This window comes from Podarcis muralis, chromosome 5, assembly GCF_964188315.1.
Source record: "Podarcis muralis chromosome 5, rPodMur119.hap1.1, whole genome shotgun sequence".
NCBI lineage: Eukaryota > Metazoa > Chordata > Lepidosauria > Squamata > Lacertidae > Podarcis > Podarcis muralis.
In genome coordinates, this window is record NC_135659.1 from 86,866,449 (window position 1) to 86,938,537 (window position 72,089).

Genomic DNA, 72,089 nt, shown 5'->3' on the forward strand with positions numbered 1-72,089 from the left:
GTGGGGAGGCGCATTCAACCTCTGAATGTTTATAAAAAGATCTGAAAAGGGCCCCTGCAGTTAAAATTACATGCCAGGTCCAGCTCCAGGTTTGAGGGGGCCCTAGACACTGGAGCCTTCCCATGTCTTTGCCCCCTGATGAACTTGCCCAGCAAGGGTGACAACAGCAGTTCTCCTTTGATTGGCACTGGAACACACACACACACCCATTTTAATGTCTCAGGAAGACTCAAACCATACCTGCCAAGTGCCCTGGGAAAAAATGGGACATCTGCAAACTCGTGGCAGCCATTTTGAGTGCTGCGATCTCATACACTCTAGCTCTGCGCTCTCACCCCGAAAAAAAACACCCAGAAACTTGTGTTTTGGGTGGTGCCGTGCAAGATTGAGCCCCGCAAAAGCAGTTCTCATAATTTCTCATGAAGATCATGTGCATGCTGTCACATGTTCCCCACATACCTTTAACGTCTGGTAGGGGCCGCAAGTAATCTGGAATCTTTTGTCTTCTTGCCAGAAAACTTTCCCGTATATACATTCATTTTGAGAAATTTATTGTGTGGACCAGTGGTACTATGGTTCTGGGCATTTCAGGTGTGTGGTTTTTTCCTTTAAGCTAAAATCTGAAATTGAAGCTCAAAAAGTTTGAATTCAGCAGCTGAAGGGCATGAGTAGAACTAGAGACCTGCAGAAGAAAAGGAAAATCATTGAATTACCAACTGGTGCACACACTCTCCAACTCAACACAGACCAAAGCAAGGACACCATCTTCTGCGTCCAAAATCCTGCATGAGTTATGTTATGTACTGAGTTGAATAGGTGTATCTGAAGAAGTGTGCATGCACACGAAAGCTCATACCAAGAACTAACTTAGTTGGTCTTTAAGGTGCTACTGGAAGGAATTTTTTTTGTTTTGACTATGGCAGACCAACACGGCTACCTATCTGTAACTGTGAGTTGAATAGGATCCAAAATGCAGCAGTCTGATTGGTCCTAGAACAATGCAGCAGTATTATTGGTCTGCAGGAGCCACCCAATCCAGCTCCAGATGGAAGTGAATCCACAACCTGATTGGCCTACAGGAGAATTCCGGAAATAGCCAATCACGTGCAGCCCATTGTGTAAATAATGTATATAAAGCAGATACTTTGAGGGGACTTCCATTCCTCCTCACCACTATGAGCTGAATAAAGAGCATGAAATCCACTCTGAGTATATTTCAAGTTACATGACCCACACGAGATCACTGACTTGGAAAAAGCGGCTTTTCCAGGCACAGTGTCCCAAAGGCAAATTTTGGGGCACTGCACAAAATTGCAGACCTGAGAAAAGCAAAACACAAAAGTTGCTCTATCACCCTGGTTTTCACTTTCCCAACCAGTTACCAATTGTGCAAAACAAAAGCAAAAAAGAGTTCAGAGGCTCCCAACCAGATTATTGCTTTTACTGAACTATGGCCACTATAAAGTATAATTGTAAACTTTGAGTATAATTTGAGAACTTATACATCTTTGTGACCACCATTTCCTCCATAAAATTATATGTACCTGTTGATGATGAATGTCTTATCACACCTATTTACATGTGGGTACAGAATTCTTCCTTTTAAAGTCACAAGATTTATTGATATATTTTTTAAGCACGCATTGAGCCGAACCTTATCTTGAGCACTGACTACAAGATTTGGTCCTGCATTTCTAACTTCCTAAGGAATTTGGGAACAAAGCCAATGAGCTTTCACATTTAATTACCAAAGGTCCTTCGGAAAGAGGAGCCAGCGCAGTGGCTGAAGCCTAATCTTGAGAGCCATCTGCTCTCTTCGCACCCCAGTTCAGTTTCCCCTACTGAGCAGGTCAGTGAGCTTTCGCCTTGGCGATAAGAGAAATATATTACTCCACCCTTGACGGATTGACATTTTGCTCTCAGAGTGGATGGAGGGAGAAATTGTTCCATGCAGCTCCTGTAGTCTTGAAAGCAGAAACATCTGTTGTTGGCATCTCAACAAAGTTTTGGGAATGAAACAGAGCAGTAGGAGAAATGAGGTTCGAATGACCCCATTTTCACAGTGGGCATCAGTGGGAGATCTGGCCAACAAGACTCTTTTTGGAGGCCTAAGGATTTCAATGCCAATTGGGGAAGGCACAAATAACAATACAGTGGTACCTCAGGATACATACACTTCAGGTTACAGACGCTTCAGGTTACAGACTCCGCTAACCCAGAAATAGTACCTCGGGTTAAGAACTTTGCTTAGGATGAGAACAGAAATCGTGTGGCGGCAGCAGGAGGCCCCATTAGCTAAAGTGGTGCTTCAGGTTAAGAACCGTTTCAGGTTAAGAACAGACCTCCAGAACGAATTAAGTACTTAACCTGAGGTATCACTGTACAGAGTGGAGGGTTACATGTTTTTTAGTCAATCTGTTTGTTTCCCCCTTTTTTTTATTAAAAGCAATATTGCAGATGCATGAAAGCTAATGTGGCACAAGTACAGTGGTACCTCTAGTTACGAACTTGATTCGTTCTTAACCTGAAACTGTTCTTAACTAGAGGCGTGCTTTCGCTAGTGGGCCTCTTGCTGCCGCTGTGCCGCCGGCACACGATTTCCGTTCTCATCCTGGGGCAAAGTTCTCAACTCGAGGTAACTCTTCCAGGTCAGCAGAGTTTGTAACCTGAAGCATTTGTAACCTGAGGCATTTGTAACTTGAGGTGCCACTGTAATTGCAAATAAGGCTGAAGACATAGGTAATCTAAAAGAAGGGAGCTCCAAAAACACACTGAATTCTGTTTCTAAGGGGGAAACTGCACATTATGTGAATGCATCTCTGTCTCTTCAAAAAAAATTGCAAGTAGCAGCCGGGTTGTGACCATGGTGCAGGAAGAGGCAGGGAGTTAACTATTTGTGCTTTGGTGCCAGATAGGGAGCTAGTGTTGGAGTAAATTGCTTCAACTCCTCTAAAGAACTGGACTCTAAAGAACTGGACATTTAAGAGACATAGCCATGTTCTGAAATGTTTTAGCCAATCCTCGTGGTTGGCACTTTTGGGAACAAGTTTTTCCTTTTTCCTATTCTTTCTGATTCATGTGCCTCATTCCTGTTTTTGTTTTGTTTTTTGTCCTCCTGCTAGAGGTGAGATAGAAAGGAGGAACTTTCTGATATGACTTGGGCTGCAATCCTAACCCCGCTCACCTGGAAGCAGTGATGGGCAAATCTTTCCATTTGGGTTTCTCTCAGTTTCTCGTTTTTTTCAATCTTAAATTCACTTCCCACAGTTAAGAAAATAAGAACATAAGAAAAACATGTTGGATCAGGCCCATCAAGTTCAGTATCTTTTTCTCACAGTGTCCAGCCAGATGCTTGGGGGAACCTACACACAGGACCTTCACTCCAGAGTACTCTACCTTTCTGTCTTTCTTATATGTCCTTAATATGATTCTTATATGTTCTTTTCCTTAATACAGTACTTGGTTTGCATACATCTTGGATTACAAACACGTCAAACCCGGAAGTGCGTGTCCCAGTTTGCAAACTTTTTTTTTTTTTTTTTTTTTTGGATTATACCCCTCTTTTCTTTCCTTTCCTTTTCTTTTCTTTTGGATTACGAACAAATTTTTTTGGGAGGCCCCATTGGCGAAAGTGCGTCTTGGGTTACAACCTGTTTTGGTTTACAAATGGACCTCTGGAACAGATTATGTTTGTAAACCAAGGTACCACTGTATGTGCATTTAATGCACATTCTACTTAGCTTATCCATTTTTGTACATGTTACTTGAAAGGAGGTTTGCGTTGCAAAATTCAGAGAAGTGACAATTTGAAGAATGGCTGTTTTATGTTTCTATTATTATTATTATTATTATTATTATTATTATTATTATTATTATGTATACTGCCCTTCATCCAAAGATCACAGGGAGCTTCGCAACAACAACAAAATTCTAAATGAGAACACAAAATAAAACAAAAACAAACTAATAACCCCCCTCCCAGAAACACATTGAAAAGGCCATAGAATGTTAATTAGCCAAAGGCTGGTTTCCACCTGACACCTAAAAATATGCAATGAAGGGGCCATGCAGTCCTCCCTGGAGAGAGCATTCTATAAACAGGAAACCACTGCAGAAAAGGCCTGTTCTCATGTTGCCACCCTCTGGACCTTTTGTGGAGGAGGAGCACAAAGAAAGGTCTCAGATGATGATCGCAGGGTCCAGGTTCATATTGTTTCAGAAAGTGCAGATCCGGTAGATTTGTATGCTGCTGAAGCTTTTTCGTTTTAAAACTGGCCTTTTGGGCTCCCTAACATGGCTTGTGTGAAATCTCTAATTTGCAACACAGAAAAATTCCACAAATGAATTGTGCAAATATGGCATGGAGTCAGTTGCTTTCCACACAAAGGCACTGAAGAGTTTCCATTCTGGAAAAAACAAAATAAATCCATTCTTGCTGAGTTTTCAGAAATTGTAGATGTTTTTCTTTGTATTTATACTGTGTGACATAGTTCCTTTGGTCAGATGTTGCGCCTGAAGCCATTTAGGTCAACGTTAGCTAATTTTTTTCCCAAGGACTTTGACATCTCAGGCAACTTAATCTAGGTCAGTAAGCACCTGCTGTTGGAAAGAAGGAAGAAGTAATGTTTGGGTGTTATTGAAGATCCTTCAAACTCTGTGTGTTGCAAGAAATTTTGGAACGTAAGCTCCGAGCAAATAATTACTTTTGAGTGCATATTGGCTAGAAGCTATTTTAAAGTAAATATAATGAAATATAATAAAACCAAAGTTGAGTTGGGTATGTTTACCCAGGAGAAGAGAAGACTGAGAGGAGATATGATCACTTTCTTCAAATGTCTGAAGGGCTGTTGCATGGAAGATGAGGCAAGTTTGCTGTTCCAGAGAGTAGGACCCAAACCAATGGGTTCAAATTACATGAAAGGAGATTCCAGCTAAATGTTAGGAATAACTTTTTGATGGTAAGAGCTGCTTGACAGTGGAACAGACTACCTCAAAAGGTAGTGGACTTCATTGAAGGTTTTTAAGCAGGGGCTGGGTGGCTCTCTATCAGATATTCTTCAGCTGTGATTCCTCCACTGCGGGAGGTGGATTACCCTTGGGCTCACTCAACCATACTATGATTCTATTTTCCCCCCTCCAGGCCAGCTCCAGGCCAGCACAGATGAGGGGCACAGTAATTATGTCAGTAGATTCATGCACTTAGAGAAGAAGTACATACTTTTTTCTATCCTCCTGTTGTTGTTGTTTAGTCGTTTAGTCGTGTCCGACTCTTCGTGACCCCATGGACCAGAGCATGCCAATTACTCCTGTCTTCCACTGCCTCCCGCAGTTTGGTCAAACTCATGCTGGTAGCTACGAGAACACTGTCCAACCATCTCGTCCTCTGTCGTCCCCTTCTCCTTGTGCCCTTCATCTTTCCCAACACCAGGGTCTTTTCCAGGGAGTCTTCTCTTCTCATGAAGTGGCCAAAGTATTGGAGCCTAAGCTTCATGAGCTGTCCTTCTAGAGAGCACTCGGGGCTGATTTCCTTCAGAATGGATAGGTTTGATCTTCTTGCAGTCCATGGGACTCTCAAGAGTCTCCTCCAGCACCATAATTTAAAAGCATCAATTCTTCGGCGATCAGCCTTCTTTATGGTCCAGCTCTCACTTCCATACATCACTACTGGGAAAACCATAGCTTTAACTATATGGACCTTTGTTGGCAAGGTGATGTCTCTGCTTTTTAAGATGCTGTCTAAGTTTCTCATTGCTTTTCTCCCAAGAAGGAGGCGTCTTTTAATTTCGTGACTGCTGTCAATCTTCCACAGTTCAGCTTCATTGGATGACCCCGTGGTTCTAGTCATATTGTTTCCTGCTTGGCAGGGGGTTGGACTCAATGGCCCTTGTGGTCTATTCCAACTCTATGATTCTATGATTCTATATGAGAGACGAAGAAAAACACCTCTCTGTCTGCAATGTGCATACTTTCATCAACCTTTCAAGTATTTCAAAGCAGCGAACATTGGTAAAGATAATACATTTCCACCACTCGGTACAATTTCCCCCTGTGATATATTTTTCTTATGCTTCCCCTTCTTTCTTTCTGAGTTGCATTATATCTTTTCCCTTTGCTCCATGGCAATACACACACACATACATATACATATATACATATACATATACATATACATATATATACACACACATATATATTCACCAATCCATTGAATAAGCCATTTTAAAATCCTTTTCTGTTACAGCACTAAAATATGAGGACTGTGGATATCTTTGCTTTCAAATCAAACCTTCTTCAGTGTTGTCTTGCAAAATCTTCATATATAAACAAGTATTGATGCAGAGTTTATTTATTTGCAATGCACAATAACTTTATGGCATCTTGTCCTGCCAATATTCTTATTTGCACTGAACACCTAAATTACTTTTTAAACAACATTCTCTCATAATGATAAAAAAAAATGCTTGAAATAAATACACTTGATCTTCTTTAGATCTTTCGACATTCCATGCTTGGGATATGGTGCTCGAGGCTTTAAATGAAGCCATATCAGTCCCACTCTTCCCTTGGAGACACATCAACAAACACTTGGGCAATAAAGAACAAGAATATACTTGTTATATATGTGCTGTGCTTGTCAACACACACATACGGAGAGAGGTAGTGAGGGGAATGGGGGAGAATCAGTTACTGTAATCCTTTGCTTGACTTTAGAAAAAGCAGAATGTCATAAAACATTATGCCACTTATTCCCATGAAAGGAACATGATGTCTAACCCAGTAGATAAAATGCTATTTTCTGAAACTAAAAATATGGGACAGTTCATATGTTTTTTTAAAAAAATGGCATGCCTCGGAAAGGTTAAATCTTTGCAAGCTGATCTACTAGTGGAAAGATATCTATTCATCTGGCTGATATTTATCTGTGCAGCTCAGTTATTTGTTGTTTCTGTTTCCTTTTAGCAAAGCGCAATGCATGTTTCATGAAACACCCCCTGGCATTAGCAGAAACATATAGCTGAAATGAAGAAGGGAGTGTATAGTCCCCTGGCCATTCATATTTCATTCACAAGGTAAGACTAACCATACCTGCATTGTGGAATTCTACGTTGAGACAAATGTTTGAATTCTGCTTTCATAGCCCCAAAGGCCCTTTACAGAAGAACAGGGACAGAGGAAGCATTTACTACACTGACTGGCCGCCGCTCTCCAGGTTTTCAGACAGCAGCCTTTTCCAGCCCTACTCAGATTGAACCTATAATCTTTTTCATGCAAAGTAGATGCTTTAGAATGGCCCTTCCCATGAGCTTTCCTGAGCATCACTGAGGGCCAGGAACAGTCACCATGAATGCTAAAGCCCTGCAGGTTGGCCCTAATATGTTGGAGACAGCTGTGAGCCAACTATTATTTTCCAGTGCTAATAATGCAGACCATTGTTGGTATCCTCCTGTCTCAGGAGACAATGGAGGAGTGCGCCTTTATGGGTGAGGTCAAACTGTTGGTGGGTTGCAGCTCCTGCTGTGGCTGTAGAGACCAATGGGGGAGAGACATGTTTAGTTGCAGCTGGGGCAGATGCAGGCATCCAGTTGTGCTGCTACAAATGCACCACAGAATTTCTTAAAACAGGGTTTCAGCAGGAGGGTACAGGATAAGCACTGATTGGAAATGAAGCACTGTGACCGCCCCAAAACATTTGTAGACACAAACAGTACTGAAAGCAGCGTGTGACTGACACGATAGCATCACGAGCACAAATGGATAAGCAAAAAACAGCATGTCTGGAGGGCTCCCCAGATTACACGGTCCCAATTCAGGATTCTTAAGGAAATCTTAAGCTACCTATTTTCTGTCTATTGAAAAAACATCCAAGTTATCTGCCCATCAAATATCTAGCTTAAAGTCTGGTCCTTTCTGGAACCTGTTCACCTTGTCTGAAGGGGATCAGGAAGGCAAGAAGGAAAGCCCTGAGTGCAATGATTTCTCAACAATATTATCTCAATTTTCTATATAAAGTGAGTGAAGGGTGGCAACTCCCAAGAGAAGGGATTGTGTGGATGCAATCAAAGTCTCTTCCCAGTTGGTAGATAAACATTTAGAAACTATTTTTCAGCTATGAATACCCCAGAATATGAATCTACTTTCAAAACAAAACACACAAAAAATCCGCCCTCTAATCATGTACAGGAAAAATAAAAATAATGTGATATCTTTGTTTTCCATTCCTTAAGTAAAATAATTTTCCTTTCAAACTACCCTTTTTGAATGTCAGGATGGCAAATTAGGGCAACAACAATCTCAAGATTATGACACTGAAATCCCATGGAATAGAGTGCTGCTGTTGATAAAGAAATCCTATGGACTCTGAGAGCCTGACAGCCCGATAATCTGTTTGCCACCCATAGAAGACAACACTCCTGTGCTTTCAAAAGGAGTTAAAGGATTGCCCAGGGGGGATTTTTAAAAATTAAAATTAGATAACTTCTATAAAAAGCACATAATTTGTAGCCTATAAAAGCGCTTTGGAAACATTATTCTTCAGCCCCAGGACTGTAGCTGTAGCAATTATTCGGAGGGTTTTCATGGTGGAATCAAAACATGTTACTTTGTTAATGAGTTAGTACACAGCAACGAGAAGGAACCATTATGACAAGGTATTAAGAACATATCAACTGAACTCCTTATTTTAATACGGTGATGTGGGGATAGAACGCTGCATGAAAGAGTATCTATCTGACTCATCACCTTAATTCAGCTTAAGAAAATAAATTGCATTCAATGACACAGAGGGTTGGTTTAGGGTTTTCTCCAACTTCTCCTGTAGAGGACCCCACAAAACTACTGCAATTCAAACACAAAATGCTCTGGTTCTTTCAGGACCATGGTAATGATCATTAATTGTGTATTTGTTGTGGAAGCTTTGTTCCTTTATTTATCCCCTTATCTATTTATTTATAAAAGTATTTATATGCCGCTAAATCACAAAACATATCAAAGTGGTTTACAACATTTAAAAAAGATAAAAGCCATACAATAAAAGCATTTTAAAAAAATTAAAACAATGTAAAAGCAAAGAAGTTAAAAACAAGCATCAATAAAACTGATGTACTCTTAATTGCCTGAAGAGGCCTAGGTGGAATAGAAAAGTTTTCAGCAGCAATTTTAAAGTTGGCACAGAAGTTGCCCACTGAATCTCTATTGGCAGAGTGCTCCACAGGACTGGGCCAATGAGATTAAAGGATCTGTTTCTTATGGTTGTCAAATGAGCCTCACCAGCTCAGCAACCCATCCTGCACTGTGCTGACAGGGTAATGATGATGATTAGTGAGAGGTGACATGCTAGAAACATAAAAATTACGCATGGTATGGAGAGAGTGGATAGAGAAAAGTTCTTCTCTCTCATAACACCTGGATTCATGGGCCTCTAGTGAAGCAGACTGTTGGAAGATCAGCACTGACCATAGGCACCAGCCTTGTTTTTGGTTGTTGTTGTTTTTTTGAGGGCTGGACCCTGTCAATGCTCAGAGGACATTCAGCTCCTCCCTCTGGCTCCTCGCGACGTCAGGCCCCCGCAATCATCTTGAGAAGTTGGCGCCTCTGTTACCAACATAAGAAAGCCCCTCTTTGCACAGCACATAGCTAAACCATCAAATTTGATCCCACATGCAGTAGGCCACCAACTTCCATGGCTTTAAAAGCATAGCTGTCAACCTTCCCTTTTTTGCAGGAAGTTCCCTTATTCCAGCGCCGTTTCCCGGTGCTTCCTGCTGCTATCCCAGATTGTTAGATCTCCTGTAGACTGTCCCCGGGACAGGTGAGGCTGCTGATCCCTTATTTTTGAGGCTGCTGATCCCTTATTTTCAAATCTGAAAGTTGACAGCTGTGCAAAGAGAAGTGGACAAAAGCATGGAGGATAATAAAACTATCGATGGCTTCTAGCTGTGGTGGCTATGATGTCCTCCCCATTGTCAGTGGCGGTATTCCTCTGAACAGGGACAGGCCACCCCTGAGGCAAGGTGAGGCAGCCGCCCCGGGTGGCAGGATCCACAGGCGTAGCAAATCTGGCCTCCAAGGAACACATCGCCTGCTGTTGCCACCACTGCTGCAGTGGAAGTGACAGCTGCAGCTCACTCCTTAAGAGGCTGAATCTGCCATTTCCTCAGCAGTGCCCCGCAATGCCTCCTCTACAGTGGCCTCTCAGCAAATAGGAGGCACTGCTGGTCTCCTCTCACTCCTAGGGAGGAAATGGTGAAGACTGGACTCTGCACCCACACAGCGTGACTCAGAGCAGGCCCCTTCCCTCCCCCGTCGTGGCCCTTGATTCCCACTTCAAGCATCAGGTAAGGTTAATTTGATTCCCAATGATCTTGGTCCCAATGTAGATATTCACTCCCCCTTGTTCCCAATGTAGAGCTTCACTCACCCCTTCTTCCCGGGGGGACACACTTCATTTTGTGGTTCACCTCAAGTGCTGAAAGGTCTTGGGCCAGCCCTGCCTCTAAATACCAACTGCTGGGAATTGCAATGGGGAAAGGTGCTGCTGTGCTGTTGTGTCCTGCTGACAGGCTTTTTCCATGGGCATCCAATGGACCACTGTGAGATCATGATGCTGGACCAGATGGCTCCTTGGTCTGATAAAGCAGGGATTTCCATACGTTAACTTAAGAACAAAACAGCATCCTTGCCATAAGAGACTTGCATGTTGCATGGAGACAGTGGCTATCATTTAATTTTGCCAGACTAGGCAGATGTGCTTGGTCCTTGCTCCTGCCTCTGACATTTTTCGTGAGACCTGAAGAACATCACTTCGTTCTCCCTCATGTTAGTTTCTCAATGGAGGCAAAGATCATAGAATCATAGAATCATAGAGTTGGAATAGACCACAAGGGCCATCAAGTCCAACCCCCTGCCAAGCAGGAAACACCATCAGAGCACTCCTGACATATGGTTGTCAAGCCTCTGCTTAAAGACCTCCGAAGAAGGAGACTCCACCACACTCCTTGGCAGCAAATTCCACTGTCGAACAGCTCTTACTGTCAGGAAGTTCTTCCTAATGTTTAGGTGGAATCTTCTTTCTTGTAGTTTGGATCCATTGCTCCGTGTCTGCTTCTCTGGAGCAGCAGAAAACAACCTTTCTCCCTCCTCTATATGACATCCTTTTATATATTTGAACATGGCTATCATATCACCCCTTAACCTCCTCTTCTCCAGGCTAAACATGCCCAGCTCCCTTAGCCGTTCCTCATAAGGCATCATTTCCAGGCCTTTGACCATTTTGGTTGCCCTCCTCTGGACACGTTCGTTTGTCAGGGTCCTTCTTGAACTGTGGTGCCCAGAACTGGACACAGTACTCCAGGTGAGGTCTGACCAGAGCAGAATACAGTGGCACTATTACTTCCCTTGATCTAGATGCTATACTCCTATTGATGCAGCCCAGAATTGCATTGGCTTTTTTAGCTGCCGCGTCACACTGTTGGCTCATGTCAAGTTTGTGGTCAACCAAGACTCCTAGATCCTTTTCACCACCCACTATTCTGACCCACCAGATCGAGAGCTTTTTGTTGTGCTGAAGCAGAGAAAAATATGGCCATCAAAGTTCATATGATATATGATCAATTACTGATAAGGCGCAAATGGATGGAACTGTGAATGGGAGTAGTGTTTCAGAACCAGTGCTATGGGGTTGGGGGTCAGCAACTACAGCCACATCCCCCTGCAACTCATTGGCAGATGCTCTGGAGTTAACTGGCATGATGACATATCCCCTACATAAAGCCTTCCTAGCTTCTCTAGCTTACTTAAATATTTGGATTTCATTTTGGATGCTTCTCCCATTCAAGTTGAAACTGGCTACGTGTTTCTCTCTTCAAAGACATCCTCCACCACCCAACCTTTCGTGGCTCCAGAAGCTTGAGGAGCTGGCACCAGGGCTCTGTTTGTGTCTGCATTGCAAGAATAATAGCCAGGAATTTAAAAACCTATGTGTAGTCAGGGTGGCTTCAAAATAGTAACAATGATCTCCTTGGGGGTTTTTTTGCCTTTCCCTTAGTGAGATCTTTATCTTAGGCAGGGGCACAAGCGGTTCAATGGTAGAGCACATGTTTTATGTGCAAAGGCCACAGGTTCGATTCTCTAAAATCCCAGCATCTAATCCTAATCACAGCATCTTTTTCTAGGTGCTTACAGATTGATTGTTTAATTATCTGTTCTAGGACCTTTCCTGGTATTGACATCAAGTTGACTGGCCGTAGTTAACCAAATCTTCTTCTTTTTTCCCTTTTTGAAGATGGAGACAACATTTGGCCACCTCCAGTCTGCAGGGAGCTCACCTGTTCTCCAAAAATTCTCAAAGGTTATAGACAGAGGCTCTGTGATAACGTCCACAAGCTCCTTCAGTACTCTGGAGGGCAACTCATCAGGCCCTGGAGAGTTGAATTCATTTAAAGTGGCTAGCTGTTTCCTTACTACATCTTTTCCCATCTTGGGTTGCAGCTCCCTCCTTGCATCATTTATTCTATTATTAACAGATTGGGCATTGTATTATTTTTGGGTAAAGACAAAGTAGATGCAGAGCATTTCTGCCTCTCTCTGTCACCCAATAGCATTTCTCTGTCTTTTCCATGCAGTGGATCTACTACTTACTTGTTCTTTCTCTTGCGTTGAACATAGCCAAAAAACCCACCCCTTTTTAATTAATGTATACCTCTCTTGCAAGCCTGAGCTCATTCTGAGCTGTGGCCCATGTGACCTTTCCCCTGCAGCTGTTGGCTACTCATGTATACTCTTCATCATTTCTCTTTTCTTCCAATATATATGGCCTGGTTTGCATGTCACATTAAACCAAGCTATGGTTGGCATTTCACAAACCATGGTTTAGTGAGCATGGTCATTGCACTCTCCCCACCATCCTGGAGATTTCCCCCCTAATGCAAATGGCCACTGCGGGAAGCCCAATCTGGATCAGGATCAAAGTGGGGAGCAAAGGGTTAAAGCAGCCCTTATCCAACACATACTAGGATCCCAATCTGGACTGAGCCCTCTACAACCGCATTTCAATCTTAAAAACCATTTGTGTGTGTTGCCCTCTGCAGTCCATCTGTACTGTGAGTCATCATTTCATCAAGCTATCCATAATTACTGCAGGAATTGATCGATCACTCCCAAAAGTGTGTCACTCCTCTTTACTCTGCATGTGCTGCTCTCCCATCACTGGCTTGGCAAGCACTGTACATATTACACTAGCCATAATCAAGGTCTTTCCTGTATCTGTCCTGTTGTTTCTTAGGAAATACTCAGTTTCGGCGCATTTCCCCTCAAATCAGCTTCAATCTGAATTGAGAAAAGGAGTGACCTCGTTGCTCTTTAAGCCACTAATGTGTAAAGGTAAAGGTAAAGGTACCCCTGCCCGTACGGGCCAGTCTTCACAGACTCTGGGGTTGTGCGCCCATCTCACTCTATAGGCCGGGGGCCAGCGCTGTCCAGAGACACTTCCGGGTCACGTGGCCAGCGTGACAAGCTGCATCTGGTGAGCCAGCGCAGCACACAGAAACGCCGTTTACCTTCCCACCAGTAAGCGGTCCCTATTTATCTATTTGCACCCGGGGGTGCTTTCGAACTGCTAGGTTGGCAGGCGCTGGGACCGAACGATGGGAGCGCACCCCGCCGCGGGGATTCGAACCGCCGACCTTTCGATTGGCAAACCCTAGGCACTGAGGCTTTTACCCACAGCGCCACCCGCGTCCCCAGCCTTAATTATGAGTGAATTATGAGTACCACAGCCTTAATTATGAGTGAATCTCCTATGCATTTTTTGCTGCCTGTTCATCTACTTTGGAGAGGTCCTCGCAACCCACTTGGGTTGTCACCACCCTGAATAATATAGTATCATCCGCAGAATTGGTTCTGTTCCCTGATTACCAAACACGACCGGCTCGTTTGTCCCTGAACCTTTCTGGATCGGAAAAGGTTAATTGCCTTTTAAAACAAACCGAATCTGGATTTATTTAGCAGGTGCCAGTGCAGAAATGGGCCACCATCTACATAAGCCTTCCCCTGCTGGAAATATTCCTGTATTTATCTAACCTTGCATTTAACCAGGAAACCCAGCTGAGATGAATCACCCCCTGCCAGAGAAGAATGTGGGTGACCTTCTGCCGTGACACCTTCGAGTGACACTTTGCACTCTAGCTTATTGGGGGGGAACTAAAACAATAATAAAAATTTGGTTTAATCACACACTGACAGTCACTTATATTGACTGTTCTTTATTTTTAAAATAAGAACAAAGCGGAGGTTTAAGAAAATATCACATGTTGACATTGTGTGCAGGGTTAACACCCAGTGTCTTAACATGTTTTATCCGGGTTTTAAGACGATTGGTGGTGGTGCCTGTTTCCTTAAGCATAATACTTCACATTTCACATCCTCTCATTCTTTTCTTCCAAAGGTGCTGCTGCGCTCTTTGGGATTGTGGGCACTGGTGGGCACACTCCTTCGGTTTCCTCAGATTGTCCCCTCCATCCCCACAGAAAGAGCTGAATGAATGCTGCAGTTCATGCAGGTGATGATGTGATGTCCCTGTTCAGAAGCTAACCAGTGCAGCAAAGAGCTAAAGGGGTCATTGCAGCATTGGCTCTGCCCATTCATTCATTCAATCCTTTGCAAATGAATACATAGTACTGTACAGTGGTACATCGGGTTAAGAACTTAATTTGTTCCAGAGGTCTGTTCTTAACCTGAAACTGTTCTTAACCTGAGGTACCACTTTAGCTAATGGGGCCTCCCGCTGCTGCCGTGCTGCCACTGCATGATTTCTGTTCAAAAAGAAAAAAGAAACACACACACAAGCACAAAGTTATATATTCTATCAACCTTCTAGCTGAATCTTCACAAACAGAGATCCACGTCTTTCCAGCTCCCACATGGGACAACTCCCATCTTTCTCAGCCTCACACCTTGAGAACACACATGGTTTTTCCAAAGAATTAATCTGAGCTTTGAAAAGTATATAGAGCTGAAAGGGAGAAAGAGCATCACTCTTCCGCTGTCATTTCTATATACTTTTCATGGGTCAAACGGTAGCCAACAACACTAACTCATGCTGAAGGGGGCAGTGAGTTTATGGGGGGGGGAGACTAAAAGCCTTTGTGGGCAGCAAGAAAAGACTTCAAGGGCAATGATAGACATCTCCTCAGAATTCAGCCTCACTGAGTATGAAGGTTTTTGTAATTGTTGTAACCTGCTCTGAGATGATGATTGTAAATAAATCAAAAATACAGATAATTAGTTCTGCATTTCTATACACACCCAAAATGACTCCAATAGAGATTTACAGTAAGATTATACACCACAGTATATAATAGTTCAGAACAGTATATAATTAGAAATTTGGTAAAATAAAACAACAGATATTCTAATAGTGTTTATCAAAAGGAAAAGGAAACGACCCAGGGTCATAAAATATCCACTCACACCTAACAAACGCCAATGGCCAGAGCTTTAGTATTTTCTAAATTCCCAGGAACATAAAAATGCCATTTTTTTTCCTGGTATGGAAAAGATTGCAAAATCAGTGTTTGGCAAGCTTCCCTGGGGAGAGTATTCCTTAACCAAGGGGCTACCACAGAAAAGGCCAGTTCTCTGGTTGCCACCCTCCAGGCATCTCTCAGAGGGGAAGACCAAAGAAGAACCTCAGATGTTTATCTCACAATCTGAGAAAGTTCACATGGGAGAAGGAAGTCCATGATGTGTTGGGGTTATGAGCTATGCAAGGTTTTCCAGGTCAATCCCACACTTTGAATTGGGCATTAGTAGAGATACGTGGGATCACTGCAGATGGTGACAGCAGTCACGAAATTAAAAGACGCCTGCTCCTTGGGAGAAAGGCGATGGCAAATCTAGACAGCATCTTAAAAAGTAGAGACATCACCTTGCCAACAAAGGTCCGTATAGTAAAAGCTATGGTTTTCCCAGTAGTGATGTATGGAAGTGAGAGCTGGACCATAAAGAAGGCTGATTGCCGAAGAATGGATGCTTTTGAATTATGGTGCTGGAGAAGACTCTTGAGAGTCCCATGGACTGCAAGAAGATCAAACGTATCCATTCTGAAGGAAATCAGCCCTGAGTGCTCACTGGAAGGACAGATCCTGAAGCTGAGGCTCCAATACTTTGGCCACCTCATGAGAAGAGAAGACTCCCTGGAAAAGACCCTGATGTTGGGAAAGATTGAGGGCGCAAGGAGAAGGGGACAACAGAGGACGAGATGGTTGGACAGTGTTCTCGAAGTACAAACATGAGTCTGACCAAACTGCGGGAGGCAGTGGAAGACAGGAGTGCCTGGCGTGCTCTGGTCCATGGGGTCACAAAGAGTCGGACACAACTAAACAACTAAACAACAACAAGAGAGATACGTGGTGGTACCACATAGAAGGGGGTATTTTTTTGCTGTGGCATCCCAACTTTGCACTGCCCTCTCAAAGGAAGGCTTCGCAAGGGTTGTTGCTTTTCCCTAATGTTGTGAGTGGATTTTACCCTAGTCTGCTCCTTAGTTTTTCAAGTTTTTGTCTTGCTGCGGTTTGCAATGCTTTATTGTCTTTTGTTTGTTTGTATTTCCTTCTTCTTCTTGATTTTAATGTATCTATGTAGGATTTTTGTTTTTCCCTTTTAACACTCTTTGACTTGCCTTGGGCAAGAAAAGTAACTAGTGAATTTAATACATAATAAAAATTAAAAATTATGTATGGTGTTGTGCAAATCAGTTTCAATTACACATTTGTACACCATCCTGAGATCTTACGGTGAAAGGTTGCAGTCTAAGATCACAATACATACTTACTCTGTGTGTATGTGTGTGCCTTGCTGAAATTAGTGGGAATCCTAAAAAAATGCATAAGACTGTGCTGAAAGCATTGTAGTACATTCTCACTGAAGGATAGGCTAGTTTCTTCTCTGCAAGAGAAGACCCTGAAGAAATGTTTGCCTAGACTGGGGTAACAGTAGGTGTGTAATACACTGGTTAAAATAAAATTCACACGTTTAAAAAAAAAAAAAACACCCCAAAGAGCAAAATGTCACACGTTCATAAAAAAGTATTTTATTATAAGTCCTGTACTTTTCCAGCCTTAATTTTGGCAACTGCATACACAGGAAATGCTATCCAACCATTTGTAACATTTTGTACGCAGCTCCAATAATGCTTTGGAAGGATAAGACTGGAAGAAATATATACTGAAGGTAGGTTAGCTGCTTTGATAAAAGTACAGGTGATATACGTTCTGCGAGTTGCACGTCAAATGTGATGAGGCATCTGGCACGATATCAAAGCCAACTGCCTTAGGAAACAAGCTGAGGCTTTCCTCCAACTGCAGAAGAAATGTAATTTTACCCATAACAAATAATGCAGAGGACTGAGGATTGAACGTAAAAAGAGACTCATGGGGTTTCAAAGGCCAAAAAGTTCTTGCAGAACTTAAAAATAGCGGCCTTCATGTGAGGGTCAGCTGTGCCACCACCACTGTGGTCTGTGCAAGCCTGGAGAAGGTCCTTCCTCTTGTGATTGTGCAGACTGTGGTAGCCATTGACGGAGCCCTCCTCTAGAGGCCTAGTTCTCCAAGAATAACTGCAGACCCTCCAAGTATAAAGGGATAGTGCTGGATTTACAGAAGCTGTCCCAGTTTCTGACTTGATCCCAGAATGTTCTGCTTTTCCTTAGGACGTCCCCATTTTCACTGGACAAATGTTGGAGGATATGGAATAGGACGTCCCTATTTTCATCAGAGAAATGTTGAAGGGTATGGAATTGCGCAGAGGTTATTAGTACATCTGAACTGGGCCTTTGGGAAAAAGCCCCGGCTGATTCGACCAATATATCAAATCTGTATGGTGGAGTTAGCTGACATCATATGATTTCCCCCCGCAGCTTGAATTGTTTTTATTTTCCCTTCCACCAAAGAAATTGGAAACTGATTCACTAGTGGCTTCATGTCAAACAGTTGCATTTGATCTCATTTGATTTGCTACATTGCATTTGTAGTGTACATAAAATTCTTGGCAAGGAAGTGGGAGAAGAGGCTTACCTACATGGTGGTCTCAAGCATCTATTCCGTATAACTTATCGGCTGGTATTTATTTGTTCTCTTTTGCAAAGCTGGCTGTTCGACCTCACCCTTTCCTCAGTGGACAGTTGTACAAACCAAAGATGGCACCCTATCAGCAGATCGAACTGCGCACAAAGAATAGGTGTGAGGCTTGTGGAAGCATACTACAACTACAGATTTATTAATCATAAATCAGGACAAAGAAACATGTCGTCTCTCTCATGTCATCTCAGAAAGAACAGCAAAAGCAATATACAACAGAAGTTCCCAGCATACTGTGCTAGAATGTAAACAGACATGTGACACACAACAGTTCCACACGTCTGCTCCTTAAGGTGGAATGGAAATGTCAATACTGACTGCATCTCACTCGTTAGTGCTGCTAAATAATTGTAAAGAAAAAAGGTCCACCCTGAAGTGCACACACCTTGGCAGCATCCAACTCTCATGTCCCATGAGTGCAAGGATTTACACTTGTACAACAAAATGCACGCCCTATTTCCCCCTCTGTGCCCCCTAAATCTGTTCTAGGGGTCCTCCTAACCCTCTGGAGAAGCTTGGGGAGGGAGCAGGGTGCATAGGGAGACGGGCAAAAGTTCCATCGCTCAAACATAAATCTGTGCCCTGATTTATGACTTGGGTACCACCCTTTACTTCCACGAGTAAGTAGCAGTTTGTAATATTTTCTTAAGGTGCTGAATATACACATCTGGAATAGATGGATATAATTGGGACGTGGTAATAGATTGGCACAGTTTGAATAACTTAAACATTTCTTCATATGTCAAAGTCTGGCCTTTGGCACATCCAGACTAAAATGGTGAGGGTGGGGAAACAGGTGGCCTTCCAGATGTTACTAACTCCCGGTGGTCATCAGGCCCAGATGCCATGATCAATAGTCAGGGATGATGGGAGCTGTAGTCTTGCAACATCTGAGGGGAGGCACAGGATCCCCATCCCTGCAATATAACCAACAGAAGCTGGCAGCAGCTCTCCAAGGACTTGAACAGTTTTTCCCAGAAGAACTGAGACAGGAGGTGCCTGGAAAGGGGTCTATGGTTTTTCCACATCAAACATGCTCTGTTCCCCATTTCAGAAACAGCTGGCAGTTTCAGCTGTAAATGCAAACTGAATAGAATTCCACCCAATACCCCTAATTGAAATAAAAATTTCATGCAGATTTTTTTTAAAAATTCTCAGATAAATGTGGAAATAGGACGGAACAGTTATGTAGAAATATGCATGCAAACTTGACACTTACTGAGAATAAATTGACCCACCCATTCTTAATACTTTCAGTGCAGCTTGCTGGGTTGCACCCAAGTGAAAAAACTTTTGTTCTTAGTTTCACTGAGCGCACGCCTTTCATCTGCTTGAAATGTTTCAAATAAATCTCTGCTCCATTAATGAGTTCTTTATAACTGCTAAATGCTTATGCCCGAGATTGACAAGTGTAACTGGTAGCTTCAAAACCTGGCATAAAATGAGAAGATTGGCCCCAGCCCTCCCCTCTGGCATCCCAGCTAAATTATTGTGGCAAAGAACACCGAGAGTTTGTTGCTACTATAAAAATGGTGTGCAATTAAATTAAGAATCTAATCAGCAAAGTACACACAGAGTATCATCAGAGAATGTTCTCCATTTTCCTTTAGGCCTTCTACAAACAGAGCAGTTGCTTAGACTACCAACTTGCAAAGTTTCGAGCACAGTAGATTTTTGAGATTTGCATGGCCACAGTCTGTATTGTAGACAGGGATGGAAGGAGCTGTTAACTTTGGTTCTCTCTGTTACACATTTTCTCAGTCTTAAATCTAGTTCTCCGGATTTCTGTAGCGATTTGCAATTTTTAAAAAATCCACCTAAAAAATTGTCACATTTTAGTGCAAATTTCTCCTAACAAACATATTTTTATATGCATTTTGATTAATGCACACAATTTCCCCAATAGAATGCCTTTTTTGTATGTTTCATATTCTTTCCCCATATATGTTCATTTTCTGAACACTTTCCCCAAACATACATTATTATTATTATTATTATTAATTGAATTTATATACCGCCCTACACCCGGGGCTCTCAGGGCAGCTCATTTTTTAAAACTTTGGTGGAGAACTGCATTGTAAAACTCGTTTGATCAGATGCAGCTGTTTTTTTCATTTTTATATTGTTTCAGAAAGTGTGGATTTCATAGATTTGCCTTTAGATGCAAACCGAATCAAATTTCTCCTTTGATCCCTAATTGATGAGCTGTGAAATGAACAGAAAAAGACAACCAAAATATTCCAAGCAACTCTCCAACAAGGAAACGCTACAACACTGGGAGCTTTTTCTTAAGTTTCGAATAGAGGGAGTGAATGTACTAAAAAAATATTCTTGGTATCTACTTTCTCTACCGAACTTCTATAGTTTGGACTAGAACCTGGGGTTATCCCAAGCAACTGATTGGTGGGAGATTTGGGAGAGGCAAAAGGACTTATTCATGCAGCCAGGGTTAGCACAAGAAGATCTGCTCTCTGAGGTGAAGGAAAATATGACTCACACACCAGTTCCAGTTAACTAAGCTACCCAGGCTGGCAACAGGACAGCAATCACAACCACACCCACAGGCAGTTGGCAAGTTTATGGAGCACAGGGCAAGGTGTCTGACACACACACACAGCTCTGTCCTCCAACAACTCCCCACATCAGTCACCTCATCCTGACTAATTGTCGGAACTGTGCTGCATGTGTTGTTGTTGTTGTTGTTGTTTAGTCGTTTAGTCGTGTCCGACTCTTCGTGACCCCATGGACCAGAGCACGCCAGGCACTCCTGTCTTCCACCGCCTCCCGCAGTTTGGTCAGGCTCATGTTTGTAGCTTCGAGAACACTATCCAACCATCTCATCCTCTGTCGTCCCCTTCTTGTGCCCTCCATCTTTCCCAACATCAGGGTCTTTTCCAGGGAGTCTTCTCTTCTCATGAGGTGGCCAAAGTATTGGAGCCTCAACTTCACGATCTGTCCTTCCAGTGAGCAGTCAGGTCTGATTTCCTTAAGAATGGATGCGTTTGATCTTCTTGCAGTCCATGGGACTCTCAAGAGTCTCCTCCAGCACCATAATTCAAAAGCATCAATTCTTTGGCAATCAGCCTTCTTTATGGTCCAGCTCTCACTTCCATACATCACTACTGGGAAAACCATGGCTTTAACTATACGGACCTTTGTTGGTAAGTGCTGCATGTAGCACATACATAAACTATGGAACTCACTTCCAAAAGAGGGGGTGGTAACTGTTCTGCCCCAGTGAGGCACTTTGCTGCTTGTAATATTGCCCCCGGAAATTTAGATATGCTTTAATAATCATTGTAGTGGGTTGCTTATTCCTAAGTTGAATTTCTTTCCCTGCTTAGACCACTTCACCTCAGAAAAAGTGCAGCAGCAGCAGCTATAAATCAGAACTATGAGGACCTGGTGGTTTGAAGTCACAGGAAATAAAGAAATCCCTAGGAAATCTCTGTGGTGATCTGTGAGCTTTATTATTTGTGATGAGCTTCTTTCAGCCTGAGGTCCACATTCCTTTCTGAGCAACCTTCCAGGGGCCACATGCCAGGAGTGGGCAGGAATAGAGTCAAATATGGGTGACTCAATGGACATTAATTTTTACCTTTCTCCGGTAGGCTAGTTTCTCCAGAGACTCTGTGGAGCAGATTTTGTGGGTGTTCAGGAGGCCGCAGGGGAGAGGGAGAGAATGTTGCATTGTGCAAGCCCTAACAAATCAACAACATCTTATAAGTCCTTAATTGTCGGCTGACGAGGTTGTGTTATCGATAAAGTTCGTGACTGGTTTTTATGGAAGTGTGGGCTGAATGTGAACTTAGCAACTGGGTGTCATATATAGTTTGGCCATGAGCCAGCTCAGGTAAGCCAGACACCAGCCTGCAGGAACTCATTTCAGCCAGGGACATAAGCAGCATCCTGCAACACGCAGCTGTGTCAGTCCCTCTGTGCCTCAACACTTGCACTGCCATGCTATACAGTGGTACCTCAGGTTACATACGCTCCAGGTTACATACGCTTCAGGTTACAGACTCCACTAACCCAGAAATAGTGTTTCAGGTTAAGAACTTTGCTTCAGGATGAGAACAGACATCAGGCTCCGGCGGCAGCAGGAGGCCCCATTAGCTAAAGTGGTGCTTCAGGTTAAGAACAGTTTCAGGTTAAGAACGGACCTCTGGAACGAATTAAGTACTTAACCCGAGGTACCACTATATTTTGCATTTCGGGTAAGTACTGGAACATGTGATCTCACCTGCTTGCTTCTGAGGTGGGAATGAAGTGCAGGTAAGCATTGTGCAACTGACTGACTGTTGGGAGCCCAACCATGAGAGATGAATTGATTTATTATAGTAGCCATAAAGCTCAGGTTCTTTTTCTTCCCAGAAACCCACAAGTTTGGCTTAAATGGCAAGAGATCTTTCCATGCTTCCAAGCAGCCCAAAATCTTGCCTTCCGATATGAATGGCTGCATGGACATGAATAGAAGCGATGGATGCTTCAAAGGAAAGGAGACAAGTGGTGCCAAGTCAGACAAAACCTCTACCCACCCCAGCGCTCTGTCTCCAACGGTGTCCTCCCCGAGGGAAGCAGAGAAAGCAGGCAGCAGGAACCGTTATATAAATACAAGTGGCAAACTGCAGAGGTGTGAAAGTATTTAATATGACATTTCTATCGTTTATCTCGGAGCACTTTGAGCCAGACATGCTCTTCTCCAGGGTATGAAGTTTTATGTTCTCCTAGAAGAAGTTACAAAACAGGAGACTTGTTCACACCTCTGAGAGCATTTCAAGAATGATCTCCAACCGCAGCTTGCCAGATGCCCCTGGGACAGTCACATACGAAATATGGGAGTCCCCTTTGCTCCTCACAGCGTCTATTAAGCAAGGGAAAGCAGTACGAAGAGTAGATGGGGAGATGATGCAAGAGGAGGAGGAGAGTGTCTTTGGTAGTATTTGCTAACTACATCGAACAGCACTTATACAGTGGTACCTTGGGTTAAGTACTTAATTCGTTCTGGAGGTCCGTTCTTAACCTGAAACTGTTCTTAACCTGAAGCACCACTTTAGCTAATGGGGCCTCCTGCTGCCACTGCACCGCCGGAGCACAATTTCTGTTCTCACCCTGAAGCAAAGTTCTTAACCCGAGGTACTATTTCTGGGTTAGCGGAGTCTGTAACCTGAAGCATATGTAACCTGAAGTGTATGTAACCCAAGGGACCACTGACCTCACTTCCCCCAATAAAAAGGAAGATGGATCGACAGCAAATGATTATAAAATATTGGTGGAGATCTTAACTAGACTGTTAACTAGGGCAATCAATGAAATGTCAAATGCCAACAAGATACCAGAAGCAAATGTTGTCATGGCCAAAGAAGGAAAGGACACAAGTGACTTCTTGTAGACCTATTTATCTCCTAAATATTGACCATAAAATTTTCACAAGTATCTTAGCAACGTGTTTAAATAATATCATTCGTATATATTTATATAGGTATATGTAGATTGTTAAGGGTGCTGGGAATTGTAGCTCTTTGAGGAGTAAACAACAGTTCCCAGCATTCTTTGGCGGAGCCTGTGTGCTTTAATTGCACAATGTAGATGTGACCAAAATCAAACATTAAAAACAAAAGAGAGAGAAAAACCGAGAGTTGTAGTCAACTAATTTTTACTCTGAGTAGACCCATTGAAATTAATGGACAGAAGTTAGTCCTGGTCATTGATTTCTGTGGGTCTACTTTGAGTGACAGCTAGTTGAACGCAACCCAAAATGTATCCACGTATAAGGAAAATCAGTTTTTAAAAAATGCCGTTACATGCCTGGGTAAAGGTAAAGGGACCCCTGACCGTTAGGTCCAGTCGTGACCGACTCTGGGGTTGTGGCGTTCATCTCGCTCTATAGGCCAAGGGAGCTGGAGTACATCTTCTGGGTCAAGTGGCCAGCATGACTAAGCCGCTTCTGGCGAACCAGAGCAGCACACGGAAACGCTGTTTACCTTCCCGCTGGAGCGGTACCTATTTATCTACTTGCACTTTGACATGCTTTCGAACTGCTAGGTTGGCAGGAGCTGGGACCAAGCAACGGGAGCTCACCCTGTCATGGGGATTCGAACTGCCAACCTTCTGATCGGCAAGTCCTAGGCTCTGTGGTTTAACCCACAGAGCCACCCGCGTCCCAATTGCCTAAATAAAAAAAGGCTTTAGCTGTCGCTGCAAACAACACAGTGATGGTTCCTGCTTAATAGGAGTGAGCAAGGATTTCCAGAGTTCCTTTTCCTTTCTATGGACAACTACACTCTTGCCCCATAAAAGGCAGAGACTTCTACACAGGTACTCTCACTCCACTATCCAGGCAGGCAAGAGTCATTTTTCAAGGACACATTCATTCCAGGCAAAAGTACTTGAGAAGGGTGAGCAGCCCCACTGGGAAGGGGCCTGAGATTATTGACGCTGTCCAGCCAACACACTAGTTCGTATCTTGACCTCTGTCTAACTATAACTTTCTTGGCCTGCTTACATTCTACCAGTTGGAAATATGCAAAGTACACAGCCTACCCTCTGCCTTCCAGAGCTGGAAAAGTACAATTTAATTAAATGTATTATTATCTGTTCCCCAGATCCTTGTAAGCATTAAATTACCACTTGACTTAAATCCTCAAAGAATGCTCCTTTGACTTACTCTACTTTCTTTCAAACTGAATGTGGAAAATAATAAGATGATGAACCATGCCCTGGAGTCACAATTTTTCTCCTCCCATGCAGAAAGCCAGGCTGGATTTAATTCCACAGCCGTCCTTCAGACTCACTTGAACTGAAATCTTACAAGTTTACAGTAACCAGAAATACATCCAAATGGATTGTTAGATTAAGAGCTTGCTTATTATTATGTCTCAGAAGACTGACATGATGACGTTTCTTTTATCAGGAGGGGAATTAAAGGGTGGGAACCAATTGCACGTGTGGAAGAACTTTTGGATCCAGTGGGAGAGAAAAATAGGAAATAAAAAACTATTTGCACACACACACAAAAGTATCAATCCCCCCCCCTTTCAGCTGCCCCAGCACCACCCTGCAAAATCATTTTTATTTTACAAAATTTATATACTGCTTTAACGTAAAAACTTCAACCACCTCTAAGTGATTTACAAAAATATGAAATAGTACATTAAAAGAATGGGGGGAAACACTTAAAAGCAGTTATTTTAATATATTCAAAAAAATGGTTAAAAACCAACAGAAGATGCAAAGAAATAAAACACAAGTGATTTCTATATGTCTGGATATGCTTGACTAAACATAAATATTTCCTTTCAGCAGGCACCGAAAAGTGTATAGAGAGTTCCAAAGTATAGGTGCTGCCACACTAAGAGATCAATTTCTTACAAGTGTGGAACAAATTTCACGTGGCACCTGTAACAGCAGCAGCTCCACAGAATGAAGTGGTTGGGTGGGCAAAAATACGGAAAGGCAATCTTGCCAGTAAACTATTCCAGAGAGTTGGGGGACCCTCCAGAACATGGTAGAAAGTGGCAGGGGAGGAGGAAGAAAAGCATCAAAATTTGCCTCCCTTCCTCTTACATTTGTGGAAACCTCCACAGGCTCCGTTCTCTCTTGATTTGTCCCAGTTGTAACCTGGACTTGTCATTCCCTGCCTCTCTTCATCCAGTGAAGCAGCCCCCTTTTGTGCTTTCTGGAACACCGAGCCTGCTGTTTCCAAAAGGGCACATATTGCCACCCTCTCTTTCCTCCTTGCTTCTCATGCTTAATGCAAATCGCTTCCTAGATCCAAAAGACACGGAGGATATAATGACTGAGGGTTTGCTTGAAACCTGAGACTCCTGGTTATCTGACCATCAAAGAGCAGGCTGTAAACAGAACTCCAGTAAACAGGAACTAAAGTCCATATGGAGTGCTTGTGGTTTCCCCCAACCTTTTCTTTGTTATGTCTAAGGGTCCTACATCCTGTCAATTAGAGAAAAGTTGGAAACCATCTTTGCTGCAGTTTATTTCCATTTTGAGGAAACAAGAGGGAAGCAAATTGCTGAACACCCAAAATGGAGCCACCGGAATGAGGAAACTTTGCGGTCTCACGGAATGTCACACTGACCTCACTTATCTGTGCAGTGTTTACCCCGGGGTTGGTTACTCTTGGAATGTCACTGGAAATTGTTTGGTGTTTTGCCATATTTCTATTTATGATCAATATATTCTTACCTATTTATTTAATTACATTTATATCCCGCCTTTCCTCCAAGGATTTCAAGGTGATGTTGATGCTCATTTCATCCTCACAGCAACCCTGGGCAGGTGAGGAGTGGTGGTGACCATCCCCACAAGAGTCTTCCTGAGAGGAGGAAGTGGGAGAGAACATCACAGCGACCAATGCCAACAGACACCGGCACACTTAGGGATCCACAGAGTCTTTGCAGCTTGCCTAACAGACCTCAGCAACTCAGCATTTTGGCCAATCTACTTTATTTACATATAAACACACACAGAGCACTGCAACATGGCTTCCTCTCTCTCTAGCATCAGACATCAAAGAGAAAAAGGACAAAGGACAACAGTCCCACCTCATGGAACACAGTAATGCAAACATCCTGTCTCCGTCACTTCCCACTTTGTGGAGTCAAAACATACACCGTCATGCGATAGACAAAAATCCCATGACTGCAATCACAGAGCAGGAATACTAACAGGATCGTGTGGCTTGAGACGGGACACACCCAGGAAGTAGAAAGGAGCTGGGAAATAATGGATGGTGAGGAACAGGAGCAAGATAGCAGTGAACAGAGGCAGGAGTCAGATACATCAGAAACAGTACAGCAGCCAAGTGTCACACTGTCTCTGAAGAGTATGCTAGAATCCCCTCCTTCCCCTTGCACCAGACATGCCCTTCGTGTCTCAGAGCAGAAAGACAGACAGATAGATTCCCTTAGCAGCCACCATAGGCAGCAGGAGGGGTCTGAGCGCTAGGAAGTAACTGTCAGGGGATTGGAGTGGCATATTGAGCAACATTGGCTCAAGCATGAAGTTGGACATTCCAAGTCTTCCTGTGTTTCTGTGGATGAAAATAAAAGGACTGAAAAAGCTCTCTCACTCTCTGCATCTCTGATTTCACTAGGCAGGTAGCCAGTGAGCTGTTGATGGCACCTCCTGACAGGTAGGTTAGGCCTAAAAGTGGTGAAAGGGTCACCCAGTAAGCTTTATGGCGGAGCTAGGATTTGGTCCTAGTCCAGGTCCCAGGTCCTAGTCCAACACTTTAACAACTACACCATGCTGTTTCATGAGACACAGGTTAAGTGCTCCAACACACCGCCTGATTCCAGCTGAGGTTGCTCCTCACATGCAAACACTCTGATCTCGTCATCCCTCGCTGGGGTGAGGGAGAAGATCTCCCCTGCTCAGCTATTTCCCAGTCATTCAGAATGCCAGCAGTTGAGAACAATCAACCAAACTCCCTAACAAAAGGAAGGTATCCAGCAACTTTGCTAGGGCTGCTGAGGCAGTCTCCAGTTTTACTAACCCTTTCCTGTCGCACACCCTCCGCAAGACCATTGAGAAGGTCTGGCACAGGGGCAAGGAACCGCCAGCTAGATGTAGGTTTGGGGTCTTCTATTAATACCCTCCCAACATTTCTCAGATGAAAATAGGGACATCCTATGAGTTATTCATAAAATTACTAAAATACGGTGATATATTATCTCTGTCCAGAATGATGCCAAAACATGACATGACAGACTACAAGCAGTTTTATGCTAGAGACCAAACACATTTCAACACCCAAAACACAATTTTTCACCCAAGGATTGTTAGGGTTAAATTTCCATGTTATACTTTTGCACATTATAGCAGCATTTTATACTCTCCCCTTGTTACCCAGTTCTGCCTCTAAGTCAAATTTCAGAGGTTGGGATTTGCAAATCCTTTTGGGCGTGTTTTACAGCAAATGTCCTGGACCAGGCCTGAGCCCACAAAACCAGGAAGTCTTGCCCCATATGGGACGAGTTCAGCTTGGTTGATCACATGTTATGCAGGCCAGTCTTGTGGCGGGAACCCTTTGAAGGCTTTGGAGCTCATACATACAGATTAGCCTGGGACTGTGCTCTGTCTGCTAGACAAGGCCACTGCTTCTGTATTTTGTATCTGCCTCCCAGATGTGTGGCAAGAGTCCTCCTCCTTGTAGTTCATCAGAATAATCCAACCCAGACCCACTTGCTCCAAATGACAAACTCTCCAAAGCGGGTTTCCCCTGAAATCGTTGTTTTGATTCCCCCTTGTAATACGTTCCTGTCATGACAAATTGTGCCGTTTGATGTCATCTCCAACAATGTGGTGTAAAATTAAAAGAAAAGCCACTTTGCAATGTATGAAAATATCATTAAAACACACACACACAGAGAGAGAGAACTTCAGTTGTTTTGTTTTGCTCAAAAGCAATTCCTGGCAGCAGCAATTCTCAGTGCTTTGGTTTGGAATGGGAGGTGGCAGGGGTAAAAAAAAATATTTTTATTAAAGATTTCTTGGTTTACAAAAATATGTGCAGTGTCTCTTTTTTCAAGTTGCATTTTCTACAGTTTCATTTGTTGTGAGACATTAGTGTTACATTAGGAAGAAAAGGGGGGAAGAGGGGGGAGGGGGAGTAGTGAGTGGGGCTGGGGTCGGGTGGCAATGCCTCTATTCTACCTGGTGTATGTGTGGGGTTTTGTGTCATCGTCGCTTGTGTGGGTTCTCTTTACTATTCACTTGTATTTCTTTGGTGGTGAGAGAGGTTGGGGGTGGCCTGGGGTGTGGGTTGGTTGTTTTTGATTGGCATTGTAGTGAAGTGTGTGTGTGTGTGTGTGTGTGTGTGTGTGTGTGTGTGTGTTTGGATCAGGTTAGCCAGATTGATTTGTATACTGTTGGAGGGTTCTTGTTGTTGTCTTGTTGGGCTGTGTATGTGATAAATGGTAACCATACCAGGGTGAAGGCGTCTTCTTCTGTTTGTCCTCGTGCTTTTGTTTCTTGTGAATACATGTCAGAAGTCACCATTGGCTCTGACAAAACAACTGGCATGAGTGGAAATATTTACGAACTGCGTGCTATTTTGTTCAGGTGGGCATTTTAATCCAGGTGGGTTTATTCCAGTAATTAAAGGAATTTCCATTCCCCATTTGGAAGTGTCGGGTTCCCTTGGATGCTTTAGAAAACTCATAACTGCATTTCCATTAGAAGGTACCTTTGCAAAATGGAGCATTGGTTGGTCTTTCCTAGGGATCATTAGGTCCAGTCGTGGCTGACTCTGGGGTTGCGGCGCTCATCTCGCTTTATTGGCCGAGGGAGCCAGCATACAGCTTCCGGGTCATGTGGCCAGCATGATTAAGCCGCTTCTGGCGAACCAGAGCAGTGCACAAAAACGCCATTTACCTTCCCGCTGGAGCGGTACCTATTTCTCTACTTGCACTTTGACGTGCTTTCAAACTGCTAGGTTGGCAGGAGCAGGGACTGAGCAACGGGAGCTCACCCCGTCGCGGGGATTTGAACCACCGACCTTCTGATCGGCAAGTCCTAGGCTCTGTAGTTTAACCCACAGCACCACCCATGTCCTTCCTAGGGATTGCATTTAAGATTAATAGTGATGAGCAGCTTCTTCAACCCAGGATTATGGGACCTCTTGGAGCTTTCTTTCCTGATGCAGTTTGGCCTCCCTTGGTTCCCAGCTTCTGTGTGGAAAGCTCCCTTAAGATGTAGCAATGGCCACCAACTGGGATGGCGTTTAAAGAGGATATCAATGGCTGATAGCTATGATGCGGACTATGATCTACCTCCCCTATTGGAGGCAGTGGGTAGAGCACTGTTACTCTTTGGGTACCACTTGCAGGCTTCCCATAGGCATCTGGTTGGCAGCTGCAAGAACAGGATGCAGGAATATATGAGCCTTTGGACTGATGCAGCGGGACTTCTCTTCTAATGATAAAACAGAAAACTAAATGGCTTTGTCCTCTTTCAGAGGACCAAGGTGCTGCTCTGACTGCAAGTGATATGAGCAAACACATGGAATCCCCAGAGGAATGGGGTCTCTTGGGGTGGGGGTGAAGTTTGCCCTGGGACCAGAAGAACGAAACAGCTGATAGACACTTTGCTAACTTTTCACAACCCTTCGCAATGAGCAAATAGAGTCAATTTGCCATTTGTTTCCTCTTCTTGAGGTTTGTTTAAAGCCAACGTAGATTTGGCTGAAAGTTAACTGAAGTGAGAAACCACAGAAATCCCAAAGTTTACAAGATTCCAGCCTTGAGTTAAAATTATCACTCAGATGATAGCAAGGCCTCTGAACAACAGAGAAGGGTATAGGGGTTTTTTGTTTTTTGCTTTTTGGGTTTTTTTGGTATTTCTTATGTATACTTTTGGAGGATCAAGTGAAATCAAAGGGGCTCCCAAACATTTTACCACTGGAGCAGACATCCATCAAAGGAAATTGCAAGCATTTAAGTCAGAAGTGAGATGAAGAGGGAGCAAAAATGAGAAAAAGAGAGAACCATTCACATTCCACAAAACAAGAGTAAAGTTGGAGAAGCCTTTTTTTTTTTTTTTGCTGATATTTTTTCCACAGAAAGGGAAATGTTGACATCAATTACTTCCTGATTAAAATGAGCTCCCAGTTTATAGTCATTATAGGCCAGAATTGGTGCCAAATTAAACCCCTTCAATCTCCATTTATTTCCCTAATGAAGGAGCACTGTGCAAACATACTAATAATGTACGCAGAATTTTGCTTTGAAAGAGAGAACATGCGCATGTATTAATAACACTAGGGGGTGATGTGTGCTTGTTCCCACTAACCCCACCCCTTCCCCTGTGCACATTCAGCAAGGGAACCTATGCACATAAATAAAGTGAATTGATGTAGACTTTGTTCATTCAATCAGGAACCCTGCAGAAAGCAAAGTCTAATGGATGGAGCTTATGCACATTCCCTCCCTCATGGTGAGACACAACACACACACACACATATATATTGTAGCACATGCAAATTATATGCAAATCTGCATCACTTGCTCCAACTTCTTTTACAGATACATGTCCTCTCCTTTCAAAGGTGCCACTCTGCTGAACTCAAGAGTCAAAGTGTGCTTCCTCTGTTGGAACCGTTTTATGTCTTGTCTGGCTGCTACAGGAAGGCAACTTGCATTGCATGTTAGGGCACCTCCAGAGTATCAGTGCTATGCAAGAGGGATTCAAATGCATACCTGAGTTTTACGCAACAAATGTGGATTGAAGGGCTCTGTTGCCCTAGAGCAACTACTCTACTTAAAATAAAAATAAACCCTGGATTTGGAAATTGATGGGGAAACGCATTGAAAAGTGGGGGGGTGAATAAATGATTAATGGGAAAGCATGCAAATTACTTCACAACCATCAGGGTGTATGCAGGATGAATGTTTACTACCAAATAACAAATCAGAACAAATGCAAAATATCAATTGTATATGTATGCACTTCTATGAAGTGTAAGCTTTATGCAAGCAAATCAGGATGAATGCATATTAAACGTATTGTGGGGGCAGGTGGGGGAGCCCTTAGGCTTTTTCTCACTCCAGTCATGGCACTGAGACTCTTGAATGAAATAATGACCCCCCTTTCCTTTTCAGAACAAAGATACTTAGGCTGCAGTCTTGTGCATGTTAACCTGAAATTAAGCCATGTGTAGACCCTGATGTTGGGAAAGATGGAGGGCACAAGGAGAAGGGGACGACAGAGGACGAGATGGTTGGACAGTGTTCTCGAAGCTACTAACATGAATCTGACCAAACTGCTGGAGGCAGCGGAAGACAGGAGTGTCTAGTGTGCTCTGGTCCATGGGTCACGAAGAATTGGACATGACTAAATGACTAAACAACAACAGACCTGTAGCGTGAGTAGACCCACTGAGGGCTGCACTGTTTGTGGACTATTTAATGTAAAGATTACAAAACACCTGCTCACAATAAATGAGTGAATTTTGCACTGTTTACCTGTGAGTGTTGAGCGCAAGCCAAAATGTTCTTTTTAACCTTTGACACGCTTGAAGACCTGTTTTCCCCCTCACTTAATGGCCTTTTGTGGGTTAATGTGTACCGAAATGTTATGCTGGACCTTGGTGTTTCATTGTTGACTGTTGGTTTTATGGATTTTTAAAATTATATTGTAATAGTGTTGTGATTTTAAATATTGTTGAAGTCCGCTTTGTGGAGAAGCTCTCTAGAAAACAAGGCCGTGCATTTATTAAACAAACAAATGCTGTCTGAACTACAGCTCTCACCTACAACAGGCCAATGAGCAGGGAATATGAGAATGGATTCCGAGGTCCTATTTGGCCAGAAAGGGAGATAGAATGAATGAGTGAACAGGCGAATGAATGAAATTGCTTTCATTCTGCACTATGTTGTCCATTAAGAAACCTTTGAAACACCCACTACACTGAAGTGTGTTTGCAGACCCATGTACTTCTTTAAATGTAAAGCAAAGCGCACACCTACTGCTTAATTTAACATCAACTATACAGGGACGCAGGTGGCGCTGTGAGTTAAACCACAGGGCCTAGAACTTGCCAATCGGAAGGTCGGCGGTTCAAATCCCCACGACGGGGTGAGCTCCCGTTGCTCGGTCCCTGCTCCTGCTAACCTAGCAGTTCGAAAGCACGTCAAAGTGCAAGTAGATCAATAGGTACCACTCCAGTGGGAAGGTTAAAGGCGTTTCCGTGCGCTGCTCTGGTTTGCCAGAAGTGGCTTCGTCATGCTGGCCACATGACCTGGAAGCTGTACACCGGCTCCCTCAGCCAATAAAGAGAGATGAGCGTCGCAACCCCAGAGTCGGTCACGACTGGACCTAATGGTCAGGGGTCCCTTTACCTTTACCTATACGGGGCACTCTGGTCAGGGGAAAGCAAAACAATGGCAAACCAGCTGAGATGGAACCAGACTGGAGGGGGGTGGGATACAGAGTGGGTGGACAATTGCCCAAGTATGCACTGTGGTTAATCTGGCTCCACTTTTGTATCATTCTGTAGGGATGGAGCTGAGAAGGTACGGAATGCAAGCAACAGCTCCCACCACTGTAAAACTCAATTCAGAAGGCTCACCAGCTTCTGTTCTACAGCAGCCTTAGAGGCTCTTCCTGACCTCTGTGTCGCTGCGGCAGTAAAACACAGGCAAGCCCATGCAGCTAAAAGGAAAAAAATACTTTATGACGTTTTCACAGCCAGTGCCCCAGTGATTGATCATCCTTCAGAACTGTTGACGCTGACAACCCCATTACAAGGCTCTTCTTCCATCTGGATTTGGGCTGGAAACATCCAACATTCAAATCGCAATCCAACATTCAAAATAAAAAAATGAGGTCACAACAGAGCAGCCTCTGGCAGACAGCTGGTTGCTTCTTTGCTTGGCAGGAAGTCAAATGCTTGCATGTTAACAAAGAGAGTTGACCATTACGACAGGGCGTGTCTTCTTTATCAGGGGTGTATATTCTGGCAAATATGAGTTATATATCAAGCCAGCTGTGCAGAGTCAGGCTGTGAATTATTCTGCTTGTGTTTGCATCATCACATCAGCAATGCCAAGGTCGCAGGTTTGATCCCTGTAAGGGACATCCGCATATTCCTGCATTGCAGGGGCTTGGACCAGATGTTCCTCAGGGTCCCTTCCAACTCTATGATTTACATAAGAAGAACTCTGCTGAATCAGACCAGGGACACATCTGGTCTGTGGAAAACCAGGAAGCAGGACCTGAGCACAAGGACATTCTCCCCACCTGTGGTTTCCAGCAACTGGTATTCAAAAGCATTGCTTCCCCTGTCTGTGGAAGCAGAGCAGAGCCACTGTGACTAGCAGTCATGAATTTGTCCAATCCTCTTTTAAAGGCATCCAAGTTAGTGGCCCCCCTTCATGGATCACTGCCTTGCCGTGGCGAAGGGGCTTGAAGAACTCAGAGAAGCTATGAACTACACCGAGCAGGGCACCCAAGATGAACAGGTCATAGTGGAGAGTTTTGACCAAACGTGATCCACCTGGAGGAGGAACAGGCAAGCCACTCCAGTATCCTTGCCAAGAAATGGAGGCAGTGAGAGATTGTACTTTCTTGGGCTCCATGATCACTGCAGATGGTGACAGCAGCCACGAAATTAAAAGATGCCTGCTTCTTGGGAGAAGGGCAATGACAGGCCTAGATAGCATCTTGAGAAGTAGAGATGTCACCTTGCCAACAAAGGTCCGTATAGTTAAAGCCATGGTTTTCCCAGTAGTGGTGTATGGAAGTGAGAGCTGGACCATAAAGAAGGCTGATCGCCGAAGAATTGATGCTTTTGAATTATGGTGCTGGAGAAGACTCTTGAGAGTCCCATGGACTGCAAGAAGATCAAACGCATCCATTCTTAAGGAAATCAGCCCTGAGTGCTCACTGGAAGGACAGATCGTGAAGCTGAGGCTCCAGTACTTTGGCCACCTCATGAGAAGAGAAGACTCCCTGGAGAAGACACTGATGCTGGGAAAGATGGAGGGCAGAAGGAGAAGGGGGCGACAGAGGACGAGATGGTTGGATAGTGTTTCCGAGGTTACCAGCATGAGTTTGACCAAACTGCGGGAGGTAGTGGAGGACAGGGGTGCCTGGCATGCTCTGGTCCATGGGGTCACGAAGAGTCGGACACGACTAAACGACTAAACAACAACAACAAAAGTTAGTGGCCATTATCATTACTTTTATTCCTTTTAAGGTACATTCTTCGAATGAGAATATTCACTCAGATCCAGGTATCTAAACAGAGTTGCTGCTTTGACTAGAGCAGAAAATAAAAGTGGTTGGCTTTTTTGTAGTTATTGTTTTGCTTTCTGGCCAGTTGCAAGAAAAGCAAGGAGCAACGTTGGTTCTTAATAATAATAATAATAATAATAACAACAACAACAACAACAATAACAACAACAAAAATTTATTTATACCCCACCCATCTGGCTGGGCCTCCCCAGCCACTCTGGGTGGATTCCAACAAAACACTAAAATACAGTAATGTATCAAACATTAAAAGCTTCCCTAAACAGGGCTGGCGTCAGATGTCTTCTAAAAGTCTGACAGTTGTTCTCTTTGACATCTGATGGGAGGGCATTCCACAGGGTGGGCGCCACTACCGAGAAGGCCCTCTGCCTGGTTCCCTGTAACTTGGCTTCTCGCAGTGAGGGAACCGCCAGAAGGCCCTCGGCACTAGACCTCAGTGTCCAGGCAGAACGAGGGGGTGGAGACGCTCCTTCTCAGTCTCTTTTTACTTTCTCTTTACACCTTAGGACATCCTTTGCCTCCAGATGGTTTGGACTTCCGCTCTTCTCAGCTGCAGCCAGCACACATGCTGACTCTTCCACATCACCCACAAAGAGAGAGCAAATATTTGCATGTAATTTGCATATGCACGACTGTCCTTAAGTCCCTAAGAGTTCCAGTGTTACTTTTTCTTTAAAGTTCTGTCCCTCATAGTGTGAAGATAAATGTGAAGATACTGCAAATTGTGTGTGTGTGTGGTGTAGTGGTTAGCAAGTTGGACTACGACCTGGGAAATGAGAGTTCAAAGCCCTGCAAAGCTATCAAACTCACTGGGTGACCTCGAGTCAGCCACAGTTTCTCAGCCTAGCCTACCTCGCAGGATTGTTGTGAGGAGAAAGTGGGGGGGAGGAACCATGTATGCAACCTCAAGCTCATTGGAGGACACACACACACACATTGCTTTGAAGCATTGGGCTTTCTATTGACTCCAGTAAGGCTTCCCGTACTCAAAGTTTGTTCAGTTTACTCACAGTTTAGTTGCATCAATGCTCAGTTTGCTCACAGTTGCACTGTATTATGGGAATTCTCATTGTAGTCTATAGTGCATGCACCTCATGTAAGTGTTACTCAAATCACACAGGGTTTCCTAAAATACTTTAAATACAGAAAGTGATGTCATAGGCTAGTGGAAAACTTGTAGTACTATGCATTTGAGCAAGAACAAATTATCCAATAGTTGGTAGCCCGTCTACATGAAACTCCTATGTAAGTTTTGCTCATCCTTGGTGTGTGTGTGTGTGTGTGTGTGTGTGTGTGTGTTTAGTTGGATCTGCTCCACAAAAGCCTCAGGGGAGCTTTTCAGCTTATTTTAAGTGCACTGCCAAGAGACACACCTAAGTTTCATAGAAAAGAGTAATGTAACATTGGGTTTAGTATGCATGCCTTTTCCTTAGGTTACACTAAGATAGCTGTTAGCTTGGAGCAAGAAAAAAGATATTCTACCATGGATTTAAGAATGGCTGCTGCAGTGTTAGATAGAAATGTAGTTCATTTAACCAGGACTGCACTGATTACGGTAAGTAAGAGTGGAGGTTGAGGAGGCATATATAATGTATCTTAGCAGTGATTTGTGATGGGCAAATCTGTTAATTTCAAGTTTCCCATTTCCCAGTCCTGAATTGAATTCTCAACATTTCTGCATAAGTTTGCATTTTTTAAAAAAAAGTCCACATGAAAGGTCAAAAGCACTTTAGTGCAAATTTCTCCTGATATGCACATTTTTGCACAATTTTTGCCCAACTTGCACATTTTTTGCAACACAAAAATGATAGAAGATACTCTTGTGTGCTGTTTTCACTAATGTGTGTGCACGCGCGTGCACATGCGCACACACACCTTACACCAGTATATGCATTTTTATACACATTACCTGGCTGAACAACTGCCTTGCAAAATTCAGAGAAGTGCAAACTTTGAAGGAAGGCTTCATTTTCGCTTGTGTATTGTTCCAGGAAGTGCAAATTAAGGAGGTTCGCTTTTAAATGCAAAGCGAATCGGAGTTGTCCCATGTCCCTAGGTCTGACCACTTTGGGCCTTGATTGAAAATCAGCAAGAACAGAGAGAGCTCAGAGGACCTTATATGGATGACTCTAAAAATACTCCGTGAATTGTTTCCCATGTCAAACGACTCAAGCGGAGGCCGGCCGTTCCAAAGCCTTTGCGATAAAGACGATGCATGGCTTTTAACCTTGAGCCTGCAGATGTGCTAATTCCTCAGGACAGCCTGTGCGTACGTGTTTATATAAATAATACCTCTCACTTAAGACCAAATTTGATCATCAAAGAGCAAAGGAACAAGGTCCGCATGCTTTGTTTGGTCTTTTACTAGTCAAAAATGGCTGGCATTTAATAAGCCCCGGAGCCAGTACACAGTAGGGTAGGCATTTTATAGGCCGGAGGCACCCACTGTAAGCTTCCCTTCTCTGCTGACCTGCCTGCAGCTGAATTGAATTTTCCTCCCTAAAGCCAACACTTCTCCCATACAGATCAAAAAAAGGGGGGAGGGGGAGGGGGGAAAGTGACATTTCTAGACCGCAGTTCTTGCGTCTTACTGGCGAGTCAGGAATGCTGCAGAACATTTGAAGTTTAAAAGGACTTACATGGTTCCACAGGAGAACTAAAACAGATGGGGGCTCAGCGCGACCTTCTGACCTATGAAACACGGCTGACCTGTATTATCGTTCAACAAAAAAGCTACTTTTGGGTTCAGATTACGTTGGGAAGGAATGAAGCAACAGAGATATAATGAGAGCTTGGGCAAAACTATTGAGGCTCCAAGGCATTTTGCAAAGGCTTATCTGACCAGACTATGGAAGAGTAGAATATGGATGTATCAGCTTCTACACAGTGGCCCCAATTCAAAGGAAGGCCCAATTAAAGCTAAAGCTAAAGAGAGGGTTAGCGTCACCACTTTGCATTCATGGGCTGCTGCCGGGGTCCCAGCCTGCCCTCCCAAATGTTTCCTTCAAGCCATGCTAGCCACGCTTTTGATTTTCCACAACGATCCTGACACAGCCGTAACTCAAGAGCAAGGATGGGAAACCTGTGACACTCCAAGTGTTGTTGGGCTCCTCCATTTCTAAATGTGCATGTGCAGACATGAATCCTTCTCCCTTCTTCCTCTGCTTTTTGATAATCCATAAGTGACCACCCAGATAACTGAAATTCACCGTGCAGTTTAAAGGGTCGTAATCCTAAACCTATTTGAAGTTAAAGTAAAGGTAAAGGTAAAGGGACCCCTGACCGTTAGGTCCAGTCGTAACCGACTCTGGGGTTGCGGCGCTCATCTCGCTTTAATGGCTGAGGGAGCCGGCGTACAGCTTCCGGGTCATGTGGCCAGCATGACTAAGCTGCTTCTGACGAACCAGAGCAGCGCATAGAAACGCCGTTTACCTTCCCGCCGGAGCGGTACCTATTTATCTACTTGCACTTTGACGTGCTTTCGAACTGCTAGGTTGGCAGGAGCTGGGACCGAGCAACAGGAGCTCACCCCATCGTGGGGATTCGAACCATCGACCTTCTGATCAGCAAGTCCTAGGCTCTGTGGTTTAACCCACAGCGCCACCCGCATCCCTTATTTGAAGTTAGCTAGGCTTATTTTTGAGTAAACATGCCTAGGCTTGTGATATTGAGTGAATACTATTTTCGTTATCTTTGTAACTGATCTTCACTCCAAATTTTATTCCAAATATACCTGCTTCATTCGTTTTCATTCGTGAAGGGAAGAATCTGGATTCATTAAAAAAAAGGAATCCCTGACTCTTAGGAATACAGGGTACTGAAATACAGCAGATCAGTGCACTGGGCCATCTAGCTTGGCATTGACTACAATGACTGGCCTTGACTTTCCAGGTTTCAAGGAGCAGTCTGTTCCAGACCTTCCTGGAAACATAAAGGATTGTACCCAAGACCATCTCCTTGCAAAGCTCTACCACTGAGCTATAACTCTTTCCTACAAATCCAGCCCAAATCCATGTGGCTCCTTTTCTCTTAGTCTTAGCAACCTTCTTTTGATATCAGGGATAAACATCTTCCTTCTACTTTCGTTCCAGCAAAAATGAAACACACCAAAGGTGGGATTGAAGAAAAGGAAGAATTATTTTGTGTGCTGGTGCAGAAACAGGATCACAGTCTTCTGTATGCAAAGTGGTAACGGAAGAAGATGTCTGTGTTTGACAAGAAGCTTGTTCACACGTTGCACTGAACACAGGTACAAGCTGCATGTACAAGTGTTTGTGTGGAAGAGTGTGCACTTGTTGATTTGTGCAGCTCATCTATTGTATGCACAGGTACATAGGCTCTACACGCATTGAACAACACGTGTGAATCACAGTACCAGAGCAAAGTGCAACTATTATGCACACAGGAATGGTACACTTATTGAACGTAATGTGTGAACACCCTTTTGATCCACAAAAATGGGGCAAAACAACTTGACACCAAATTCAACAAAATGTAGAGGTCCATAGATAGATGACTTAATATAGGTTGGTAGAAAAGCAGATTGCATTACAGAATGGCAATATTTGCAAATTGAAGAAACGGCATGCTTCAAGTAAACAGTGAATCTGTGGGGGGAGGGACTCATATCTGCTTTCATGTTTGTTCTGAAGAAGACAAATGGCATGTGGAAAAATATAAAGCATGAATGAACTTTTCCCATCTTTTTCCATCCCGTTATCTTCTTCAAAGTGAATGAGCTAATAGCTTTACAAGCCAATTCTCGATTGCCTAGGGTTCTACTGTCATACATGCAAACACTCCCTATTTTCCAGGGACAGCTCCTATTTCCTGGCATTTGTGCCAGGAAATGTGTTCCTTATTTTTGGAGAGAATTATTTTTAAAAATGCATTAAGCTGAACCTGCTGGATCAGGACAAAAGCCCAATTCTCAAAGTGGGCAACCAGGTCCCCATGGAAAGCCAAGTGCAGGATGCGAGCACTGGCAGAAGAACAGGGGCGGGGGGAGCACACCAACCCCGGCACCATCGGGGAGGAGGTACAATCGCAGTCGCCCCCGGACACGCACCCCCCACGCACATGGCGCCATACCCCCAGGATGCGCACCACACCCCCACAGGCAGAGCGCCATGCCCCAGGATGTGAGTCCCACCCCACGGGACGCTCACCAGCCATGCCCCTGCCTGCTCCCCACCCCCGGTGCCAGAGCATGCAGCTTTGCCACTGGACGCAAGTGCAATCACTCCTCACTTGCAATTCCCAGCAATGTCTCTGGCAGCAGCAAAACACAGCCATCATGGCTAGTAACTACTGTGCATGCAAATGCAGAGATTGCTGGCCTTGGTGTTTCAAGGCAATGTCACTGCAAGGCACTGTGGGCCATGACCAGTGCCGGATTTACATATAAGCTAAACAAGCTATAGCTCAGGGCCCCACTCTCTTGGGGGGGCCCAAAAAAATTAAAGGAAAAAACCTGAATGTACATTTCCAAAATATAAGATAAAAAGCAAATATAATAAAACCTACATACAGCAACAGTGTTTTGTGTTGTGTAGGCTCCTATGATGTAAGTAATGGGCCCCACCTGCTAGCCTGCTCCCAGAATATCACTGGGTTGCCCATTTCTATATATAGGGTGCCTACATTCTGCATGGGCTGGTTGCATGGCAATATGTAGCATGCAGCTGCAGACTGCAGTGCAGCACAGTTGAATGTACGGTAGGTCAAGCTGTTGTATCTGTTGTCTAATATTAAAGAGTGATTGTAGACTTATGATCAGGCAGCATAGACCAGGGGTAGGCAGCCTAAGGCCCAGGGGCCGGGTGAGGCCTGATCACATTCTCAATTCAGCCCGCAGACGGTCCAGGAATCAGCATGTTTTTACATGAGTAGAATGTGTGCTTTTATTTAAAATGCATCTCTGGATTATTTGTGGGGCATAGGAATTTGTTCATTCTTTTTCTTCAAAATATAGTCCAGTCCACCACATGGTCTGAGGGACGGTGAAAAAGGTTGCTGACCCCTGGCATAGAATAAGGGTATGAGTCTTATGCCTACTGATTGATTTCATGTCATCCATTTATTTTGATCCCATTAAGGCTTTAGATACCTATTAGGTCCATAAATTACCATATAGCATATATTCAACACAAAAAACAGTGAGAATTTGTTGTTAACAAAGGACAGCTGGACCCATAAAGGGCCCCATTACCTTCAGTAGCTTAGGGCCTCATCAAACCTAAATCCGGCCCTGGCCATGACCATGGTGGTCCCCTGGTGCCCACCTGATGCAGCAAGGCTCCCCAAACTGCCTATGGGTGCTGCCTTATTATCTCAATCCCGCCTTCAGCAAGATGCAATGGAAGGAGGAACTGGTGGGAGAACAGAAACGTTGCAAGTATAGCAGAGTGTCCCAACTATCTGGGACTGCAGAACTCTAGGGAGGCACACTCTGGCCTCTCCTTCTAGCCAGGAGACCTATAGCCCAGCGGTTTCCAACAAGTGTGCCATGGCACCCTGGGACTCCTTGAATGGTGGTCAGGTGTGCCATGGACAGCACCACCCTCCGTCCCTTCCCTCGCTTCTCTGATGCCCTCCCATGTCTCTGCCTCCAGATATCAGGGACAGGGCAGAGGAGGAATAGTGGAGACTGCCTCCCCAGCTTGACCCTTCCAGGGAGGAGGAAGAGGAGCCCAGTTTTAGATTTACAACAGGGGTTTGAAGGATGAGGGGGAAAGCTGGGAAATAATGGGAGAGGAGGTGGAGGAAGCACTGGGGGGGGGGGCGACAGCTGACGGACACAGCGTCTTTAGAAAGCATTCCAGACCCCTCCTCTCCCTGAACCTGGCGAGCCTTGAAAGTAGGAGAGCAAAGAGCTCAAAGACAGAGGGAACGTAGCAGCACCAGTAGGAGAGATGCTGAAATTGACAAATGAGGAAGTGGGAGAGATGGGTAGAAAGAAAGCATCACTCAGGACAATGCCATTATCCAAGAGGCTGGGTTCTATAGCTTCTCTCTGTAAATACTGAACAAAAACCTGACAGTAAGAAACATTTCCTTGTCTTTGTACGTTCCTGGGCAACCGGCTGGGAGTCGCTGGCAGCAGAGGCTTGGGCAGCTGTTTTTCGCAGCAGGCCTGGCTACAAGTTCCCCAGGCAAATGGTGGCTCTGGGGGTGCTGGTTGCTGGGAGCTGAGGTGGCCTCAGAATAAGAAAGCAAGTGGGTGAGGATTCCTGAGAAGAGAGGAGGGGAGAGGAGGCTGAGGGAACCCTCCGCAAGAAAGGGTGTCTAAAAAGGAGTGAGGGGTTGGTGGCTCAGCAGGCAGGGGGGGACATAACTGGGTTCCTGAGACTCGGAACGTGTTTCCCCACAGTGGAGCCACAGAAAGAATGCAGTTGATCAAGGGAGCTGTGGACTCAAAAAGGTTGTAAGCCTCTGCTATAGCCACTGAGAACCTGGATATCCTGCCTGCGAAGAGGAACGTCATGGCAAGGGGAGAAGACCAATCTGGTTCAATCCAGTGAAGGAACAGCTGCAGAACAGACACTTCAGTGTTTGATTTCTTTTTCTCTCCCCATTCCCTTTACTTTATGTAAGGTAAAGGTAAAGGGACCCCTGATCATTAGGTCCAGTCATGACTGACTCTGGGGTTGCGGCGCTCATCTCACTTTATTGGCCGAGGGAGCCGATGTACAGCTTCTGGGTCATGTGGCCAGCATGACTAAGCCGCTTCTGGTGAACCAGAGCAGCACACGGAAACACCGTTTACCTTCCTGCCGGAGTGGTACCTATTTATCTACTTGCACTTTGACGTGCTTTTGAACTGCTAGGTTGGCAGGAGCAGGGACCGAGCAACGGGAGCTCACCCCGTCGCGGGGATTCGAACCGCCGACCTTCTGATCGGCAAGTCCTAGACTCTGTGGTTTAACCCACAGCGCCACCCGCATCCCACTTTACTTTATGTATCATGCCATTAAATGGTGAGCTGGTGGGCACAGACCATCTCATCTTTTCAGATCTGTACAGGGCTCAGGAAACTTTAAGCTCTTTATAATGATTTGTTTTTAATGAGCTGGCAGTTTAGAAATAACCCTACGAATACACCAAATAAATAAGTGTTGAAAAAGAAAGAAAATAGCATGTGCCTTACTCTAGCAGAATTCTGGTTATTGTGTTCTGGCCGCTGTCAAGTTCAAAGGACGCCCCCCCTCTTTTCCCCTGGGGGGGGGGGGGACTTGATCTAATTATTCATAGAAAGAGCTGCACTTTTGCTGCAAAGTACATTTCATGCAAGGACTTATTGCAAAAGTTTCCCCAAGCAGTTCTGTATCTGATGTCATTTAAAGTGCACTACATTCAGTTTGCAAGCTTGCATGACAATTTGCATTTAGGAAAAGGACCCAGTTATTATTTTTAAATAACAGTTATTGATTGCCTTATTATACAGACCACCGCAACTGCCTTACACCCTCCTTTCAGTCACCCTTGACCTTTTAATGCTGCCATCCCACTGGCCTTTCACCTCATACAAGACAAAGCTGAGAACCAAACTCCTCACTCCAGACTACAGTGTAATAATTAAGTGGAGTCACGCTAGCTATTACAGAGACAAATCTGCAACTGATTAAGAGGCCTATTTTCCCGCAATTAATTTTCAGAGGCAAAGGGATGTTTGATGTTGAATGTCTTTGTTCTTGTTAATTGTCTCCTATTTGTTGCATGTTCTCAGGCCCTGTGAAAATGGACATTGCAAGATCAGCTTGTGCAATTGTTCGTTGATGCACAGAGCTTAATTCGGTTCAGGTGTTCCTTTTTCACAGTTTTGGTGTCACACAGACATCCTTTGGGAGTGTTGCTGCTGTTGTTCAGAATAGCTAGCCAGCTCCCAACATTTTCTCCCTTTATCATGCTCTTAAAAGGACAAGATCCTTTCTTTCAGGGGAGTAAATGAAAAAAAAATGACAAAAAAAGCAGAATGGGGAGGGTGGTTTGGACAAGGATAGGAGAGGGTTATGCAGTCTCTTTCTTCTGCCATTCCTCCACTCAAACTGTCAGTCTCCAATGTCTGCTTTTCAGCAGCAATCTCCTATTAGGACCCCTCTAATAGAAGATTGTTGGGTCCTGTTGGGTGAAATGATTACTTTGGCCCCATCACACTCTGGTATAAACAAGAAAGTTTATACTACACTCTAGAACAGGGGTCAGCAAGCTTTTTCAGCAGGGGGCAGGTCCACTGTCCCGCAGATCTTGTGGGGGGCCGGACTATATTTTGAAGGCGGAAAAAGGAATGAATTCCTATGCCCCACAAATAACCCAGAGATGCATTTTAAATAAAAGGACACGTTCTACTCATGTAAAAACATGCTGATTCCTGGACTGTCCGCGGGCCAGATTTAGAAGGTGATTGGGCCGGATCCGGCCCCCGGGCCTTAGTTTGCCTACCCATCCTCTAGAATTATTCATTTGTAAAATCACCTAGATACTCCCTTTCAGCTCCCGAACGGGACTACAAGGTGATCTACAATATCAAAATACCAGACAAGCAAAATATTTGAAAGGAAGCTGGCAGTGCTTGGAAAGCTTGGTTTTAAAAGGAGTTGGTTCAAGTCCAAGTTCATCCTGTTGAAGAAAGGACTGCAACTCACATTATCCCTAGCTAGCAGAACCAGTGGTCAGGGATGATGGAAGTTGTAGTCCAACAAGTGCTGGAGACCCAAGTTTGGGAAACCCTGCTGTAGTACCTCAAAAGGCAGTTCCTGGATGAAATGAAATAAACCTGATCACTGGATCCCACTTGATCATCTAGGCATAGGTGCCAACTCCCTGGGGCCTTGGGTGCCCGACCACCCACAAAATTCCCCATGAAGGGGCTGGCACCCACAAAATTCCATGCCAGGGCCATGCACACTGCATGGCACCCACGACCCCTTGGTCATGGGGCCAAGTTGGCCCTCCTGCATCTAGGACAGGGATGAGGACTATGTGGTCCTCCAGGTGTTATTGAACTGCAGCTCCCATCAATCCTGACCACTGGCTATGTTAGCTGGGGCTGCTGGAGTCCCCTGATCTAAGAGGTTCACCCAATTTAGTGATCGAATTGTCGCTGGGAGTTCCAGAAGAACTAGAAGAGTAGGATGGTCACATGGCTCTCCATACAGAATCCCAACTTCAAAGGCAAGCGAAAAATACAGGTTGACAAAAGCAGAGGGAAGATGTGTCACCCAGGAACGCTTAGATCTCCATGCTCTATCTAAGCTTACCTGAGTAGAGGAGATCTGAGACTGGGTGAAAGTTGCCAAGGTCACTAACCAGCAATAAGAGGCCATTTCCCCTCCAGGCATGAACTCCGACCTGTAAGTTTTAAGAACCAAGAGAGTTACAGGTCTGAAGTGCATGTGTTCATGCACACTTTCCAATATACCCTGTCCATATCCCACAAACTGAATGCAATTGAAAACTATTTCAACAAGAGGCAGCAAGTGGCTCTGCACTCTGCTTTATCTGCGCCATCTTAGACTGAGAACAACAGATTTTATCTGCAAATGTCACAGCAAGTAATGGATGACTAGGCAACCATCAGAAAGAAGAAGAGCCTTGCTGGACCAGATTTAAGGCCCATCAATCTAGTCCAGCATGCTGTTCTCACAGTAGCCACCCATGGGAACAAGGGGCCAGAACCATAGCAAAGCTATCCTGTTCACCACGTGGAGGAACATCACCAAGAGAAGCTCCACAGATGCAATTGTGGTAATGAAACTTTTGGTGTCATTCCAGAGTCCTTGTAGGGGCACCATCTCTGCAGTGCCATGGGTGTTGAGCCCCCACTAATTTTCAAATAAGGTATTGGCTCCCCTCAATATTCTGCAGCCCACAGGGTGGAAGGAGGCCCTGCAGCAGGCCCTGTTGGGCCTTTCTGGGACACGACGGGCCCCGTTGGACCTCCTCCTGCCATGTGATGTCATGCAGGAGACATCAAAATGAGCTTCACATCACATTCAAATGTATTATGCACTGCTTTGTTAGCCAATGAAGTGCGTCTCCGCTCCTCCACATGCAGCTGCTGGGTGACCTTGGGCCAGTCACACTTCTCTGAAGTCTCTCAGCCCCACTCACATCACAGAGTGTTTGTTGTGGGGGAGGAAGGGAAAGGAGAATGTTAGCCGCTTTGAGACTCCTTCGGGTACTGATAAAGCGGGATATCAAATCCAAACTCTTCTTCTCTTTTTCTTCTTGTCTTTGTGAGCCTTCCCTAAGCTGAATGTGTGGAATAAGTGAGCTTCCAGTTTTTCAGAAATCTGTTTGTATCTTTGCAAGAAGTTGAAAGCAAGGCGAAACCCAAACTGTATGAATCTTCAGCATCCCTGGAAAAGTATCGTGTAAGGACAAGCCTATCCTATGCATACTTCATTACTTTCATCAGCCCGTTGGCATGTGAGCAGCAGTTAAATGCATTATGTGTAAAGGTTTGTGCATTTTGCAAAAAATAAAATGTAACTCTCAAAATCAGCCTAGTCCTTCTACCAGCAATCTGGTATTTTATGCTATGTTATCATAAGCAGAATTATCGAATACTTGCATTGGCCTATACATACACCTCGTGCTCTCTTGGAGACTTCTTTTTCGGTGATGTGGAGCACTTCAGCGTGACATTATTATTATTATTATTATTATTATTATTATTATTAAGCATTCATTCTGACTTGTTTGCAGGGAGGACAGATGATTTCTCATTCAGCGAGCATTATATCCCACATTTGCCAGTGCTTTTCCCTATCGCTTCTCTTGCTGCAAAAAGTCCAGCCTTTGGGGGAAGCACATTAGTTGTGCAAGAGCTCCAAAGCAACTGTAATATTTCACAACCTGAATTTGCAAACCGATGACAAATGACAGAAGGGAAAGAAGGTGCGTGGATGCAGGGTGTAGGTTAGCAAGAAAACACATCAACTCATACCCATATGCTGAGAAAATATCAAATTGAGGGGAGGGGAAAGAGAAAATATTGGATGAAGCAGGTATCCTAGGGTGTGTGTTGTGTGAGAGACAGACAGCTGTGACCAGTTTCAGGGCACTTTTAGGCTCCATAAGATCCCTCTACACTTGAGATTTCTGTGTTTCCTTCAACAAACTGCACACAACAAGCAGCAAACACAGGGAATCTTCCTCTTGGGTCACTCTAAAAATTTGCATATCGTGGTCGGCCAGTTGGTGTTAAAAAAGGATAGAACTTTCTTTATGTGCGCTACAACAGCAGCAAGAATACTCATTGCAAAGTATTGGAAGACGCAAGATTTACCCACTCTGGAAGAATGGCAGATGAAGGTGATGGACTACATGGAATTGGCGGAAATGACTGGCAGGATCCGAGACCAGGGAGAAGAGTCGGCAGAAGAAGATTGGAAGAAATTTAAGGACTATTTGCTGGACAAATAATTTGAACTAGAAAACAAGAAGGGGAGGTATGAGGAGGTCAGGGAAATATGTTATTGAAATTAAGTTCTGAACTTTATGTGTTTTTAATATTTTTTCTTTTCTTTTTTATGTTTTTCTCTTTGTTTGTATAAAATTGAAAACTTTAATAAACATCTTATTAAAAAAAATGCATATCGTGTATCTAGTTCCTGGCACATAAGCAAATGCTAACCTCATGCTTTGAAGTTTAGAAGCTGCGCGGAAATAATAATAATAATAATAATCTTGAGATTTGGAAGCATTTCAAGCAACAGTCTTCAGGAAATTCTGTGCTTGCATGGGCAGATATGGATATATGGGATATATTCGCTGTATTCTGGTACTTCTTGTGATACAGGCAAAGAATTCTGTTTACTGCATTTTATTTTGCTAAGATTCTGCTGTAAGTATTGACTGTAAGCCGGACTCGGATATCAATTCAAGGATAAAGGTGATTGTGCCACAAATGCAAATATAGAGGGGGAAATGATTCAAATGCAAGTAGGAAGAATAATTGTTATAACACTGTTCAATGAGTCCCAGCATGTTTCAGAAACATTGTAAATCTCCCTTCATACGCTCCCAAAGCAGCAGCTTACCCTTTCCTCCATGCATGACATAACTCGTACAGAGATCCTTTTGAAATGAGCCAACAGTGTGACGCGGCAGCTAAAAAAGCCAATGCAATTCTGGGCTGCATCAATAGGAGTATAGCATCTAGATCAAGGGAAGTAATAGTGCCACTGTATTCTGCTCTGGTCAGACCTCACCTGGAGTACTGTGTCCAGTTCTGGGCACCACAGTTCAAGAAGGACATTGACAAACTGGAACGTGTCCAGAGGAGGGCAACCAAAATGGTCAAAGGCCTGGAAACAATGCCTTATGAGGAACGGCTAAGGGAGCTGGGCATGTTTAGCCTGGAGAAGAGGAGGTTAAGGGGTGATATGATAGCCATGTTCAAATATATAAAAGGATGTCATATAGAGGAGGGAGAAAGGTTGTTTTCTGCTGCTCCAGAGAAGCGGACACGGAGCAATGGATCCAAACTACAAGAAAGAAGATTCCACCTAAACATTAGGAAGAACTTCCTGACAGTAAGAGCTGTTCGACAGTGGAATTTGCTGCCAAGGAGTGTGGTGGAGTCTCCTTCTTTGGAGGTCTTTAAGCAGAGGCTTGACAACCATATGTCAGGAGTGCTCTGATGGTGTTTCCTGCTTGGCAGGGGGTTGGACTCGATGGCCCTTGTGGTCTATTCCAACTCTATGATTCTATGATTCTATGAAATGTATAAAGTAACACGTTTATCCTTCAATATTGTCCTCCAATGAGCAATAAAAATAAGTGTCCTCTGTTTCAGCTGAGAACACACCGGGACTCACTGAACAGCACTGATTTCCTCCAGCTACCTGAAATGTTTTCTGTTACAGGTGGATATGAGATACATTTCCCCTCACTGTGGGTTATGTGAGCATCTGAGAAGTTCGAAGGTTGTCAGGTCACAAGCGCCACATGAGCTTGCCAGGAAACATTCCAATTTAGATGGCGAGTTGAACTATGGACATGGCTCGGATGTGGGCAACTGCACACATAGGAAGCTGCCTTATGGAAAGTCAGATTGCTGGTCCACCTCATTCAGCATCACCACACTGGTTGGCAGCAGTTCTCCAGGGTCCCATGCATGGCTCTGTGTCAGCCCTTACCTGGAGATGCCCAGGTTTGAACTTGGAATCTTCGACATGAAAAGCATCTGCTCAACCACTGAGATACATTCCTGGCTGGCTGGACAATCATTCAGGCCAACAGATACCGTGTACAGAATTCTCCTACAAGATGGTTCCCTTTAGTTCCTCTCATCCCCCTCCTCTCCAACCAAAATGCTGAACCACGCCATTTCAACTTCTTGCATTTATTTATTTTTAAAACTTTCGTAGCCTGCACAGTCAACCATGTCCTCTGGGTTTACAAATTTCAAAACTGGTGAAATGCGAATGCAGTTGTACCTAGAGTTGGATTGAAGGCCGGTAACTACTGTATTTTTTGCTCTATAAGACTCACTTTTCCTCTCCTAAAAAGTAAGGGGAAATGTGTGTGCGTCTTATGGAGCGCATGCAGGCTGCGCAACTATCCCAGAAGCCAGAACAGCAAGAGGGATTGCTGCTTTCACTGCACAGCGATCCTTCTTTTTTTTCCTTTTTTAAAATAATTTTTTATTGGTTTTCCAGACACAAAATAAACACAAACAATGCACAATACACAGACATACACACATATAAACATGTATAATTTCATAACCATACTTTCATACACCTTACTTCCCGGACTTCCCCATACCTCCCCTTTTCTGCATCCTTGTTTTATATTTCTTCAGCAACTCCTCAGTTAACTAATTATTCAATTCAATTTCTTTTAGGTTCTTCTTTGACTTATTAATTACAGCTGCAATTCTCTATTTCCCAACTCCATGACATTTTAACACTCCTCAATTTTACAACAAGTTCTAAGATATATTTTAAATTTCTTCCAATCTTCTTCCGCTGTCTCTTTCCCCTGGTCACGGATTCTGCCAGTCATTTCCGCCAGTCGCATGTAGTCAATCACCTTCGTCTGCCATTCTTCCAGCGTGGGTAGTTCTTGTGTCTTCCAATACTTTGCTAAAAGAATCCTTACTGCTGTAGTAGCATACATAAAAAACGTCCTATCCTTCCTTCTCACCGATTGGCCGACCATGCCCAGGAGAAAAGCCTCAGGTTTTTTAGGAAAGGTCCATTTAAGGACCTTCTTAATTTCATTATAGATCATTTCCCAAAAAGCTTTTATCTTCGGGCAGGTCCACCAAAGGTGGTAAAAGGTACCTTCAGTCTCATTACATTTCCAGCATTTATTATTGGGCAAATGATAAATTTTTGCAAGCTTGACTGGGGTCATGTACCACCTGTACATCATTTTCATAATATTTTCTCTTAAGGCATTACATGCCGTAAATTTAATACCGGTGGTCCATAACTGTTCCCAGTCAGCAAACATAATTTCATGACCAATGTCTTGTGCCCATTTAATCATAGCTGATTTCACCGTTTCATCCTGTGTATTCCATTTCAACAGCGAGTTATACATTCTCGACAAATTCTTAGTATTGGGTTCTAGCAGTTCTGTTTCTAGTTTTGACCTCTCCATCTGGAAGCCTATTTTTCTGTCCTGCTTAAATACTTCGTTTATCTGAAGATAGTGAAGCCAGTCTCGTACTTTAGATTTAAGTTTCTCATAGCTCTGTAACTTGACTTTTTCACCATCTTGCTCTAAAATATCACAATATTTTGGCCATTTAGGCTCCATATTAAGTTTTTTCACTTCCTTGGCTTCCATTGGTGACAACCACCTGGGAGTTTTACTTTCCAATAGATCTTTATAACGCATCCATACATTATACAGTGCTTTCCTAACAATATGGTTTTTGAAACCTTTATGGATTTTTACCTTGTCATACCATATATATGCATGCCAACCAAATCTATTGTCAAACCCTTCCAAATCTAATATATCCGTGTTCTCAAGAAGTAGCCAATCTTTCAACCAGCAAAAAGCTGCCGATTCATAATACAGTTTTAAGTCCGGCAGGGCAAACCCCCCTCTATCTTTTGCATCAGTTAGTATCTTAAATTTTATTCTGGGCTTTTTGCCCTGCCAGACAAACTTAGATATATCTTTCTGCCACTTCTTCACAGCGATCCTTCTTGCTGTTCTGGCTTCTGAGATTCAGAATATTTTTTTTCTTGTTTTCCTCCTCCAAAAACTAGGTGCATCTTGTGGCCTGGTGCATCTTATAGAGCGAAAAATACAGTATTTTTGCTCTGAAAGTTAAGAAGGTACCTGATGCTGCTGCATCTGTGATGGCTTCATTTGGGGTCAAATGGGGGTTTTCCTGGGCTCCTCCTGGCCCTCCCTAGAGTCAGGATCCAAAGAGTCAGCTGAGATCATCACATGGTTAAAACAGCTGAACTGGCTACCCATCTGCTCCTGAGCCACGTTCAAGGTTCTTGTGTTGATTTACAAAGCACCAAACAACTTGGGTCACAGGTACTTCAGCGATTACCTGAACCATTATATTCCAGCTCAGCCACCAAGATCATCTGCAGGAGTGTCTTTCATTCTTCCCAGATTTGGTGAGGCTCATTTGATGGCAATGAGAAATCAAGCCTTTGGTGTCATTGGCCCAGTCCTCTGGAACATCCAGCCACTAGATATTCAGCGGGCACCTTCTGTGCCAACTTTTAATAGCTGGCTGAAAACTTTTCATTTCCACCAGACCTATGCTGGCATTTTAAGAGTACATCCCCCACAATGGTCTACTGGTGTTTGTTTTTAATTTCTTTTTGTCTTTAACTTTTTATGTTTTTATTGTTATTTTTTTATTGTTATTTATTTTTATGGTTTTATTGTTTTGTGTTATGTTTTTATAGTGTTGAAAACCGCCATGATTATTTTTTTTTTATGATACAGCAGTACAGAACTACATTTTAAAAGAAAGGAAGAAATTTATAAATAATTTGCAGCAATTCATGCTGCACCAGAATGTGCTACACAGCTTTTCTGATTTAGAGGAGCAGTCGGCACATATCACCGAGACTTGTAGCACAAAAAGGGCACCCCAAAATTCCCAGGTGGGCAGGTGGCTGCACCACCCTCAATGCTTTGGGATTTGCCCCATCGATTCTGCTCCTTGGGAGAAGTGGGGTTGTGCATCAAAGGAAAATAATACAAATCTTCCTTCTTTCCTTTCTCCCTCCCTCTTTCTCTTTCTCACTTGTGGGCTCTCTCTTATTGCTGATTTTAAAAAAATAAAAAAATTAAGGGAAACCTGTTTTATTAGTGTAGCTTTAGCTCCCCCAGCAGGCAGTTGCTAGAAATGTTATCCCTCGAACAGCAGGCACATTCCTCCTGGACTTTAAAAAGATTCAGGTGATGTGCAGGCCACTGAAAGCACATGGCTTTCCTCCATAGATTCCTGAGAACTGTAGTTGGTTAAATGTGCTGGTAACCGTAGCTCTGCAAGGAACAAATGTATGTTCTAAATGCACAAGTAGGATTTGGGTTGCATCTATTCAGAATTGCAACCTTAGGTTCCATTTTTAGGATGCTGTTGTTTAAAAATCCTGTTCCTGTGGCATAGGGATGTGGTGGCAGCAACTGGCTTACATAGTTTTATATAGGATTAGATAAATGAATGGATAGGGTCAGCCCAAGTTATGATGCTGCTTGAAGTGTTAGCAGCACATGGCCCCATTCCTCCCCCTTCTCCCCAATAATATCCAAGTTAATCTCCCATGTGGTTAACTTGGGATGTACGTGGTTGATAGGGAGCAGGCAGATCAAGAGAGGCTTTGAATACAAAGATCTCCCACTCTGACACACTCCCGACAAGGAAGGTGAAATGTGTCAGCTGGGAGCAGGGGTATTTATTTCATAAAATTTATACACTGCTTGGTTGTCAAAGAACCTCAAAGCAGTTTCTTTCCAGCTGTTCCCTCATCTGCCCAGCTGGCAGAAGACTGGCAGGAATCTGGACTTGCCTGTTCTTTCCATCCTTTCCTCCATTGAATTGCTCTGTAATTTAGCCTGTATCCCACACAAAAATTCATCACTCTAGCTCTAGGTGTGAATTTATAAATGTGACAGGTGTATGCCCAGTGCCCGCAGTACAGTCTTCATCTGTCAAAATAATGTAAGCAGTGTGAGACTCCAGAGTAGAATTTTGGTGGGTGGATTAACAGGGAAATTCTCAGAATACAAAGGAAAGTTGGTGTCAGGCTGTGCTTAATTTTTTAATCGATTGCCCTTGAAAAACATGCAGTACAATTTGTACCTAGAAGCAAGTCCTGATTTAAAAAATCAGGTTTACTTCTAAGTCGTGGTACTTCAGATTGCTGTTAACTGGCTATTAATAAGAATTTAGCGACTCAACATGCAAGTGTCATAGCTATTCCTGTCTCCCACAATCTTGGGTGCTCTAATTCCTGAGAACTGGGAGAGACTAGGGATCTCTAACCAAGCTAGAATTCCCAGGATTCTTTGGGAGAAGCCGTGACAGTTAAACTGACAAAAAAAGAATATACGTTCACAATGGAGATACACTGGCCAAAGCATTCTGGTCATTAAGCTTTAGCTGGGATGAAAGTTAGTTATGTTCTTTGAACCTGCAATCTCGGTATTCATCTTCACTTCCTGTTTTGAATATAATAATACCCATCCAACGCCTTCACCATCCACTTTGTGCATCTGCTGATGCCCTTGACTACGGATGCTCATGTCATTCATTTTATGTTTAACTTTGCTTTAAGGTGTCACAAGATTCTGTTGGTTTTGCTGCAAGAAATGAGCTGCAGCGCTATTCATGCTTTCTTGGGAGTTCGTGTGCAGAAATGTGTGCAGTGGTACCTCAGGTTACATACGCTTCAGGTTACAGGCTCCGCTAACCCAGAAATAGTACCTCAGGTTAAGAACTTTGCTTCAGGATGAGAACAGAAATTGTACTCTGGCGGCATATCTGTGGTGGGAGGCCCCATTAGCTAAAGTGGTACCTCAGGTTAAGAACAGACCTCCAGAACGAATTAAGTTCTTAACCCAAGGTATGACTGAGCAAAACATAAGACTGCATAGACTGAATGAATTAATCAGTGGGCAAAAACTCCTTCTGCCAGAAGAGGTCAGCAAACTCCACTCAAAGGTACAGGCGAGCTCATGCTGCGATGTTAACAAAGGTGATTAAAGATTTGTGGCTCCATGCAAAAAGCCAGTGAAAGGCCAAACTAGAATTGAGGGTCAATTTAGTGAATGCAATTCACATGCACATTTTTTAAAATGGTAATAGCACCTCAGTGGGGGCCCAAATAGCAGTTCTTCCTGATGTTTAGTCAGAATCTCATTTCTTGTAACTTGAAGCCATTGGTTCAAGTCCTACCCCCAGAGCAGGAGAAAAAACCATTATTGTCATCTGATTTTGAGGATTTTGGCTAAAGCTGCATGGGATATTATACTGCCAGGCCTGGGGGCACTGACACCCACTTAACACCAATCCGCTGGTTTTGGACTCCACTATTTTAATTTATCCCAGTAGTGATGTATGGAAGTGAGAGCTGGACCATAAAGAAGGCTGATCGTCAAAGAATTGATACTTTTGAATTATGGTGCTGGAGGAGTCCCATGGACTGCAAGAAGATCAAACGCATCCATTCTTAAGGAAATCAGCCCTGAGTGCTCACTGGAAGGACAGATCCTGAAGCTGAGGCTCCAATACTTTGGCCACCTCATGAAAAGAGAAAACTCCCTGGAAAAGACCCTGATGTTGAGAAAGATGGAGGGCACAAGGAGAAGGGGATGACAGAGGACAAGATGGTTGGACAGTGTTCTCAAAGCTACTAACATGAGTTTGACCAAACTGCGGGATCAGTGGAAGACAGGAGTGCCTGGCGTGCTCTGGTCCATGGGGTCACGAAGAGTCGGACACGACTAAACAACTAAACAACAACAACAATTTAAATTATCACACAGTCCTTGACACAGCATTGCTCAAGACACTGTAGGAAATCAATTAACGTTAACATGCCCAGCTCTGCCAGGGAAAACTGTGGGTCTCACCAACTAAAGAGGAAAATTGACCAAAGGGCACTGCCCAAGACCCCCCTCAAACCTAGACTAGCTTTGCTTGCTGTCGTGAGCTTTAAGAAAAAGCTGTCAAATGATTTATATATATTTTTGCAGAGCTTTAAGGAATTTAAGAATCCCACTGTGTTCAGTCTTTGGGGCTTACACATGCGCAATGAGTAAATGGCCCTTCTGCCTTAAAGAAATATGTCATTTTACAGAGGTGTCATCTGCAGTTGTCAAAGGAAAAGCATAATCTCATTCAATGTGTTCTGAAGCCATGAAAAAAGACAAGAGAGATGCAGGTAAGACCACCAAAAGCATCCACCTGGTTGACACATGGAAAGAGTTCAAATCTACATTGGGATTGTATCCTGTATGTTTAGATAGTATTGGCTGCATATCGATCTGACAGAATGTGAGAGGTGATTTTCACAACAGGATTATTATTCAAAGGTAATCCAAGTTCACCTCTGGAGTTTAAAACTTTGCTCACTTGCCTCTCTGTGTTCGCTGTTCATTAGGGATGATTATTTCCTAGGCTGAATGCTTTGTTATCTGCAGTCCTTGTAACTTAATACGGTAACAGTCAGTTCTTGGAGCTCAACACCAGGGTGCACAATTCTCATAAAAATGGCTTGAAGGAGATCACGCCTGCTCCAGGTGAGTTCTATTAAGGGATGCAGCCACACAGTTGCAGAAATTCAAGGTGCTTGCACACATTTAAAGCTCTAGAATACGGCCTCCTTCACATATACAAGGAGCTCACTTACTGATGGGCAAACTCCCTTTGGACCCATGCAAAATTGCTATGGTATTTATAAGCTTCCTTGGCAACCATTCAATAGGGAAAGTTTCCCATTACTTCCCTCCCAGCGTATCATGTTAGGACATGTATTGATGGTGCCACATGCATTGGCATTACTTTATTGCCTCCTGGGGGTTCTAGTTTGATCTCATCTGTGCTACATCCAGTTCATATCAACCACCACGGTGTCCCAGTATGTGATGGAATCCCACCTGAAAACATCATGAATCCCACCTGAAAACAACCACCTAGAAATACCCTAAAATTCTGTAATGACAATATTTTTAGGTTGCTGAAAAAGTTTGCTGACCCCTGGGTTAGTTGGTTGGTTGGTTGAATATCTACGCCGCCCTTCATCTGAGGATCACAGGGCTGTTCAAAATTTAAAAATGAAACAAAAATAAGCAACAATAGCAAACAAAAACAATACCCCTTCTCCCATGTTTAAAAGGCCACAGGTTCTTTAATTATCAAAAGACCAGGGAGAAATGATTTCACCTAGTACCTAAAGTTATGTAATGAAGGTGAGCTTCCCTGGGGAGAGCATTCCACAAGTGGGGAGCCACCACAGAAAAGGCCCATTCTTGTGTTACTGCCCTCCTGACCTTTTGTGAAGCAGGCAAACGAAGAAGGGCCTCAGATGATGGTTGCATATCCTGCAACATTTCTCCGATGAAAATAGGGACATCCTAGTCCATACCCGCCAATGTTTCTCTGGTGGAAATGGGGACTGAATTCTGCACCAACCAAAGTTGGCGGGAGTTCTAGTCTATAAACATCTGGAGAGTCTCAGGCCTCCCACATCTGCTTTCAGAAATCAAGTGAGGTCTTGCTTCATCTCCTATCCTTGACAAAGGTTAGGAATGCACAGAACATGTTCTGCAAAAACAAGTCTCTCTATGGATATCTCAGCAGAGCTCAGCAGGAAGGGGGATTAGGTTGTGTTGCCTTCTACTAGTCTTGCTAACTTCTGCCCTACTGGCCCCAAGGAACAACAACCACCACTGAACACAAGATTTTTGTATGGATGGCAATTGATAATACACATGAAGTGTTCTGGATGCTAAAAAGGATGCGATGCAAATGTTAAGAGTTGTTTTAGTAAAATAAATAAAATGACCTGTTGTAAACATTTACCGTAATGGTTTCTTCAGGCAAAAAACTGAAATGACGCAGAGCAGATGTAGCTTAATCCAACAATTGTTTTTCAGAGCCATTTCTACTGGCAAACATCACTGCTGGCTTCAACCATTTCGCCTTTTAAGATTTTGACTTCTGTGCCATGACCAATTTCATTCTTTATTGGTAAATGGTGGAAATGAGAGTAAAATGTGGTCATCTACCAGAGACATCAAGTTCCTGGCTATTTCCTAGTAAAATGTCAGAATGTTATGACATTTTCCTGCAGTTTGCCCCTAATTTCAAGAATTTTGGGTAAACACCCACATTTGCCAAGTTCAGCGTTCACAGTTCACACTTTTATGCAGGGGAAGTACCGTGCGGGCAGCATTTTGAAAATGTGTCGTTCCTGCAACTTTTCCAGATTTGAAAGTGTGTTTTTCATTCTGCTGAGTTTCCACAATTGGGCTGTATGTTGAAAAAGAAGCTGGGGAAATGTCTGCTACAAATGGCCAACAGTTGTTATCCGTTCAAAGAGATAAAATACCACCACCCTGTGTTTCTGGTAGCTCTTATAAAATTCTCAGATGGTAAAAGGGATTGCAAAACCTTATCAGTACTTCAAAGATCTTATCCCGCAAAGGCCCTCTTTTTGGAAGTGTATCTAAAAACATCTGGGACAAGGGCTGAGAGTTCGGCTGCCCATCAAAGTATTTCAGAGTGATTCAGTGGTTGCACTGGTATGTGGGGAAGAAACATTGGGGGCTCAGAAAGGCATATGGGGAAAGGAGGAAACTAAATGAAACATGCATGCATGAGATGCCTGGTCATCCTTTGCAGTCATGAAATTAAAAGACGCCTGCTTCTTGGGAGAAAAGCAATGACAAACCTAGACAGCATCTCAAAAAGCAGAGACATCACCTTGCCAACAAAACTCTGTATAGTTAAAGCTATGGATTTCCCAGTAGTGATGCATGGAAGTGAGAGCTGGACCATAAAGAAGGCTGATCACCGAAGAATTGATGCTTTTGAATTATGGTGCTGGAGGAGACTCATGAGAGTCCCATGGACTGCAAGAAGATCAAACGCATCCATTCTTAAGGAAATTAGCCCTGAGTGCTCACTGGAAGGACAGAGCCTGAAGCTGAGGCTCCAATACTTTGGCCACCTCACGAAAAGAGAAGACTCCCTGGAAAAGACCCCGATGTTGGGAAAGATGGAGGGCACAAGGAGAAGGGGACGACAGAGGATGAGATGATTGGACAGTGTTATCGAATCTACCAGCATGAATTTGACCAAACTGTGGGAGGCAGTGGAAGACAGAAATGTCTGGCATGCTCTGGTCCATGGGGTCACGAAGAGTTGGACATGACTAAACGACTAAACAACAACAACAAAAACCCATGATGCAAAGCAAAATCCCGTGCACACACCCCTCATTTTCTATTACCACTCAGCATGCATTCAAAACCAAGAACATGCTCGAATAGGAAATTAGGGCGAAATCTGATTTGGTTTGCATTCAAAGCGGAACCTACCCAATTAGCACTTTCGAAAATCTATACGTGAACCAAAACCCAGCCTTCCTTCAAACATCACACTTCTCTAAATTTTGCAAGGCAGTTTTCCAGCCTGTTACACAAATGCACATGTTTGTGAAAACAACATACAAATATGCAATATATTAGGAGAAATTCATTGGGGGGTTTTTTAAAAAAAGATAAAGGGTAAAGGGACCCCTGACCATTAGGTCCAGTCGTGACCAACTCTGGGGTTGCGGTGCTCATCTCGCTTTATTGGCTGAGGGAGCCGGCATACAGTTCTGGGTCATGTGGCCAGCATGACTAAGCCACTTCTGGCGAACCAGAGCAGCGCACGGAAACGCCATTTACCTTCCCGCTGGAGCGGTACCTATTTATCTACTTGCACTTTGACGTGCTTTTGAACTGCTAGGTTGGCAGGAGCAATGGGAGCTCACCCCGTGGCGGGGATTCGAGCCGCCGACCTTCTGATCGGCACGTCCTAGGCTCTGTGGTTTAACCCACAGCGCCACCCGCGTCAAAGTATCAAAAAAGATAATTTGAAGCAAAATTGCATATTGGGAGAAATCTGAACTGAAATGCTTTTTAAAAAATTGCAAATGGATGTGGAAAAGTGAATTAAGAGTGGGGAAAATATGAAACTAAAACTGACAGATGCATTGCACAGGTGCAGCCTGAAATTTCATGCACAACCTCTCTCCGCCTCCGTTTAGGAAGGGGCATAGCTTAGGGGCGGTGTATCTGCCTTGCAAGCAGAAAGTCCCTGGTTCAATCCCCAGCATCTCCAAGTTGGGTTGGGAGAGCCTGAAATCCTGGAGAGCCGCTGTCGGTCCGTGTAGACATTACTGAGTTGGATGGGCCAGTGGTCTGAATCTGCATAAGGCAGCTTCCTGTGGTTTTAAGGGCCACATTTCCACCTCTGGTGCAAAGAGCAGTGGTATAGAAGCTGGGTAGTATAATGCTAGTCACTTCTTCCTCTTTTACATCCCAAACAACAACACTATTCTGGCTGCTCTACAATTATCAAAAATGAGTAATGAAATTGGGATTTATAAAGGGTGATGAAACATTTCAGAATGGAAGAAATTTATGTTGTGCATAGAAAAGAAGGTGTGAAATAGAGAAACCAGTAGAACTGAAACAAACCTCATAATGTGCAATACAAATAACTTTATTGGAAAGATAACAACAATAAGAAATAAATTGTATAATGTGATTAATGTAACAATGGTAGTTGCAAATGATACACAGATAGACAATAAGAATTGAATATATAGAAGGATTTATTTGTTGACAGACATTTTATGGACAAAGGCGGAAGCAGAACAGCAACATATAAAATGGAGAAAGACAATGCGAAAAATCTAGAGGTGATATAAAAAAGTCAGAAGAAGGAAGGAGGGAAGTCAGCTCCTAGGAGCAAGTATAAATGTAAAATGTAATACAATATGTACGTATAGTATGAAATTTGTAAAACTAATAAAGATTATCTTGATGGGGGGGAAAGAAATTGGGATTTACAGTGAGAACTGGTGAAACTCTACTCTGGGGAGTGGGAGAGGGGGAATGTTTATTATCATAAATGCATTGGGGGTTTTTGTTTTAAAAAATAAAATATCCTGAGAACTTTGTTCACCCCTTAGTGCCAATGAGGGGTTGAAGAAGAGGTGTTGTGTGTCCTTCAGGTGCAGAGCCAAAAGGAAAGACAAGGCCAGTTAAGAATGAGACTGTACTAGGGAGACAATGGCTTCCTTTTTTATTTTATTTTTAAAGGCATAGACTAACTCCTAGTTGCCAAGGGACTGACAAAGGAAAGAGCATGTGTCCTGTGTCAAAGGCACAGGTTGTAAAAACCAGCCCCAGCCTTGACAGAGAGCAGGAAGGTTTCCTAATAAAAGTTGTGGCAGCCCTCCTATTTGATTTCACAAGCCATCCTTGGTGGGCGTTATATAAACGGTGTCCCCCTCCCCCCCACCCCGGTAATCAAAATAATGCCCAAGGGCATATTGGTGCAACAAGTCTGCAAGCTGCTATGGAGTTGTCAGGATACGCAATGCATTTGCAAGATTCTGAGCATTCCTGCATATGGGATTTAAAATAATTCTTGCTTCAGGACATGCTGTTGAAAGGCTGTACTAGCCAGAATTCTCTTCTGCAGTGCAAATACCTCTCCTCTGTTCTCTTTTGTGTTAATGATGTTTAGGAATCAACATGCACAAAGGTGAATAATGAAGCCTTTGGGATAATAATGTTGCCTTTCTGCCCTTACTTGTAAATGCAGAAAATTATATCATTGTTTATGCTATTGAAGGCTGATCACCGAAGAATTTATGCTTATGAATTATGGTGCTGAAGGAGACTCTTGAGAGTCCCATGGACTGCAAGAAGATCCAACCTATCCATTCTTAAGGAAATCAGCCCTGAATGCTCCCTGGAAGGACAGATCCTGAAGCTGAGGCTCCAATACTTTGGCCACCTCATGAGAAGAGAAGACTCCCTGGAAAAGACTCAGAAGATTGAGGGCACAAGGAGAAGGGGACGACAGAGGACGAGATGGTTGGACAGTGTTCTTGAAGCTACAAACGTGAGCCTGACCAAACTGCGGGAGGCAGTGGAAGACAGGAGTGCCTGACGTGCTCTGGTCCATGGGGTCACGAAGAGTCGGACACGGCTAAACAACTAAACAACAACAGCATGCTATTGATAGGTCTCTTACCCCCACACCACCACCTTTAGTAACACATTCTCTGGGATGCTCGTAAAATAACACAACAATGCAATCTTATTTTTTAAAACATACAGTAAAATCAAATGCAGCATTAGAACAACCGATCAGATCACACTGCTGTATTGTTAGTTTTTAATTGTTATATAATTAAATAGTTATTGCTAAGCAAAAAGAGAAAGATTTGCATAAATGCATGAAAGATAGGGCTATCAAGAGTGACTAGCTAAAGAGAACATCAGTGTTCAGATGCAGTGTACCTCTTAAATGCCATGTTAATGCTATTCTAGCTAATGCTGTTGTAGGCTGCATCAACAGAAGTAGTGTCCAGATCAAGGGAAGTAATAGTACCACTCTATTCTGCCTTGGTCAGACGCCACCAGGAATACTGTGTGCAATTCTGAGCATCACAGTTTGAGAAGAATGTTGACAAGCTGGAACATGTGCAGAGAACAGCAAACAAGATGATCAAGGGTCTGGAAACCAAGCCTTGTGAGGAACGGTTGAAGGAGTTGTGTATGTTTAGCCTGGAAAAGAGGAGACTGAGAGGAGGTGTGATAGCAATTTTCAAATATCTCAAGGGCTGCTACATGGAAGGTGGAGCAAGCTTGTTTTCTCCTGCTCTGGAGCGTAGGACTCCAGGCAATGGCTTCAAGTTACAAGAAAGGAGATCCTACTAAACATCATGAAGAACTTTCCAACAGTAATAGCTGTTGTGGACTCTCCTGCCTTGGAGGTTTTAGCAGAGGTTGGGTGGTCATCTGTCATGGATGCTTTAGCTGAGATTCCTGCATTGCAGGGGGTTGGACGAGATGAATCCAACTCCACAATTCTATGATTCTATGTCCTAGTGGCACCCAGTTGGTGGACCCAGAATGCAAGATCAATTCAGTATATCCAGTGTCATAGAATCATAGAGGTGGAGGGCCTCCTGTAGGGCATCTAGTCTGACCCCCTCAATCACTGCTACAGCATCCCCAAAAGGTGGCTGTCCAGTCTCTGCTTGAAGGGAGAGCCTACCACCCCAGCAGATTGTTTGTTCCTTTGTTACACTGCTCTGATAAAAGGCTCCTCATAAGGTTCACATGAAATCTACCTTCCTGTTACTTAAGCCTGCTTTCTGGGGCCGCAGAGAAGGAGTCTTTGTCTCAAGCCTTTGGGGATTTAAGGAATGTTATCATATGCTACACACACACACACACACACACACACACACACACACGGAGAGAGAGAGAGAGAGAGAGAGAGAGAGAGAGAGAGAGAGAGAGCACAGACACACAGAGAAAGAGAGTCTTCACCTCTCCTTGCTAAACATAGCCAGTTCCTTCAACCTTCCCTAGGACATGTATATTGTTTTGTGATAATTATTAGCCCACACAGCAATTTCCACATCCCCAAAGTTGCAGGCTGGAAGTACTGAAAAAGAAGCTGGCTGGGTTGCTTGGACCCAAAATCAAGCCCAATGATATGCAAACACCCCCTGTGCACAAATATTGCACATACGGTAGACGAAGTCCAATAACTGTGTCTCAAGGATCCCAATTAAAATACTCCAGGGAAGAATCCAAACTGGAGATTGTTCAGAAGCTGTCACCTTCCTTTCCAACGCTGCCTCTGCATTTGCGATAAGAGCTCCTCAGAACAGCAGCAGCAGAACTGGAGAGGCTGCGAGTGGGTGGCCTATTTTAAGAACTGTTGTCAGTTATAAGGCAGACAGAAAAATAGCTGAGTTGCTTTGGAATGAACCTTTGTGACTCACAACACTAACTGCAGATTCGGGGGGGGGGGGGCGCGGACTAAACCAGCACCAAAATCAGTCATCCAGCAGCCAACCTATCAGAGCAAACAATTGAAAGAGGTAAAACCCTCTTTGGAGACAGTCCCAGAAAGCTTAGAGGGCACATCCGCCAGGAAGCTAGACAAGAATTTTGTTGCTTCTCTTAAACACAAACAGAACAGCAGTAGGAAACGCCTGACTCCGCCCAGATACAACCAAGTCCAGTGCCATCTAGTGACAAAACATTATTATGACACTATCCACATAGAGACAAGAGGGAGGGAGGCGATCTCTGTGGTTCCAATATAGCTTTAAGAGGCCCAGTGGCATGCAAAGCAGGAGGTTCAGTCCTTGGACCCTGTTGTTGCAAAGGGATCTGGCAGCAGGAGAAGTCAAAGGCTGGAGATGCTACAGAAGTTGTCCATGCCTAAGGGGACAGCACTGGGACAGATGGGCCAATGGTCTGGCCTGGCATAACACAACTTCCTGCACTACTCCAAGGATGGAATTGGGATGTGACAAACAGCTGTAAACTGGAGAGAAGGCAATTCCAAGTGGGAAAGCTATGGCAGGTGTCAAATTCTTCCTGCACACAAGCTATCTGTTCTAGCTCTACGGTACACAAAATCTGCCTGGGCTGAAGGGAGGGCAGGAAGAAAGAGAAACATGTGCTTTGCCTAGAAGCTGCTGACAGTTTGAGACCTCTTGACCAAGAGTCATCTGGTAATAGGAGCATGCATGCTCCATGTTCGCTTTATACCAAGCTGGCTTTGGCTCACGTCTTGGGCTTGGGCCTATCTGTTGAATAAAACTGCATTTGTTGAATAATCTTTCCATGATGCAAGAGCTCTTGCACCTGATTGTACCCTTTGGTATCCCACTGCCACCACCACCACTTTCTCCTATCTGGCTGCTTAATACGGGTGGGCTCCCCCCTTCCCCTTATATAACATTGTTTCCTGGAATCTCTTCTTTGATAAATACATCACATTACCGCTGGCCTCGCCGAAGAAAGAAATACTCAATGCAACCCATTATCAGAGCTGAAAAACACTCGTGAAAATTAGCCAGAGTTATTTGTGTTTCCTGCCAATGCCGTTCCGTGATGGGGTGTTCTTTCCCCCTTCTTCTCTGAGTTTCACACAAAGGCCGGTCTTCAAGGATTATCTATCAACAGGCACCTCTTTGTTTTTCGTAAGGGCTTAGCTGTAACGCCAAGTTGCGAACAGGAGCGCTGAAGGAGAAGGTGATATTGTTGGGGTTACGGTGGCAGCGAAATCCTGGATTATACAGAAGCAAAATATGTTTGCTGCTGGCAGGTGCCAAGGAAGGCTGATTCCCCCCGGCACCAGGGCTGCTTAGATATCTACAGTCAAGCCTGCGTCTCATGTTTAGGTGGCAGGTTCAGCTTTTATAGAGATATTTCCTGTCAGATAATAAAGGCCTGTTTCCGTGTGTTGATAAGGGTGTCCCTTGTTTCGTATCCCTCAAGGTTGGAGAGATGCCAAGGGATAGAGGAAATGCAGAGACGGACATCGGTGTGATAAAGTACCCTATATGGAGTGGCCGGATGTTCTGCTTTGGAGAACGGTCCTCTGTTTGCAGGAGTCCTCACGTCAAGGCACAAATGGTGGCTGAAGTGAGACCTTGTCAGCATATAACTCCTGTGCTCAGAGACCTGCCCTGGTTGCCAATTTGCTACAGGGCCAAGTTCAAAGTGTAACTATTAACATACAAAGCCCTTTACGGCTCGGGAACAGCTTACTTGTGGGATTATCTTACGCCATACAATGTTCCACATTTGTAAGAAATCAGTCATTTGCGTGTTCAGACCCAGAAACCTCCCCCCTAAATAAATTCACACTTGACTCAAATTTTGGTTTTGCTTTTTGGCAGAATTTAGGCCACAACTTTGTTGACTACAGAAAGTGACTGGTCACATAGGCTCTGGTTCGACTAGCTCAGGGGTCTGCAACCCACGGCTCCGGAGCCGCATGTGGCTCTTTTACACCTTTGCCGCGGCTCCGGGGCAGATACTAGCGAGGGGAGGAGGCGCATTGTGCGCCCCGACACTCCCCACTGTGGCGGGCGCTGTACTGGCTGCGACGTCGCATGGGGGCGGTGCGTGCGTTAGTCACGCACCGTCCCGACATCACCTTCCCGCCCGCCCGCTACATTGTAAGGGGCATGTACGCTGGTCACTGCATTGAAAGGGGCCATGTACGCTGGTCACTGTTTTGAAGGGGAGTGAAGAACACACACACACAAAAAGGTAACTTGTTAATTTAACGTTTATTTCTATTAGGAGGAGTAATTCTGAGGGGTCAAACCAAGAAATAATTAAAAAAAGTGACAAAAAAGTTATTTTTATAATGACGAGTTTTGCGGCTCCCAGTTTTTTTTTTCCTTCGGAAACGGGTCCAAGTGGCTCTTTTTGTCTTAAAGGTTGCAGACCCCTGGACTAGCTCCCTGCCATGCAGGTAGTGCTGACCCAGAGTTCCAGCATAGGTCAGCCAAGGGTGAATACCTGGATAAGCGGAAAGCTGGGAATGGGCTAACTTCACCATCCAGATGTCCCCCTGGACTCAGGCACGGGCACAACCCCCTCTCAGGTGTTGACCAAACCATCGAGTCTCTGGATTCATTTAACAGAATACCCTTCACATAGGGATGGCGAGACCATTCTCCCATCCCTATCACCTGAACCAGAGCCTATCCGCAACGTTACAAGTTGTGACGATTTGCCAAGCTGCAGGTGAAACCCAAATGGCAACAGCCAATCAGCCAAGTGGGGGAAATTCCTGCCGTGCCCCTGTCCCAACGACAGACGACACATGACGGCATAGCAAGGTCAAGCGCACAAGCCCTAAAAGTAGGGAGAGGTGGGCGGGTGTTCCAAATGCATGCGCCGAAAGAGGAAACTCTGGGTCATGTGCATGGGCATAAATAGGTCACTCGAACTGTTTGGACTGCGTCCCATTGGCCAGATTGCACCCAGCTTCAAGGGACCTACCAATCGGGTGTTGTGGCTGACCAATCGTACCCACTCACAACACAGGGTGTCGGTTTTCCAGGTCTCACCGCAACACTCACCGCGATTTAGTGTGGCACCACCCACACTTGGGAACTCCCTGCCTATTGACATCAGACAGGCACCTTTGCTGTATTCTTTTTGATGCCTCCTGTCAGAGCTGCTCTCCGATCCCAGCTCACAGAGGATCACGCTAGCCAGCGTTCGCTTTATAAAAGTCTTTATTGAGTTACAGTTTCCATTTCCAAGCTGCTGCGTGCAACTCTACGTCTTATGGCTAGACCGGCGAAGCTCCGTCTGAATCTCCGCCCCTCGTACACCAACTTAATATCCTCGCCTTACTCCACCTTTTCCGCCTGACCGTCCTTCTCTGGGTCCCTCTGCCCCCCGTGGTCTCCTCCCTCCGGGACTCCTCTGACGCTGACCCCCCGGACCCTCCTGTCTCCTTGCGTCGGGCTTTAGGACCTGGCTCCCTTTCCGGGCTGCTTACTGCGCCGCCTTCCTGTGCATTTGAACTTGGCGCGCGCGCCCAGCCTTCCACTTTCCGCTTGACCGTTTCTTCGCTCCCCGATGGGGGCGTGGTCACTCCTGACTCATGCCCTCCTCCCTGCTGCGAGCTGCCAGGGCTCGATCCCTGACGTCCTTCCTCTCCACTGCGCTCTGGTGGGGACGCTGGCCCCGATTTCCAACTGCTGCCCTCTGAACCCCCGCTGGTCCCTTCCTCCTGGGGTGTCCCCCTAGGCCCCCCCTTTGCTCTGGCCACTGGCGCTCCTTTCTGTGAATCTTCCGATTCACTGGAAAGACTCGGAGATCTCGGGTCGTCGTCATCACTCATCCTTTCTTCGGACTCCTCCCCCTCGCTCTCTGTTTCCTCCCTTGCCCTCACCTCTGCTCCTGAACCCCTGACACCTCCTAAAAATGCTTTTGTTCATGAAAGCCTATCCAGGCATGCAGAATGTGTGTGTGTGTTTCCCCCATACAGTGTCGTATGTTTTGGGGGTTTTTTTTAATATTGAAACTCATCAGCATGCAATGCAATAAAAAGCAAACTAATCTAAATGAAAAAAATACAAAAGAAAACAAAAGAGAGAGAAAAGGAGAAGAAACACAAAGCACTCTATCAGAGGTAGAACTTAACCCTTGTCTCACATGAAAGGCGATGAGCGCTCCCTGCTCTCACCTGGGAGACCTCCCTTCCCTGCCTCTCAGAGCCTTCCACCAGCCAGCCATCACCTTCCTGCGTGTACCCTCATTAACCCAGAATAGAGGGTATCAAAAAACAAAACATAAGCAAGAGGAAAGTGAATAGAAAAAGAAATAAAAAGAGGAAACACAGGAAGTAAAGATCATGCAAAGACCCCCGCTCCAAAGGAGGATTGCCTGTAGTCGTTTTTAACTTCTTCTTTATTACTGATAATGTTATTGTTTTCTTCTTTTTGTAAACCGCTTTGAGGCTTCATTGCAACCAAGCGGTATATAAATCTTGTGGGACAAATAATGTCATGTGTACTCCACTTCACACACCAGCAGCAGGAGCCTGTTGGATCCAGAGTAAATTGTAATGCATGCGGATCGTTAAGGTAGCCAACCCAACACGGCCTTCCTTGCTTTTGTCGAAACCCTCTGCAAGAGAGGGCTGGGAGACTCATTACTGATCATCGTTTATCACTTTCTATGATCCTCAGATAAGAGATGATTGCTGAGTTGTTTGCACAGGCTTGCAAGAAGGTAAGGAACCCGTAATTTCAAATGCAAATAAGCAACTGCATAGAGCTCCTCTATATCCTTCCGTGCTCCAGTGTGGTGTGAAGCAAAAAACCGGCCGCAGATAGGAGCAACTTGCTCTTCTATCTCCATTTTGTAGAATCTACCCTCTTGAGAAGTCTATAGGGGATCTGCCCCCCTTTTCATCCCAACCATTGTGCTCCCCACTGCCGCTTATTACGTGGCAGCCGTGAGCAGGCCCTGCAGGTGGAGAAGCGGAAAGATTCGGCACTGATTTGAACCAACATGTTAGCCTTGGAACATGTGCTGGCAGGCTGAGCCCGGGATAACAATCAGAGGCAACGCTCAATAGCTGGCTCTGCTTAAGACCCCAAGAAGGGATGTGGAAGAGTCACAGAGACTGCAGTCAATTGCTTGGGAGCAGCAAGATTTGGAGGGGTGTTGGAGGTGACCCTAGAGATGTGCACAAGGTCTGAGAAGGCTGTGTCAAGGATGGCCAAATCAGCATATTTCTGGTTCATGTAGCTTTGCATGTGTTGTTGTTTTTATTATTGCTTGTTAGCCACCCTGAGCCCGGCCTTGGCTGGGGAGAGCGAGGTATAAATAATAATGATGATGATGATGATGATGATGTGTTCACCCATAATAAGTCCTATTTCCACAATCTTTGATTGTTTATTTTTAAGTCTGCGTAATAGGGACGCGGGTGGTGCTGTGGGTTAAACCACAGAGCCTAGCGCTTGCCGATTAGAAGCTCGGCGGTTCGAATCCCCGCGATGGGATGAGCTCCCGTTGCTCGGTCCCTGCTCCTGCCAACCTAGCAGTTCGAAAGCACGTCAAAGTGCAAGTAGATAAATAGGTACCGCTCAGGCAGGAAGGTAAACGGTGTTTCCGTGCACTGCTCTGGTTCGCCGGAAGCAGCTTAGTCATGCTGGCCACATGACCCGGAAGCTGTATGCTGGCTCCCTTGGCCAATAAAGCGAGATGAGCGCCGCAACCCCAGAGTCAGCCACGACTGGACCTAATGGTCAGGGGTCCCTTTACGTTTACCTTTAAGTCTGCGTAAAGATTTGCATTTAAAACATGCTACTCCAAATTATACTTTTTTGACCTGAGAGCTGTGCTGAAACATTTGGGAAGTCCAAAAGCTGGTGTATGTATAATCAGATCCTACTGGCATATTAAATCCAGGGGGTGTGGATCAGAGCAATTTATATTGTGAATTTATGAGGACTGCATTCGTCAAAGATCCCAAGTTATGTCCCCAACGTCCCCTGTGAGTGATTTCAGCTGCACCGTTCTGATCATCTGCTGTAACCACTTGTGGAAGCAGAAGCTCTGGGGTCACCCCTCTGCAGCTGAGTGAGGTGGTTCTTGGGACCTGCCTGCAGCTACTGCCCAGGGGACCTCCATCTCCCCACACCTGCTGGACCTGTGGCCTCTGCTGGACCTCCAGACCAGGACTTGCCTGCAGCTGTGCAAATAGGGCAGGGACCAGGATCCTGGGCGGGCAGGCAGCATTGGAAACACCTGCTGCCCCATCTAGGCATGGACCATTGCTGGGGCAGCTCTATAAAGTCTCCCTGCCCTGGGGGTGAGGCTGCTCCCATATGCGAAAGGGGATCATCCTTTTCAAGGTGGCACTTCTGCTCCCTTGTGCTAAATTTTTAGTTTTAATGGGGATAGAGTTTTAACTTGTGGGGGGTGTTGTTTTAAATTGTTCTTAAGTATTACATGTTAATTTATATTTTGTATTAGTATTTTTGGCTTTATACAGCTGATTAATATTCTACAGACTTTTAAATGTGTTTGTGGGAGGGGGGGTCTTACTATTTGGTTGTTTTATTTGCTGGTATTTTTACCATGTATTTTTATCCTCTGAAGTGGTATAGAAATATCATCATCATCATCATCATCTCTATATGATGAATAAATTTTAAAACAATACCAAGGAGACATCATAGAATCGTAGAGTTGGAAGGGACCCCAAGGGTCATCTAGTCCAACCCCCTGCAATGCAGGAATCTCAGCTAAAGCATCCATGACAAATGGCCATCCAACCTCTGCTTAAAAACCTTCACAACCTCCCAAGGGAGACTGTTCCACTGTTGAACAGCTCTTAATGCCAGAAAGTTTTTTCCTGGTGTTTAGTCAGAATCTCCTTTATTGTAACCTGAAGCCATTGGTTTGGGTCCTACCCATCCTATTCACCCAGCTGAGAAGGCTTGTCAGAACAAAAAAGTCAGAAATTAAATCGTTATAACAAAAGAAAAACGCTATGGAAAATCGCTTAATTTTTATTTTGCTCTCCAGCGACACCTAGTGTTGCATGTTTATAACAGATTCAAAATGTTGTTGTTTTTATTAATGACCCCAGTTGACTCTAGTGATTCCAGGATTGGCCAAACACCGGAATACTTGCCAAAGGAAACACATAGCTGACAATCAAAACCACGTGCCATGGTGACATTGTGATGTATATTTCCCTGCACCTGCCAATAAATGACATGGAACCAAGCAGCAGAAGCAAATAACGCCATGATGTCATAATGCAGGGTGTTCCTATACCCACTCTGGGATTTATACGGAAGGCAGGATATAAGTTTAGCTAAATCATGGAAGAGGAGAACTCAGTGCTGCAATGCTGTTTTTGTGCCAGTCCGGTGGCTTCCATGAGACGGAGGTTAATTGGGAGAGGGGAAGGCAGACACACACACACACACACACACACACACACACACCCAAGTGCCTGTGGTATAATTTGCAGCCAGCTGCTTCTGGGCTGAAGCCTGCAAGCCGTATGCCAAGTTTTCTTCTTTGTTGTTGTTAAAGGGACTCTTCCCCACCTGAAGACTCAAGCTCTCCACGTGCCACCTGGAAAAGGTCAGGCAAACCTCTAGGTAAGACCTAGAGGTCTGGCAACCCGATCTTCCACCCCACCCCCATTGGACCATGTCAGATCCCCTGCCTGGAACGGCTGGTGGGAGAATTGGAAACAACTCATGGGATTATCTGGATCCTACTCCTGGCCTTCTGAGATGGGCATGCTGGGAAGGGATGATGCTATTCCTTTCTTTATGATGGTAAACATGTACTTGCTTAGTTGTGAATGAATGTGTAGCATGAGGTTAATGTTGCATGTTATCTTTAGCAGGGCACGCCGTTGGTGTCCAGAGAAACGTCTCTCTCTGTGACTCCCTCATGGAAGAACCTACGTAGTTTCTGTTGTCCAGCTCTGGAGGGTACAGGATTCGTTCCCAGGGACACAACAGTGGCTACTTCCCTGCAATGTGATGCCATGCCTTGTGGGAGGCCTCATTATGGATGGGGGGGGGCTGTGCGGAGTCAAAAAAGCAAGGAATTGATTCCAGATCTCCAGCTATATTTACTAAACCAACAAACAAGCAAACAAAGGCTTTCCCCTTCGTGATACATTTCTTAAATTATAGGTTTACTGCTTCCTGGCAGGCTAATAAAGTCTAGATGAATGATGAGAGAGTCTGCTGTGAGAATGAGTAAACATCTCCTACTGTCTGGGGAATGTAAGATGACTACTGTCTTATCCTTTGTTACAGGTTGTTAAGATAAAATTGCCCTATATATCACCGCTGCTGTCAATGAAATTAGAAAGAGCAAGCTACCTCCCAGCTCCCAGCGCTCTCTCGCTCTCTCTCTCTTCCTCCAGTACCAAAGAAAAACAAGGTACGCACATAGACACAAAACACCAACATGATTGTCTTAGGCCTTGTTCTCCCAAGCAGTCAACAATACAGTAAAATGCACTCGCCATGAGTCTGACCTTACAGAGGACAGTTGTCTATCTGAAGACTGTGCTCAGTTTGAAGGGCTGCCTGGTCCAAGTCCAATTTAAAGAGGAAGAACCACCGGACAGGATTGCAGAGGCATTTAAGTTGCTCATCAGTATCAACCAAGACAACAGACTGAGCAGGCACACAGAATTCTACACACTACTTATTTCTAACTTCTGCAGATAAGAATTAGCACAAGAATATAGTATGTAACTATATTACCTTCTTTGGGGTGGGGCATTTCCTCCTTTTTGGCAATGCACAAGTAGCTAAATCCTATAGTAAACTCATCTCACTTTAAAATGCACTTGGAGACTCGTGTATTGGAATGCTTCCAAGTGCAAAATAAAAATCCTTTCACAATCTTGTTAGGAAGGAGAAGGATTCTAGCCTAACCTTATTCCTGATATGCCACCATCAAATCCCCACCTAACCTTGAAGCTCAGTGGATGGGTCATTCACATTCTCTCAGTCTAACCTACCTCACAAGGCCGTTGTGGGGTGGTAGGATTTGGGGAGGAAAGATGACCATGTCCATTGTCTTGAGTGCCTTGGAGGAAACAGA